Source organism: Rutidosis leptorrhynchoides, chromosome 3 (assembly GCF_046630445.1).
Source record: "Rutidosis leptorrhynchoides isolate AG116_Rl617_1_P2 chromosome 3, CSIRO_AGI_Rlap_v1, whole genome shotgun sequence".
Classification (NCBI taxonomy): Eukaryota; Viridiplantae; Streptophyta; class Magnoliopsida; order Asterales; family Asteraceae; genus Rutidosis; species Rutidosis leptorrhynchoides.
In genome coordinates, this window is record NC_092335.1 from 37,315,404 (window position 1) to 37,387,492 (window position 72,089).

At 33.0% G+C, this 72,089-nt stretch overlaps 4 protein-coding genes and 1 long non-coding RNA gene across 8 annotated transcripts; 1 reads left to right on the forward strand and 4 right to left on the reverse strand.

The window, feature by feature from the left end:
• Positions 1 to 2,951: 2,951 nt before the first annotated feature.
• Positions 2,952 to 6,943, reverse strand: LOC139899870 (uncharacterized). The gene is made up of 6 exons (XM_071882698.1): positions 6,878 to 6,943; positions 5,602 to 5,709; positions 5,153 to 5,189; positions 3,862 to 3,938; positions 3,290 to 3,763; positions 2,952 to 3,200 (listed from the first exon to the last, which is right to left on the reverse strand). Exons 1-6 carry the CDS (start codon positions 6,941 to 6,943, stop codon positions 3,195 to 3,197), a joined length of 768 nt encoding a protein of 255 aa, XP_071738799.1. The 3' UTR covers positions 2,952 to 3,194.
• A 26-nt stretch (positions 6,944 to 6,969) lies between these two features.
• LOC139899871 (uncharacterized) lies at positions 6,970 to 12,029 on the forward strand. The gene is made up of 3 exons (XM_071882699.1): positions 6,970 to 7,583; positions 11,363 to 11,730; positions 11,806 to 12,029. Exons 1-3 carry the CDS (start codon positions 6,970 to 6,972, stop codon positions 12,027 to 12,029), a joined length of 1,206 nt encoding a protein of 401 aa, XP_071738800.1.
• A 21,412-nt stretch (positions 12,030 to 33,441) lies between these two features.
• Positions 33,442 to 39,867, reverse strand: LOC139899623 (uncharacterized). The gene is made up of 5 exons (XM_071882462.1): positions 39,808 to 39,867; positions 39,669 to 39,708; positions 38,858 to 39,558; positions 34,282 to 34,899; positions 33,442 to 34,185 (listed from the first exon to the last, which is right to left on the reverse strand). Exon 3 carries the CDS (start codon positions 39,467 to 39,469, stop codon positions 39,104 to 39,106), a length of 366 nt encoding a protein of 121 aa, XP_071738563.1. The 5' UTR covers positions 39,470 to 39,558; positions 39,669 to 39,708; positions 39,808 to 39,867; the 3' UTR covers positions 33,442 to 34,185; positions 34,282 to 34,899; positions 38,858 to 39,103.
• Positions 39,868 to 45,107: 5,240 nt separating this feature from the next.
• Positions 45,108 to 47,433, reverse strand: LOC139895948 (uncharacterized). The gene is made up of 4 exons (XR_011776082.1): positions 46,729 to 47,433; positions 45,901 to 45,990; positions 45,605 to 45,817; positions 45,108 to 45,524 (listed from the first exon to the last, which is right to left on the reverse strand). It is a non-coding gene; the product is annotated as an uncharacterized lncRNA (long non-coding RNA).
• An 8,753-nt stretch (positions 47,434 to 56,186) lies between these two features.
• On the reverse strand, positions 56,187 to 62,217 carry LOC139895949 (acyl-CoA-binding domain-containing protein 6-like). 4 transcript variants are annotated; one of them, XM_071878506.1, is made up of 16 exons: positions 61,804 to 61,832; positions 61,045 to 61,153; positions 60,856 to 60,933; positions 60,648 to 60,767; positions 60,498 to 60,555; positions 60,345 to 60,406; positions 60,119 to 60,258; positions 59,842 to 59,968; positions 59,538 to 59,652; positions 59,310 to 59,398; positions 58,869 to 58,952; positions 58,628 to 58,714; positions 58,485 to 58,521; positions 57,182 to 57,258; positions 56,614 to 57,087; positions 56,187 to 56,524 (listed from the first exon to the last, which is right to left on the reverse strand). In XM_071878506.1, exons 2-16 carry the CDS (start codon positions 61,141 to 61,143, stop codon positions 56,519 to 56,521), a joined length of 1,653 nt encoding a protein of 550 aa, XP_071734607.1. In that variant the 5' UTR covers positions 61,144 to 61,153; positions 61,804 to 61,832; the 3' UTR covers positions 56,187 to 56,518. The 4 variants fall into 4 exon arrangements, with proteins under 4 accessions (XP_071734607.1, XP_071734604.1, XP_071734605.1 ...); XM_071878503.1 differs by lacking the exon at positions 61,804 to 61,832 and adding an exon at positions 62,093 to 62,217 and having other exon boundaries at positions 56,188 to 56,524; XM_071878504.1 differs by lacking the exon at positions 61,804 to 61,832 and adding an exon at positions 61,970 to 62,056 and having other exon boundaries at positions 56,188 to 56,524.
• Between the last annotated feature and the right edge of the window lie 9,872 nt (positions 62,218 to 72,089).

Below are 72,089 nucleotides of genomic sequence, written 5' to 3' on the forward strand. Positions count from 1 at the left end.
AGCTTATAAAATCAAAACCGAAAACCAAGCCGAAACCAAATTTAAATATCAAAACCATAACCAAAACCGAACCAAAAACCGAATTGAATTTCGATTTGGTTCGGTTAAAACCAAAAATCACTAAAAATAAAAATCCTAACCGGCATAAACCTACATATAAATTAGGAATAACAGTTGTTGAATTAATTTAAGTATAAGGGGTATATAACATGTTTATTGTTTAATAAAAACGTAATAATACATAAAATATAATATAAATATATAAATATTATAATTATAAATATGTTTTAATATGTTATTAATATGAATTCGGTTTTCGGTTAACCAAATTTAAAATTTTTAAAACCAAAAACCAAACCAAAAACCGAATTACGAATTCGGTTTTGGTTTCGATCGATCCGAAAACCATTTAAAAAATTCGGTTTTGGTTTCTTTTGGTTTGGATTCGATTCGATATTCGGTTTTTCGGTTTGAAACCAAATGGTGCACACCCCTAGTGGCAGTTACCGAGGCTGGTTGTTGCCGGAAGTCGCTGTGGTTGATGGCGGAGATTATTAGTAGAGTACCGTCGTTACCACCGTCGTCACCACCAGTAACCATCGTAGCAGGAGCGCGTTAGAAGGACTTCTGAGGTGAAGTTAGTCATGGTTGATTCGGAAAAGTTTTTCAGGTTTAATGGTGGTGGCGGTGTTGCTTAGTTTTGCAAGAACATTAAGAAACCCTGATTCTAAAATGATGGGGGTTTGGGAAAGAAGATAGAGGGTGTGTCTTTGATTTTTTTATTCTGGGTATGTGGGGTTTTTTGTACGGAGGAGTTGAAAAAAAAAAATTACTACAGTATAACAGTAAAAGGGGGTTCTTTTAGCCAATAGGATTGCAGCATATTTACGCCAATTAGTATAGATATAAATGATTCGAAGGCGATTAAGAAAGTGAAGGGAGACTGATTGCGCCTCATGTTATGTGAATAGTAGCCAACAACGAAGGCTATTGAACAATAGCCTATTTGGGAGTATTTTAAAAAATTAAGAATCTTGCATTCCATAATTATCATAATGGCAATAGAGCATAAGTGGTTTGTTTTCATGTTTGTCAACCAAGCGACTCAGGTTCAAATTCTGGGATCCTTTTGATTTTATAAACTTTTAATCCATTTGCTTTCTTAATATATATTTTGCCTACATAGTTTTAAAAATTTAACTTCTTACCCTTTAACTTAAAAATCTTTCAATTTAAACCCAAAAGATATTCTTTTAGTTTTTTTTTTAAAAAACACGTATCAAAGTTTCACAATTAAATTTTTTTCGCTACAACGGTTCTTACATTTTTTTTTTAAATTTGAAACATATAGTATCATATAGTTAAGTTCAACAAAAAGCTTCACACGCAGGGTAGCGCATTGACCCTTTTACTTGTTGTATTCAAATAAGATTATATTACGTGGTTAGTCACTCGTGTTTGACCCATATTGTACGTTTGACACTAATGTTTATCTTTGACTCGGTCACCCAACTATGCACTTAGTTACGTGGATGGTCTCTAGGCATAAAGGCAGTTAAAGAAATCCGCTTTGACCCGTTAACCAAACCGACCCAACCTGATCCGTTTGCCAGGTATAGTTCCCAGCTATCAAGATAAGGATGGTGATTGGATGCTTTCTCAAACAACATTCATAAATCCTAATATTCCTATAATCAATTCAAAATCAAACACCACTGGTTTTAGTTTCTGCGATGTATGCATGGACTTGTAAGTACTATAGTTGACATCTAATCTAATACTACTACAAACCTTGAAAAGAATCATTCAGAACAACGTTCAATTTAAATAGGTATTATAACCTTCTGAACCATCAAAGACCACATATTTCAGAATATGTATATTGGATATACTCCTAGTGGTTTATGTTGCCATCCTTGTTAATAGGAGTAACATGCTCATTGTTATTTGTCATCCATTCACCATAATCAAGTTATATATGTACTATATTTTATCATTCACTGAGCAAAATCTTTTCCATGTATAGTGTATATCCCCTGTAGGTTTACAGATGTTGTAAGTGTATTTATACACTTGATATGAGCAATCACAAATCACGGAATTATCATAAACTTACAAGGGTGTCCCTTTTTCTATTGTGGTGACGAGATACTGCGTTCTAAGTCTTTAGACCGTGACTCGTACAATTCTGGTGACTGGTTCAACAAGTACAAATTTTACTGTATTATCTTTCTATATGAATAAAAATGTTTTAGCTTAATGTCTAAAATGAATATTTTTCAGGCTAGATTATAGCTAAAATTCAAATGATTGGGGTGTTGGCTTTTACCTCCGAAAGGGAAGAATGAAAAGAGGTGGCCAATGCAAGTATTTTAATGTTGCTTACTTCACCTTACTTTAATCTTATTTTGTTGACTTTGTTTGACTGCTTTTTCAAACATCTACCATATAAGGTTCAGTAAAAATGTAAGAGAAATTAAAGTAAATATTGTTTCATAGTGACGCTAATGGGAACAATGGAAGTCTTATTAGTAAATATAAATTTGGATGCTTGTTTGTTTGTTCAGAATAAAACCTAGATTGGCTTCCCCGTTGTTCAAGCCTCAGAAAAGTCACATAATATCTACACTTTAAAATTCTCAAAACTTGTTACGTATTGTTGGAAATTATGGATTAGTAGATAAAGAATCAGTAGTTGGATTGATACTAAAGTCGTGTGAATATTTTCTACTTAAATAAATGTTGTACAAAATAGTAAACACCATCAAATACCCCATAATAATCCACTTATAAATAAATGTTGTACAAAATATAACCAACTAATGATGTAATCTTGATAGTTTTATCAATTTGAAAGTGAAGTGTAATACGTATATCATTAGCTTTTCTAATCTGATAGCATGCAATTACATAACATAGAGAGTAATTGATACAGGTAGATAACGCCCGTAACTGCATACACCAAATCTTTGTTATGTTTTCTTCATTTGGCCAACAAAGAAAACAGTCACTACCATACATCATCATCAATATTAAGACATCAGAGGGCATCAGGCTAAATGAACAAGTAGCCTATCAAAGGTTCTGGTATTCTAAATTTGAGAGACAATTAGATCATAGCATATCCTAGACAGGTATTTCCATACAGAAACAAGACACGACAACAAAACCAAGGCCTTTAGCAGCAGCGTTGTTTACATCTGCACATCCAGCAAAACAAACATTAGTGTTAGTGTTATCCAACAGGTAAAAACATTAGATAGATTGTCAGATTATTATTTTAAGTTACCTCAGATACGAGGCCTTTAGCAGCGTTCTGAAGGAGTTTCGCAGCGTATTCCGCCTTCTCTTTATCATCTCGATTAAGACACTTTCTTACAATGCAACTGCAAGAAGTGGAGCATAGCCTGTTCTGCTGAACACACTCGCAACCTCTTACACACGTGGCGCGAGAAGAGCACTCACAGTGATCTACCTCCTTTTCCTTTCCAAGAATCGTTTGAACCTTCTTCTGCAAGATTTCTATCTCATTTCTTAAAGTTTCAATCACAGCATCTTTTTCTTGCACTGATGCTTCCAATGCTCTTTTTTCCTCTCTCATTGCATTCATTTCTTCAATTGAATCCACCTCCTTCTTAGATAACTCGGCTTGTAAAGTTTCGATTATGTTTTTCAAACTCCCAATTTCATATCTCATGGTCTGCAACCGAAGACCAACCATATTTCCAACCCTGTTTCCAACCCTATTTCCAACGTTGTTTACCTAACAGAATATAGTATGAAAAACAACAAAAGGTTAAATATATATACATATCTAATAAAAATATTTTCTTTTTTTCTTTTAATTAAACTCAAACTTACAATGGGTTTGTTCTTATTCTTGAAAGCCAAACTTGCATACTTGAGCGTGTTGTTCACGGTTGTTTCTCCTTCATGATCTGGACTTACACAAACCACAGAAATGTAAAGGTAATTAGCTTAAGCATGTAGATAATAAAAACACATGTTGTTAATAACAAATTTAAATCAAATAATAATGATAATAATAAATCAATTGTTTAGCTTAAACATCCATCATAAGTAAAGCTGGAAGCAATGTATGTCTGATCAATACAGCTACAGCTGGTTGGTGAGGGTAATTCTGACCAAAACGTGCCTCCTCACATGGGCTTCCTAATTAACAAAATCAGCCAGGGCAACTAAACTCGTCTCACCAGGGTCGATCACATAATCAAGTCAGCCTCACAATGGGGGCAAACTAAAAACTCGTCTCACCAGGGACAATCACACAATCAAATTAGCGGGGCTACAAAACTAACCGAAACCAGGGACTATATAGTCAACAACCAAAATTAGACTCACAAGGGCCTACCAAATAACCAAAATTAGACTCACAAGGGCCTACCAAATATCAAAAGATGAAGGATCAACTAATCATATTTGCCTTGGCAAGAGCATTTCTTGACACACAAAGAAGTTTCAGCATATTCATCAAATCCAAATAGGACCAAATATGGAATTTATTCTGATTGAAGCAAATCAGAATCACACCCTTAACACTGATGCAGATAAAAACAACCCCAAATATACCCTAATAATACATAGCCGAACAGAAACTCATCAAATCAGAAGATTGGGAACAAATCAGAAACCAAAACCAGCCAATAAACACATCCAGAAATAGAAGCAGCCCAATAAACCCCTGTACATATTCGGATTTTAAATTTAAAGTGTCATAATGCACCAATGCTCACTCGGGTTTTGTTCAGAATAACTAGACGAGATTACCAGGAAATAAAAAAAATAAAAAAATAAAAGGCGTCAAATGGTCTTCTTGATCGATTCATAAATAAAGAACTTTATAACCATGCTCTGAGATAGAATGTTAACAAAGACAAACTCAATTGATATCTTATATTTCTCATCTTACAAATTATATCTTCTACTACATATATACAGTATAAGATACAAAGAAGACCATATGAAAGGTCAAGAGACTAACCTAGTACCCTCTAATATATTAAATATATACATTTAATACTCCATTCAATGTATTCTAACACAGTAATAAATTAATGTATGTATGTATGTATTCTAACAAGCTTAAACATTATAAATCATAAATCATAAATAAAGCTTAATAATAACTTACCAATCATAACTGTTTTGCTGTTTCCCCCAACAGATTCCTGAAATACAACACAACACAACACGTTAGTATATTTTATTCAATTATCATAGTCTAAAAGTAAACTCTTAACGCATGAGATTATAAATCACTATAATAATGTTAATAAGTGATAAGTGATTCCACAAACTGCATAATTGAATATAATTATGTAATATAGTGCAACTCAGAACAAGCACAAATCGTTCAGCCTCAAATAATTCCTTGATAATTAAGTGATTCCACAAACTTCTATCGAGTAACTGTCTCAGATTACAGCTAATAATCAATAAGATTTAGTAACTATACCACAACAAACCTAATTCCTTTTCATCACATACTATATACTACAGTAGTATTTATTTTCAACATTAGCATCCAAAACAATACAAGTAAATAGTATTAAAGATTTCTAATTGTTCAAAAAAGCAGACCTCATAACCACATTTGCAAGGCTTCAATTTTTGAGCAGTCAAATCCATCTCTTCACCACACAAAGGACACCTCTTCTCTTCTTCGTTACTCATCAGTATAACACACCTCTGCACAACACACAATTTTAAAAAACAAAATAAAATAGAAAAATCATACTAACACAAAAAACAAAACCTAAACAATTTGCTAACAAACCCTAACTTCGCGAAGAAAATAGATACAGGTGATATAACAAATCATAAACCCTAGCGTCACAGATCAAATATACAAATTGCATTACACGATACTAACACCGTATTAGAGTGTAAATCAAATACGGCATTTATAGATAAAAATACACGTGTATAGTGAGATATTACATATACATACACATATTAATATAACAAAACCCTAACTTCGCGAAGAAAATAGATACAGGTGACACAGCATATTATAAACCCTAGCGCCACATATCAATTATACAAATTGCATTACGCGATACATACACCGTATTAGAGTGTAAATCAAATACGGCATTTATAGAGAAAAATACACGTGAATAGTAACATCTACAGATATTACATATACATACACATATTAATGTTAGATTGTAGTAATTGAAAATGCTGCGAAAAGTATAAATAAAAGGAATTGATTAACTTACAGAGATGTTAATTGAATAAACGAATGAACCGTGAATTAGCAAATTGCAAAACGAAACAGAGAGCGACGGGGGGCACAAGATAATTGGAAAACCACATAATTGAGACTAGCTTTTACGAGGATGGGGCTTTCCTTAATATCATAATCATAATTAATTATATAATTAAACTAGTGAAATAACCCGTGGTAAACGAAATAGTTTAATGATATGTTTTACGGAGTATGTATTAAGTGAACGTAAATGCTAAGGTAATTTAGTTAATGACCCGTGGAATCACAAAGTCCGACTAATTTATGTTTTACGAAGAAGCATCTGATCTTGAACGACCCTTCAGTCAAGAGGAAGTATGGAATGCGATTAAAGGCTGTAGATCATCAAAAGCCCTGGGACCGGACGGATTCAACTTTAAATTTTTCAGGAAGTTCTGGTGGTTGATAAAAGAAGACCTAATGACGGCTCTACAGTGGTTCTGGGAATGCGGGGTAATCACACCGGGTTGTAACGCATCGTTCATTACGCTCATCCCCAAAAATTAAAGACCTTGTCTCGCTTCGTGACTACCGTCCGATCAGTCTTATTGGTAGCTACTACAAAATAATCGCGAAAATTCTCTCGAGCCGTTTACAAGGTACCATCTCAAAACTGATTGGTGTAGAACAAAGCGCGTTTCTTAAAGGAAGGTCAATTCTAGATAGCATTCTAATTGCAAACGAACTCGTGGATGATGTCAAAAAAAAGAAAGGCTAAATGCTTCATATTTAAGGCAGATTTCGAGAAAGCTTTTGATAATGTTCGGTGGAAATACCTCTTCGACATTATGGGTAGGATGGGGTTTGGTATAAAGTGGAGGAAATGGATAGATTCTTGCTTACGATCAGCGTCTATCTCCGTGCTTGTTAATGGGTCCCCAACTAGAGAGTTTAACTTGCAAAAAGGTATTCGTCAGGGGGATCCCCTATCACCATATCTATTCATTATTGCAAGCGAAGGCCTTAATATCCTTGTTAATATTGCTGTCAGGGATGGGTTGGTAAGAGGTGTGGGTATTGGGGATAATAGAATTCGGATTTCTCACCTTCAATTTGCTGATGATACGATATTTTTTGGGGAATGGAATAACCGAAATGTGTCAAATGTTCACAAAACCCTCGCGTGCTTTGAGAAAGTTTCAGGATTAAAAATCAACATGAGTAAAAGTCTGTTATATGGCATTGGGATTCCACAAGCTGATATAGTTTCCATGGCTCTCAAATTCGGGTGTGAGATTGGTAAAATGCCATTTACATACCTAGGTATGCCTATCGGACAGAAATCTCATAAAAAGATGTGTGGGGTTCGGTAATTGATAAATTCAACAAACGATTGTCGGATTGGAAGGCAAGATCGATGTCATTCGGGGGAAGGTTAACTCTTATCAAATCGGTCCTGAGTAGTCTTCCGCTTTATTTCTTCTCGTTGTTTCGTGCTCCCTCCAACGTAGTCAACCTTCTCGAAGGTATGCGCCGTAAGTTCTTTTGGGGTGGGTCGGGTGGGGACTCAAAATTATCATGGGTTAAATGGGATGACATTTTAATTCCTTACGGGGAGGGGGGTTTAAACGTGGGATCTTTAAAAGCAAAAAATTGGGCATTATTGGGGAAATGGTGGTGGCGGTTTCGGAATGAACCCGATTCACTTTGGGTCGACGTAATAAAAAGTATTTATGGGCGGGACGGGGGGCTGGGGCACTCTAATCCTAACTTATCTGCTGTCCGCAGTTCTGTATGGAGTAATATTATCCAAATCGGTATTGAGTTACTCAATATTGGTTTGGATATTAACTCTTTTTTTGAGAAAAATATAGGTGATGGTCGGGACACGCTTTTCTGGAAAGACATCTGGTGAAATGTCCCGTTCTTATTGATTAAAAACGTTCCATATTAATTGATTTCGTTGCGAGGTTTTGACCTCTATATGAGACGTTTTTCAAAGACTGCATTCATTTTAAAACAAACCATAACCTTTATTTCATCAATAAAGGTTTAAAAAGCTTTACGTAGATTATCAAATAATGATAATCTAAAATATCTTGTTTACACACGACCATTACATAATGGTTTACAATACAAATATGTTACAACAAAATAAGTTTCTTGAATGCAGTTTTTACACAATATCATACAAGCATGGACTCCAAATCTCGTCCTTATTTAAGTATGCGACAGCGGAAGCTCTTAATAATCACCTGAGAATAAACATGCTTAAAACGTCAACAAAAATGTTGGTGAGTTATAGGTTTAACCTATATATATCAAATCATAATAATAGACCACAAGATTTCATATTTCAATACACATCCCATACATAGAGATAAAAATCATTCATATGGTGAACACCTGGTAACCGACATTAACAAGATGCATATATAAGAATATCCCCATCATTCCGGGACACCCTTCGGATATGATATAAATTTCGAAGTACTAAAGCATCTGGTACTTTGGATGGGGTTTGTTAGGCCCAATAGATCTATCTTTAGGATTCGCGTCAATTAAGGTGTCTGTTCCCTAATTCTTAGATTACCAGACTTAATAAAAAGGGGCATATTCGATTTCAATAATTCAACCATAGAATGTAGTTTCACGTACTTGTGTCTATTTTGTAAATCATTTATAAAACCTGCATGTATTCTCATCCCAAAAATATTAGATTTTAAAAGTGGGACTATAACTCACTTTCACATATTTTTACTTCGTCGGGAAGTAAGACTTGGCCACTGGTTGATTCACGAACCTATAACAATATATACATGTATATCAAAGTATGTTCAAAATATATTTACAACACTTTTAATATATTTTGATGTTTTAAGTTTATTAAGTCAGCTGTCCTCGTTAGTAACCTACAACTAGTTGTCCACAGTTAGATGTACAGAAATAAATCGATAAATATTATCTTGAATCAATCCACGACCCAGTGTATACGTATCTCAGTATTGATCACAACTCAAACTATATATATTTTGGAATCAACCTCAACCCTGTATAGCTAACTCCAACATTCACATATAGAGTGTCTATGGTTGTTCCGAAATATATATAGATGTGTCGACATGATAGGTCGAAACATTGTATACGTGTCTATGGTATCTCAAGATTACATAATATACAACACAAGTTGATTAAGTTATGGTTGGAATAGATTTGTTACCAATTTTCACGTAGCTAAAATGAGAAAAATTATCCAATCTTGTTTTACCCATAACTTCTTCATTTTAAATCCGTTTTGAGTGAATCAAATTGCTATGGTTTCATATTGAACTCTATTTTATGAATATAAACAGAAAAAGTATAGGTTTATAGTCGGAAAAATAAGTTACAAGTTGTTTTTGTAAAGGTAGTCATTTCAGTCGAAAGAACGACGTCTAGATGACCATTTTAGAAAACATACTTCCACTTTGAGTTTAACCATAATTTTTGGATATAGTTTCATGTTCATAATAAAAATCATTTTCTTAGAATAACAACTTTTAAATCAAAGTTTATCATAGTTTTTAATTAACTAACCCAAAACAGCCCGCGGTGTTACTACGACGGCGTAAATCCGGTTTTACGGTGTTTTTCGTGTTTCCAGGTTTTAAATCATTAAGTTAGCATATCATATAGATATAGAACATGTATTTAGTTAATTTTAAAAGTCAAGTTAGAAGGATTAACTTTTGTTTGCGAACAAGTTTAGAATTAACTAAACTATGTTCTAGTGATTACGAGTTTAAACCTTCGAATAAGATAGCTTTATATGTATGAATCGAATGATGTTATGAACATCATTACTATCTTAAGTTCCTTGGATAAACCTACTAAAAAAGAGAAAAATGGATCTAGCTTCAACGGATCCTTGGATGGCTCGAAGTTCTTGAAGCAGAATCATGACACGAAAACAAGTTCAAGTAAGATCATCACTTGAAATAAGATTGTTATAGTTATAGAAATTGAACCAAAGTTTGAATATGATTATTACCTTGTATTAGAATGATAACCTACTGTAAGAAACAAAGATTTCTTGAGGTTGGATGATCACCTTACAAGATTGGAAGTGAGCTAGCAAACTTGAAAGTATTCTTGATTTTATGTAACTAGAACTTGTAGAATTTATGAAGAACACTTAGAACTTGAAGATAGAACTTGAGAGAGATCAATTAGATGAAGAAAATTGAAGAATGAAAGTGTTTGTAGGTGTTTTTGGTCGTTGGTGTATGGATTAGATATAAAGGATATGTAATTTTGTTTTCATGTAAATAAGTCATGAATGATTACTCATATTTTTGTAATTTTATGAGATATTTCATGCTAGTTGCCAAATGATGGTTCCCACATGTGTTAGGTGACTCACATGGGCTTCTAAGAGCTGATCATTGGAGTGTATATACCAATAGTACATACATCTAAAAGCTGTGTATTGTACGAGTACGAATACGGGTGCATACGAGTAGAATTGTTGATGAAACTGAACGAGGATGTAATTGTAAGAATTTTTGTTAAGTAGAAGTATTTTGATAAGTGTATTGAAGTCTTTCAATAGTGTATAAATACATATTAAAACACTACATGTATATACATTTTAACTGAGTCGTTAAGTCATCGTTAGTCGTTACATGTAAGTGTTGTTTTGAAACCTTTAGGTTAACGATCTTGTTAAATGTTGTTAACCCAATGTTTATAATATCAAATTAGATTTTAAATTATTATATTATCATGATATTATCATGTATGAATATCTCTTAATATGATATATATACATTAAATGTCTTTACAACGATAATCGTTACATATATGTCTCGTTTAAAAATCATTAAGTTAGTAGTCTTGTTTTTACATATGTAGTTCATTGTTAATATACTTAATGATATATTTACTTATCATAGTATCATGTTAACTATATATATATCCATATATATGTCATCATATAGTTTTTACAAGTTTTAACGTTCGTGAATCACCTGTCAACTTGGGTGGTCAATTGTCTATATGAAACATATTTCATTTAATCAAGTCGTAACAAGTTTGATTGCTTAACATGTTGGAAACATTTAATCATGTAAATATCAATCTCAATTAATATATATAAACATGGAAAAGTTCGGGTCACTACATCTGGATTGGTGGCACCTCCTTCAAGGATAGGTTTCCTCGCCTATTCAGACTCGAAACTAATCAGGATGTGTACGTTAGCGAAAGAATTCAAGGAACGGCCGAATCAAGAAGGTATGCATGGAGCTGGTCAAGAGAACCTTCGGGTCGAATTTTAGGGGAGCTGCAACAAATCAGCCTGATGATCAACAATAATGCAACACTTGGTGAAGGGCCTGCTGTTTGGGAATGGACCTTGGATTCCACTGGTTCGTATAATTCCAGGTTAGTGGCTGAAAAAATTGATGAACTTTTGATTTTGAGATCGGGGCATTATCAGGAAACGATGAAGAACAATTATATCCCACAAAAAATAGGTATTTTTGTGTGGAGAACCTTGCGAGGTAGAATCCCTGTTAGAGTATAACTAGATAGACGTGGAATCGATTTAGACTCTATATTATGTCCCATGTGCAATGACTACATCGAAACTGTGGAGCATGCTATCATCTTGTGTAAAGTGGCGAAGGACATATGGAAAGCTATCTATAATTGGTGGGGGTCTAATCCTCCCGATAACGCTAGCTTATCCAATCACTTCTCTGGCTCGGGTAGAGATAACCTTACAGGTGGGAACAAGAAAATCTGGCAAGCGGTTGAATGGGTCACCGGGTAATTTATATGGAAAAATAGGAATCAAAAAATATTTCGGAATGACTCATGGGCAAGCTCGAAGGTTGTAAGTGAAATCCAAGTCAAAACATTTGAGTGGATCACTAATCGCTCGAGGAGAAAATCGTTGGAATGGATACAATGGCTTACGAATCCGATCAACTTGGGATCTCCAAGCACGAACAACCGGGAACCAGGCTGACTTTCGGATGAATACCATGATGTGATACTCTATAATTCTTGTAAATCTGTATATGTATTGTGATGAAGGCCTACATAGGTCTACCATTGTGATGAACATACTTGTACATATTTCCTTTTTTAATATATACTGCTGGCTTTTCAAAAAAAAAAAAAAAAAAGAAACTCGTCACCTGAATATTTCATCAAACACATAAAAGACATATTAAACAATCCACATAACATAATATTGGTTATTATTTTATTTTAAAAGTGTAAATTAAAATATAAATTTAAAATTGCTTTCCTTCTGCTTAGCTTTTATACCTTCTCGTAATCAATTTAAAATAATTAAGTAAAATAATTCAAAATTATTTAATTTTAATAATTAAAATAATTATTAATAAGATTTAATAATAATAATTAATTAATAAGATTTAATTTTAAAATAAAAAATTATTTAGAATAATGACATCACCCACCATACTTAAATTTTTTTATTTTGTTTTTTGATTTTTTTAACAAAAGAAAATAGCCTAATAATGACATAATCATTAAAGAATTACAATAGATACTATAGATATAGATATAGATTATAATTATAATTATTATTTATAATAATAATAATAATAATAATAATAATAATAATAATAATAATAATAATAATAATAATAATAATAATAATAATAATAATAATAATAACCATAACAATCCACATAAGAATTACTAGGATATGTTTTACTATTGCTAGAGGTGTGGGGGCCCAGATTGTCTCTAGGCTTCCCACTAATTTTTTGTAAGTTTTAAAACTTTTAAGTTTTTTAATATTAATAATAATAATAATAATAATAATAATAATAATAATAATAATAATAATAATAATAATAATAATAATAATAATAATAATAATAATTACATATATTTTATAAGGGAGAGATCTAGCGATAAGTGGGTAAAGTAGGACATGATAGGCAATACAGTGATTTTATTAATTAGCTCTATTTTTAACCTGTTATAATTTAGCAGTATAACTACCTTTAGTGGTCTGGTTCTTGACTGTAGGCTATTGATTATTAGAAGATAAAAGAGAGGGAGAGAGTATATTATAATTTTTTAGTACATTTGATTTACATTCATCGATCCTTATTTATACTACTCAAATTCCACTGTACAATTCATTCATGAGATATCAAATAGGATTTGCTTTTTGACTTTATGTACAAATTTGTCGGCCACTTTTTTATGTCTTATAACACTCCCCCTTGGATGACAATTTTATTTTGTTGGAGATTGTAATGACCCGCACTTTTTCGATTATTCTATACTTATAAGATTAATATTTACATAAATTAAACCTTACCAACATGACAAGCAATCCAAATTGTTGAGACTTATGTCTTCGAAAAGAGTTTTGCACAACGTTTGACCGTCTAGTTTGACCGATGATATCACGAACTATATAACATATGATAATTATACGTTTGTGTATATATATGTATATATACATATTTAACATGATCTAAGAATGTTTTAATACCTCATTTTGTATTAATAACAATAAGTTACAAGTATATTTTGAAACTACTAACCTAAGTTTTCAAAACGATAACCATACGTAACGTTATTTGACATAAATACTTATGACCTATAATGTTTATACATATATCGTATAAGTAATGTATTTAATCACTTTTAAGGACTTAAATACATAAAACAATATAAGTATATTCACAAAAGATAGCTATATTTGAATTCTCATTCCATTTTTCACAAGATTTCTATACGTATATCTAGAGTACATATACTCGTATCATACCTAACCTCTATACGTATTTACTATTGGTATATACACATCAAATCACCACCAACCAGCCCTTGTTCAATGCCTTATGTATAAGGTAACTACTTTTGTTATCTAGTATGACAATTTCACATGATTAAAAGATTTTTTCACAAAATTACAAACTTATACACCTTTTACACCACCATTTATACTCCATTCCATTTTCATTTTACTACACATTTCCTTTAACTAAAACACACACACTTTTAAGAGCCTTAACCTCCATAACCATTCAGCTAATATCCATGAAGATCTAGCCATAAAAACATCACTTAATCACCATAAGAAAACTCTTACAAAAACACTTCAAGAATCCTTCCAAGAACACAAGTTTACTTCCAATCTTTCATCCAATTCCATCACCCTTTTGGTTCTAGGTTCTTACTCCTCTTTTATAGCAATCTTGTCCAAGTAACTTGAGGTAGTAACTTTGTTCATAACCTTATTCGATTCATATATATATAGCTATCTTATTTTGTGGTATAAGATTTTAACAACAAGAACATAGTTTGAATATTTTCAAACTTGTTTGCAAACTAAATAGATCCTTCTAACTTAACTTTTAAAATACTTCAAGACCTGTAATATAACTTAAATATATGTTAACTTAACAAGGTATAACTTGGTTTTTCAAAGATTACCTTAAAAACTGTTTTTACGACGTCGGAGTGTAACCGGGGGCTGTTTTGGGTTGGATAATTAAAAACTATTTTGAACTTTGAATTGGAGGCTTATTTTCTGGAAAATTGATATTTACTATGAATATGTTAAGACATAAAAATTTCATGATTTAACTCAAAGTATAAGTATTTTTAGAAAAATAATCATTTAAGGTTGTTTACATGATGGAAAATGATCAACTTCATAAGTTTCACTAAAGTTTGACCTATGACCTGTGATTTCGAATACAAACTAAGGTATTTACAGTTCATATTCTTAAAGAGGGACTCGATCCAAGGAAGTGGCAAGTTGAACCAACGAAAACGGAGTTGTAACGAAGAAACTACGACCAAAACAAAATCGGATATCCAAGACTAGTTTAGCTACGAAAATAATTGGAGAAAATTAAATAAATCACATCTTTTTAAAATAACATGATATTTTATATATATGTACTCATAATTTAATTTTATATGGTTCAGGATCACCCGTAAACAATACGAGAAGATTAATCATAAGATCCCATGATTGTACGCAACACGTCATTTGACAACACCGGTACTTTATGTACGCAACACGTCATTTGACAACACCGGTACCGTGGGTCAAGATTAATCTCGACCAATACATATACGATGGGGGTTTTATTTATTTCGTTGGGGGTTTATTAAACACCTAAAAATGAACCATTAAAATTGAATTACTAACATCGGACTGCTAACTACGGACTAAGGAATTATTAAAAGTATTATAAGTATATATATGTGACGTTTGTTTAAAATGAAAATATATTGATAAATTATATATGGATAGGTTCGTGATATCAATCGGAGACCAAGTCGAAATTACATATCTTCAAGACAAAAGTGAGTATATAGTCCCACTTTTAAACTCTAAGTATTTCGGGATGAGAATACATGTATTTTATGTTTTACGTTATGGACACAAGTAACTGAAAAATATATTCTACGTTGAGTTGTACCACTGGCATACTTTCCTGTAGCTTGGTAACTGTTATTTACAGCGGTATTGTAAACGCGAATCCTGTTGATAGATCTATCGGGCCTGACAACCCCAACCGGACTGGACGACCAGTATTCAACGGTTGCACAGTACTTCGTTTCGTGACTACACTTGGTACGGTGTAGTAAGATTTCATAATAAAGGGAGTATGCGACGTGATTAAATGTTAAGTATGGTTACCAAGTGCTCAACCACTTAGAATATTTTTATTAAAATGTTTATATATGAAATCTTGTGGTCTATATATATATATTGCTGCCGGCATTAAACCTATATCTCACCAACTTTATGTTGACGTTTTAAACATGTCTATTCTCAGGTGATAACTAAAAGCTTCCGCTGCAGTATGTTGAATTTAAGCAAGATCTTGAGTATGCATATTTGTGTATCCGAGGAATTGTAATGTAAAATATGCTAGAAATCGTATTGTTATCATCACATGTAAAGTTTGTAAGTCTAAGATTATCACTAAACGATAATCATCTTTATATTGTCTAAAGCTTGTATTAATATAAGAGTTATGGTTTGTAATGTAAAATAAATGCAGTTGTTCTTTTAAAAATGTCGCATATAGAGGTCAATACCTCGCAATGAAATCATACGTTATCTAACTCGTTCTTATGGTTAAGGACGGGTTATGACATGTGGTATCAGAGCGGTGGTCTTAGCGAACCAGGTTTGCATTAGTGTGTCTAATTGATAAGTCGTTAGGATACATTAGTAAGTCTGGACTTTGACCGGGTCTGATTTAAAAACCATTGCTTATCATTGTTGGTTAAAATTTATATGTAAATATTATGTAGTACTAATGGGTTAGTTGTTATGTGATAGATGTCGGGCTCGAAACTTATTATCACATTCAGCGACTCCGAATCAGAATCTTCAGATGGCGTTTCAGTCATTAACCTATCCGATGACGAAAATAATATATTTGGGGAAGACTCACAAATTCCGGATGAACCAACTATAGGGAACCCGGAAAGTGAACCCGAGGAGGAAAGTGAACCCGAGGAAGAAATACAGGAAATTACGAAAGACAAGTTCGAATTAGGAAAGAAACGAAAGGCTAATGAATTAGAAAATTCAAATCCCGAGTTTAGTGAGGATGATGTGGCACCAACTCCACTAAACACTACCACCCCTATTCCCGCTATACCTATTCGTTCTATCCCGGCATCCAGTTCTTCAGCCCCACCGCCAAAATATAGGCAGACAGCTAGGATAAGCGTTAGGCCATTCCTTGAACCTAAACGTCCTAGAAAATAGACCAAACGATGCGCTGCCGTATTAAACCATGGGATCATATAATGTTTTGTATAATATTATTAGAGTGGTTTGCTTAATGTTCGATGTAAGATAAGCATATGTAAAATAGTGAAGTATGAAATGCAATAATTTTCCATGGTTAAGTATTATTTAGATTGTAGTAATTGGTTCTGTACTAAGCTATTAAGTATGAACATTAACGGGTAGGTACTACCCTAGATATAATTATAAAACGCTAATAAGAAGAAAAGGCTTTTATAATAATACCTAGTTCATATTATTAACAAGCTATAATGTACTATAAATACACACTACATCTATAATATTCCATGTGAATAATTATTTTCTTTCATTAGGAAATGGCGCGATTGAATCGAATGACGGAACAAGAAGTCGAGGAATTCATCAACCAGCGAGTCAATGACAGAATGTTATGGGTCGAAGCTGCAAGAGCTGCTGCAGTTAACCCAAATCCTCATATGGGATGCACCTACAAGACGTTTCAAGCTTGCAAGCCCTCATCATTCAGTGGAACGGAAGGACCGATCGGTTTAACCCGGTGGATAGAAAAGATGGAGACTGTGTTTAAAATCAGTGGTTGTGTTGAAAAGGACATGACCAAGTATGCATCGTGCACTTTACAAGATAGTGCACTCACGTGGTGGAAAAATTTTGTGAAGGCTGTAGGAGGAGATGTAGCTTATGATACTCCATGGGAAGAATTCAAAACAATGTTAATCAACGAATATTGTCCAAGGAACGAGGTTAGGAAGTTGGAAGATGAATTACGAAGTCTGAAGGTTATTGGTACTGAAATCACCAACTACAATCAGCGATTCATGGAATTAGTTTTGCTATGTCCTGAATTGGTCCCAACCGAAGAACGGAAGATTGAAATGTACAAAGATGGTTTGCCCAAAAAGGTCAAGGCAAATGTTACAGCATCGAAACCTAAGACAATTCATGAAGCTATAACCATGGCAAACGAGCTAATGGATCAGGTCATCATGGATAAGAAAGTATCCAATACTGATGTGAAGGTATCAGGTAACAAAAGAAAGTGGAATGGAAATTATGATCGAGGTAACCAACAACAATCTTTTAAGAAACAAGAAACCACGAAAGGTGCGGGTAGTGGTTCAGGTTTTGGTTACAAAGGACAAAGTCCTTTATGCAACCGATGCCACAAACATCATTTTGGTTACTGTAGTGTGGTATGCAACAAGTGTAATCGACAGGGTCATCTTGCTGAAGATTGTAGGGCTCTCGTTACAAATACAAATGGTACTAAGACTCCTGCCACCAATGCAAATAGAACTGCTTTGGCTACCATTACTTGTTATGGGTGTGGAAAACAAGGTCACTATAAGAGCCAGTGTCCGAATCCAGAGAAGAATAATGGATCTGCACGTGGAAGAGCATTTGTTATTAATGCTAGAGAGGCGTGTGAAGACCCAGAGCTTGTTACGGGTACGTTTACCATTAATAACTTATCCGCATCTATTATATTTGATACTGGTACCGATAGAAGTTACGTGAGTATAGGTTTTTACGCTAAATTAAATTGTTCATCATTACCTCTAGATGCTAAGTACATGATTGAGTTAGCTAATGGTAAACTAATTAAAGCCGATAAAATTTGCCGTGATTGTAAAATAAATTTAGTCGGAGAAACATTTAAAATTGACTTAATACCCGTAGAATTAGGAAGTTTTGATGTAATAGTCGGTATGGACTGGATGTCCAAAGTAGGAGCAGAAGTTGTGTGTGCCAAGAAGGCAATTCGCATTCCTTGTAAGGATAAAATGCCGGTGATGATTTATGGAGAGAAGGGTAACTCAAAGCTAAAACTCATTAGCTGTTTGAAAGCCAAGAAGTGTTTAGAAAAGGGATGTTATGCTATTCTAGCACATGTTAATAAAGTCGAAAAGAAAGAAAAAGAGAAGTGCATCAACGACGTGCCTGTGGCAAGAGATTTTCTTGAAGTTTTTCCGGAAGAGTTGCCGGGATTACCTCCATTTAGATCTGTAGAATTTCAAATAGATTTAGTACCAGGAGCTGCACCAGTTGCCCGTGCTCCATATAGACTTGCACCGTCCGAGTTAAAAGAACTTCAGAGTCAGTTAAAAGAATTACTGGATCGTGGATTCATACGACCAAGTACTTCACCGTGGGGAGCTCCAATTTTATTCGTCAAGAAGAAAGACGGATCTTTCCGAATGTGTATAGATTATCGTGAATTAAATAAGTTAACTATCAAGAATCGGTATCCACTACCGAGAATTGACGACTTATTTGATCAACTCCAAGGATCATGTGTGTACTCGAAAATTGACCTAAGATCGGGCTATCATCAATTACGTGTCAAAGAAGAAGATATACCGAAAACTGCTTTTCGGACACGTTACGGTCATTACGAATTTTTGGTCATGCCGTTTGGGTTGACAAATGCGCCAGCTGTATTCATGGACCTCATGAATCGAGTTTGTAGTCCGTATTTAGATAAGTTTGTTATTGTTTTCATTGATGATATTCTTATCTATTCCAAGAGTGAGCAAGAGCATGAGCAGCATTTAAGGTTGATATTAGAGTTGTTGAGAAAAGAACAGCTATATGCTAAATTTTCTAAATGTGCTTTCTGGTTGAAAGAAGTGCAATTTCTTGGCCACGTTGTTAGTAACAAAGGAATTCAGGTTGATCCAGCAAAAATTGAAGCCATTGAAAAATGGGAGACTCCTAAGACACCAATGCAGATACGCCAATTTTTGGGTTTAGCCGGTTATTATAGAAGGTTTATTCAAGATTTTTCCCGAATAGCTAAGCCGTTGACAGCGTTAACGCAAAAAGGGAAGAAATATGAATGGACTTCTGAGCAGGAGAGTGCATTTCAATTACTGAAAAAGAAGTTGACTACAACGCCTATTTTATCGTTACCAGAAGGGAACGATGATTTTGAAATATATTGTGACGCTTCGCGACAAGGTTTTGGTTGCGTTCTTATGCAATGGAAGAAAGTTATTGCATACGCATCCCGACAATTAAAGATTCACGAGCGGAATTATACGATGCATGATCTAGAACTGGGAGCAGTCGTGTTTGCATTGAAGATATGGAGACACTACTTGTATGGGGTTAAATGCACTGTGTTTACTGATCATAAAAGCCTTCAACATATTTTCGATCAAAAACAGCTGAACATGAGGCAACGTAGGTGGGTTGAGTTAATAAATGACTATGATTGTGAAATTCGTTATCATCCCGGGAAAGCGAACGTGGTGGCCGACGCTCTAAGCAGAAAGGAACGAGAACCAATTCGAGTACGAGCGATGAACATAAAAATTCGCATGAATCTCAACTCACAAATCAAAGAAGTTCAACGAGAAGCACTTACTAAAGAAAATATAGGAAATGAAATAATGAAGAAGTATGAGAAGCAACTCGTTATGCGGGAAGATGGAATTCGATATTTTGCAAATCGTATTTGGGTACCAAAGTTGGGTGGATTAAGGAAGTTGATATTGAACGAGGCACATAAGACAAGATACTCGATACATCCCGGAGTTGGAAAGATGTATCAAGATCTTAAGACACATTATTGGTGGCCTAATTTAAGGACAGACGTTGCAACATATGTTGGGGAATGTTTAACTTGTTCCAAGGTCAAAGCAGAACACCAGAAGCCGTCAGGGTTACTTCAACAACCAGAAATCCCAGAATGGAAATGGGATGGTATTACCATGGATTTCATCACGAAGTTACCAAAGACTGCCTGGGGACATGACACCATTTGGGTAATTGTTGATCGTCTTACCAAATCTGCACATTTCTTGCCTATAAAGGAAACAGATAGAATGGAGAAATTATTACGATTATATATAAAGGAAATAGTTTCAAGGCATGGAATACCTATTTCCATTATATCCGATCGTGATAGTAGATTTACATCAAAGTTCTGGCAATCACTACAGGAGGCCCTAGGAACTCGTTTGGATATGAGCACCGCATATCATCCGCAAACCGACGGGCAGAGTGAAAGAACAATTCAGACTCTTGAAGACATGCTCAGGGCATGTGTGATCGATTTTGGAAACGGATGGGATAAATATCTACCATTAGCAGAATTCTCGTATAATAATAGTTATCATGCGAGCATTAAAGCTGCGCCATTCGAAGCATTGTACGGAAGGAAGTGTAGATCTCCTATTTGTTGGAATGAAGTAGGAGATCGACAATTAACTGGTCCCGAGATCATACACGAAACGACTGAGAAGATAGTACAAATCAAGGAGAGATTGAAAACAGCCCGTAGTCGCCAAAAGAGCTACGCCGATGTCCGAAGGAAACCATTAGAGTTTCAGATCGGTGACATGGTTATGTTAAAGGTGTCACCTTGGAAAGGTGTAATACGTTTTGGAAAAAGGGGTAAACTAAACCCAAGGTATGTAGGCCCGTTCAAGATCATCGAACGCATTGGACCGGTAGCTTATCGACTCGAGTTACCGCAACAACTCGCCGGAGTACATAATACTTTTCACGTCTCAAACCTTAAGAAGTGTCTTGCAAAGGAAGACCTCACCATTCCTCTTGAAGAAATCCATGTCGACGAGAAACTACAATTCATCGAAGAACCAATCGAAATCATGGATCGTGAAGTTAAACGGCTCAAGCAGAGCAACATACCGATCGTTAAGGTTCGTTGGAATGCTCGAAGAGGTCCTGAGTTTACTTAGGAACGAGAGGATCAAATGAAACAAAAGTATCCACACTTGTTTCCCGATGACGCAAAATAGGTACAATTTTAAAATTTCGGGACGAAATTTATTTAACGGGTAGGTACTGTAATGACCCGCACTTTTTCGATCATTCTATACTTATAAGATTAATATTTACATAAATTAAACCTTACCAACATGACAATCAATCCAAATTGTTGAGACTTATGTCTTCGAAAAGAGTTTTACACAACGTTTGACCGTCTAGTTTGACCGATGATATCACGAACTATATAACATATGATAATTATACGTTTGTGTATATATATGTATATATACATATTTAACATGATCTAAGAATGTTTTAATACCTCATTTTGTATTAATAACAATAAGTTACAAGTATATTTTGAAACTACTAACCTAAGTTTTCAAAACGATAACCATACGTAACGTTATTTGACATAAATACTTATGACCTATAATGTTTATACATATATCGTATAAGTAATGTATTTAATCACTTTTAAGGACTTAAATACATAAAACAATATAAGTATATTCACAAAAGATAGCTATATTTGAATTCTCATTCCATTTTTCACAAGATTTCTATACGTATATCTAGAGTACATGTACTCGTATCATACCTAACCTCTATACGTATTTACTATTGGTATATACACATCAAATCACCACCAACCAGCCCTTGTTCAATGCCTTATGTATAAGGTAACTACTTTTGTTATCTAGTATGACAATTTCACATGATTAAAAGATTTTTTCACAAAATTACAAACTTATACACCTTTTACACCACCATTTATACTCCATTCCATTTTCATTTTACTACACATTTCCTTTAACTAAAACACACACACTTTTAAGAGCCTTAACCTCCATAACCATTCAGCTAATATCCATGAAGATCTAGCCATAAAAACATCACTTAATCACCATAAGAAAACTCTTACAAAAACACTTCAAGAATCCTTCCAAGAACACAAGTTTACTTCCAATCTTTCATCCAATTCCATCACCCTTTTGGTTCTAGGTTCTTACTCCTCTTTTACAGCAATCTTGTCCAAGTAACTTGAGGTAGTAACTTTGTTCATAACCTTATTCGATTCATATATATATAGCTATCTTATTTTGTGGTATAAGATTTTAACAACAAGAACATAGTTTGAATATTTTCAAACTTGTTTGCAAACTAAATAGATCCTTCTAACTTAACTTTTAAAATACTTCAAGACCTGTAATATAACTTAAATATATGTTAACTTAACAAGGTATAACTTGGTTTTTCAAAGATTACCTTAAAAACTGTTTTTACGACGTCGGAGTGTAACCGGGGGCTGTTTTGGGTTGGATAATTAAAAACTATTTTGAACTTTGAATTGGAGGCTTATTTTCTGGAAAATTGATATTTACTATGAATATGTTAAGACATAAAAATTTCATGATTTAACTCAAAGTATAAGTATTTTTAGAAAAATAATCATTTAAGGTTGTTTACATGATGGAAAATGATCAACTTCATAAGTTTCACTAAAGTTTGACCTATGACCTGTGATTTCGAATACAAACTAAGGTATTTACAGTTCATATTCTTAAAGAGGGACTCGATCCAAGGAAGCGGCAAGTTGAACCAACGAAAACGGAGTTGTAACGAAGAAACTACGACCAAAACAAAATCGGATATCCAAGACTAGTTTAGCTACGAAAATAATTGGAGAAAATTAAATAAATCACATCTTTTTAAAATAACATGATATTTTATATATATGTACTCATAATTTAATTTTATATGGTTCAGGATCACCCGTAAACAATACGAGAAGATTAATCATAAGATCCCATGATTGTACGCAACACGTCATTTGACAACACCGGTACTTTATGTACGCAACACGTCATTTGACAACACCGGTACCGTGGGTCAAGATTAATCTCGACCAATACATATACGATGGGGGTTTTATTTATTTCGTTGGGGGTTTATTAAACACCTAAAAATGAACCATTAAAATTGAATTACTAACATCGGACTGCTAACTACGGACTAAGGAATTATTAAAAGTATTATAAGTATATATATGTGACGTTTGTTTAAAATGAAAATATATTGATAAATTATATATGGATAGGTTCGTGATATCAATCGGAGACCAAGTCGAAATTACATATCTTCAAGACAAAAGTGAGTATATAGTCCCACTTTTAAACTCTAAGTATTTCGGGATGAGAATACATGTATTTTATGTTTTACGTTATGGACACAAGTAACTGAAAAATATATTCTACGTTGAGTTATACCACTGGCATACTTCCCTGTAGCTTGGTAACTGTTATTTACAGCGGTATTGTAAACGCGAATCCTGTTGATAGATCTATCGGGCCTGACAACCCCAACCGGACTGGACGACCAGTATTCAACGGTTGCACAGTACTTCGTTTCGTGACTACACTTGGTACGGTGTAGTAAGATTTCATAATAAAGGGAGTATGCGACGTGATTAAATGTTAAGTATGGTTACCAAGTGCTCAACCACTTAGAATATTTTTATTAAAATGTTTATATATGAAATCTTGTGGTCTATATATATATTGCTGCCGGCATTAAACCTATATCTCACCAACTTTATGTTGACGTTTTAAACATGTCTATTCTCAGGTGATAACTAAAAGCTTCCGCTGCAGTATGTTGAATTTAAGCAAGATCTTGAGTATGCATATTTGTGTCAAAAATAAAACTGCATATCCGAGGAATTGTAATGTAAAATATGCTAGAAATCGTATTGTTATCATCACATGTAAAGTTTGTAAGTCTAAGATTATCACTAAACGATAATCATCTTTATATTGTCTAAAGCTTGTATTAATATAAGAGTTATGGTTTGTAATGTAAAATAAATGCAGTTGTTCTTTTAAAAATGTCGCATATAGAGGTCAATACCTCGCAATGAAATCATACGTTATCTAACTCGTTCTTATGGTTAAGGACGGGTTATGACAGAGATCAACTATAAGTTACTGCCTCGTTAAAAACCTTGCTAAAGAAAACCCAGTGGGAAAAAACGTTAGCTAAGGGAAAAAGAGTGCAGCATGGAGTTGACTCCCCCTCAAGTAGACATTGCTTCAGTTGTTACATCTTTTGAACATGTCTCATGCCAATGTTATGAACGTGTGTTCTGAAAATAGCAGTTGGAAGTGCTTTCGTGAAAAGATCAGCAGAGTTTTTGCTAGACTGCACATATCTCATTTCAATCTGGTTGTCCTTAATGAGATTTTGAGTGTATGGGAAGAATCTAGGAGGTATGTGTTTTGTTCGGTCACTTTTGATATACCCTTCTTTCATCTGTGCTATGCAAGCTGCATTATCTTCATAGATAGTTGTTGGACTTTTATCGCGTTCCAGTCCACAAGAATCAGTAATGAATTGTGTCATTGATCTCAACCAAAAACATTCCCGAGTAGCTTCATGTAATGCAATCACTTCGGCATGATTTGATGATGTTGCAACAAGTGTTTGTTTTTGAGAATGCCATGATATTGCGGTACCTCCATTTAGGAATACATATCTATTTTGAGATTTAGCTTTATGTGGATCAGATAAATAACCTGCATCTGCATAACCAACCAAATCTTGTTTTGATTCGTTAGAATAAAATAATCCTAAATCAGTAGTTCCTCGAAGGTATCGAAATATGTGTTTGATCCCATTCCAGTGTCTTTTGGTAGGAGCTGAGCTGAACCTTGCCAACAAATTAACTGCAAAAGAAATATCAGGTCTTGTACAATTTGTAAGATACATAAGAGCTCCAATTGCACTAAGATATGGTACTTCTGGTCCCAGGATATCTTCATGGTCTTCACAGGGACGAAATGGATCAGTGTCAACATTAAGTGATCTAACAACCATAGGAGTACTTAATGGTTTTGCCTTGTCCATATTAAAACGTTTTAAAATCTTTTCAGTATATGTTGTTTGATGTACAAGTAAACCATTAGGCATATGTTCAATTTGTAAACCAAGGCAATACTTGGTTTTTCCGAGATCTTTCATTTCAAATTCTTTCTTTAGAAGTTGAATGGCTTCATGGATCTCTTTATTTGTACCTATGATATTAAGATCATCAACATAAACAGCTATGATCACATATCCGGATGTTGTTTTCTTAATGAAAACACATGGGCAAATAAGATTATTAGTATACCCTTTGCTTATCAAGTAATCACTTAATCGTTTATACCACATGCGACCCGATTGTTTCAACCCATATAAAGACCTTTGTAACTTGATTGAGTACATTTCTTTGGGTTTTGCATTGGTTGCTTCTGATACCTTAAATCCTTCAGGTATCTTCATATATATATCACTATCAAGTGATCCATAAAGATAAGCAGTCACAACATCCATAAGATGTATTTCTAAATTTTTAGAAACTGCCAGGCTGATTAAGTATCTAAAAGTAATTGCATCCATAACAGGAGAATAAGTTTCCTCATAATCAATTCCTGGTCTTTGAGAAAAACCTTGAGCTACAAGTCTAGCTTTATACCTTGTAACTTCATTTTTCTCATTTCTTTTTCGCACAAAAACCCATCTATATCCCACAGGTTTCACATCTTTAGGTGTGAGAATGATAGATCCGAAAACTTTTCTTTTATTGAGCGATTCAAATTCGGCTCGTATTGCTCCTTTCCAATGATCCCAATCATGTCTATTTTGACATTCTATGACAGATTTTGGTTCTGGATCATCATCATCATTCATGATGTCATATGCAACATTATATGAAAATATCTCATCAAGATTTTTCATTTCATTTCGGTTCCATAATATTTTTGAATGTGCATAATTGATTGAAAATTCCGTATTGACATCATCAATCTCCTCTGCAGAAGGAGTATTGATTTGTAGTTCTTCTTGAACACTTTCTTTTACCTTATTATCAGCTGATTTTCTTTTTCGAGGATTTTTATCTTTGGAACCAATTGGTCTCCCACGTTTTTGGCGTGACAAAGACTCAAGAATGACATTATTGCCAGTTTTTGGAATTTCAATTCGAGCTGGAGCATTTGCTGCTGGTATATATGATTTAGTCACTCTTTTTGTATCTGTAAATGCATCCGGCAATTTATTCGCAAGTTCTTGCATATGCATTATTTTTTGAACTTCGGTCTCGCATTTTTTTGTGCGAGGATCAAGATACATTAATTGAGGTTCACACCATAAAACATCATTTTCTTTATTTTTTATTTCTCCCCCTAATCTAGGGAATAATGTTTCATTAAAGTGACAATCAGCAAAACGTGCTGTAAAAACATCACCCGTCATGGGTTCAATATATCTTATTATTGAAGATGTTTCATATCCAACATATATTCCCATCCTTCTTTGAGGACCCATTTTAGTGCATTGTGGTGGTGCGATAGGGACATAAACCGCACAACCAAATGTTCTAAGGTGGGAAATATTTGGCTGATGGCCAAAAGCAAGTTGCAAGGGAGAATATGTATGACTTGCACTTGGTCTAATGCGAATCAATGATGCAGCATGCAAAATTGCATGGCCCCATACATATACTGGGAGTTTTGTTCGCATTATCAATGGTCTAGCTATTAGCTGCAATCGTTTAATTAATGATTCAGCTAAACCATTTTGTGTATGCACATGGGCAACGGGATGTTCAACAATAATCCCAATAGACATGCAAAAGTTATTAAATGCTTGAGACGTAAACTCACCGGCATTATCTAGTCTCACCCTTTTAATAGTATAATCAGGGAAATGTGCTCTCAATTTAATAATTTGAGCAAGAAATTTTGCAAATGCCATATTTCGACTTGATAATAGACAAACATGAGACCATCTACTAGATGCGTCTATTAGAACCATAAAATATCTAAATGGTCCACATGGTGGATGAATTGGTCCACATATATCACCTTGAATTCTTTCAAGAAACATTGGTGATTCTTTTTCAACCTTAAGAGGTGATGGTCTTATTATCAACTTTCCAAGTGAGCATGATGTACATGGGATAAGTGCATCATGAGGGATCCTTTGATCCGCCAATGGATGTCCATGTGTATTTTGTATTATTCGTTTCATCATTGTTGATCCTGAGTGGCCTAATCTCTCATGCCACAAACTAATCATTACAGGATCACATGATTTTTCTTTAACTACCACATTTACTCCAGGTATATTTATATGTGTATAATGTAAACCAGAATGAAGTCTTGGTAGTTTTTCAATTACACGATTCTTGTTAGTGATACTTAAATATTTTTCATTTTCTGTTGTCACTGACTGATAATCATATCCATTTTGGTATATGTCAGAGAAACTTAACAAATTTCTCTTTGACATGGGAGAAAATAAGGCATTATTTATCATAAAATTCGTACCATTTGGTAACATGAATTTTGCCTTTCCCATTCCTTTTATTAAGTCCACAGGACCTGATATAGTATGTATAGTTCCTTCCGTTGCTTTCAAGTCTGTGAAATATTTTTTAGATTTGAGTATGGTGTGAGTAGCACCACTGTCTGCAATACAAATATCTCCACCATTTGACTGATTTCTTACTCCGGAAGTATACATCGTGAACTTCAAAAAAAAAATATGAGAAACAAATAATGAGTACATAATTCATCAATATATTACATTCAAAACATGTTACAAACGATAGCATATAATAAGGAAATATGTAGTAAACTAGATATGGTGTAGATTGAAAATCTACAACCATTTATTTAACGAGAACATATAATAGGATATCTATATATATATATAGATATTAGAAATTTATTCATTAAAGTAGTCACAAGTTGGTTCAGTGATTTTTGTATCAAGGTCATCCACAAGATTTGCTTCTTTTCCTTTTCCCTTTAGGGATTCTTGATACCGATTAACAGAATGTTGATTTGTTCGGCAGTTTTTAGACCAGTGGCCAATTTTACCACATCGGTAACAAGAATCTTCAACATTCTTTGAAGAGCCTTCTTCAACATTGTGATTTGTGGGATTGTATGGTGTTTGGATTTTATAATTTTGTGGATTATTATTTCTTTGTCCACGACCACGACCACCACGACCACGACCACCACCACGACCATTACCATAAGGGTAATTTCAAACATAATTATGATTTTTATTATTGTTATGGTAATTTCCATGATGATGGTTTTGGCCAATATGGCTACGACCTTGTCCACGCCCTCGTCCATGTGCATTTCTTCTTTTATTATTATTATTGTTAATAACATTAGCTTCAGGAAATGCTAGCGCACCGGTAGGACGAGATTCTTGATTTTTCATCAGTAATTCTTTATTAACTTCTGCAACTAAGAGATAAGTTTGAAGTTTGGAAAAAGTTTTATAATTCTGCAATCTTAAATTTTCTTGCACAGTTATGTTTGCAGAATGCATTGTGGAGAAAGTTTTCTCCATCATATCAGCATCACTTATTTCTTGACCACAGAATTGAAGCTTTAAACGGATCTTGAACATGGCCGAGCTGTATTCACTTACCCTTTTGAAATATTGGAACCTTAGATTTCTCCATTCTTCCCTCGCAGCTGGGAGTAATATTTCCTTTTGATTATCGAATCTACTCTTGATACTTTCTCATAAAACATGTGGATCTTTGATAGTGAGAAACATATGTTTTAAGGTGGTATCAATATGTTTGCGAATAAAAGCAATTGATTTTAATTTATCTTGATCGGAACAAGTATTGTTTTCTTTTAAAGTTTCTAGAATACCCAATGATCCAAGATTTATTTCTACGTCCATAACCCATGATGTGTAGTTTGTTCCCGATACGTCTAAGGCATCAAACTCAAGCTTTGATAAGTTTGACATTTTCTATTTTCAGAAAGATGAACAACATAAATCATAATCATAATCAATTTTTTTCATAGACAAATAACAACATGAAATTAGAATTAGTTTAGATTCATAAGTAGCAAACAAAGGAATAATGGTATGATTACAAATAATAAAATCATAAGGGAAGGATAAAATATAGGTTCATCTAATGGTGTACAAGCAACAAGGATGATAGCTATTATGACCAATACAGTAGGAAAAATCATCCTTGAGTTAATCATCTTTTTTAAAAAAAAATTTGAGAGTAGTAATTTGAGAAAATGAAGATTGATTTGTGAAAATGTGAAAACGGGGATGTTTAATTTATATTTGAAAAATATAGTTGTTGTAACGTCGTCAGTTGACGTTAACAATCGTTATGTATATATGACCGTTGTAACGTCGTTAGTTGACGTTAACGAATAAAGTCACTATATCAAAACGCGTATGAGTAATATAAAGGACAAGATTTTTTTTTTATATCATATGTAAAGAAAAAAAAAAACAAAAGACAAAATCTTTCAAAAAGATACGGAGTATATATATGAGATCAATTTATCAACTTGTTGATTTTGAAAATCTTATGTATTTAAAAAGTCGTATTTTTCAAATACTTTAGGGGTATGTTATGTAACTTATAATTAATAATTTCTATCATGTCACTTTCATGTGAATAGTAAATTAATTAATTTCGTTTCATTTACTATTCATATGAATAGTAAATGAATTAATTTCGATTTACTATTTTGTTACTTGAGTAATATATATACATCATATATATATTTTATTTGACGTCTCGGTGTATATGTGTGTGACCCCGAAGGCTCAAATAAAAATAAACATTAGTATGCATGAAATAAATAATGATTAATTGCATAAGTAATCATAAATGTTAGATAACATAAATATAAATGTTAGTGAAGTTAATAAGAATTAGATTACAGAAATATAATTCAGGCGGTATAACCGACCATATATAACATAAATATAAATGTTAGTGAACATAACTGTAAATGTTAGTATACATAAATAAATGTTAGATAACATAAATGTAAATGTTAGTATACATAAATAAATGTTAGATAACATAAATGTAAATTAGGCGACAGTGTCGACCATATATCATTTAGGTGGTATAACCGACCATGTATTAGTTAGGTGACAGGGCTAACCATATTTAGTATAAATGTTGAGATAATCGTGCTGATAACGTGTTATAATTTAGCAGTATAACTACCTTTAGTGGTCTGGTTCTTGACTGTAGGCTATTGATTATTAGAAGATAAAAGAGAGGGAGAGAGTATATTATAATTTTTTGGTACATTTGATTTACATTCATCGATCCTTATTTATACTACTCAAATTCCACTGTACAATTCATTCATGAGATATCAAATAGGATTTGCTTTTTGACTTTATGTACAAATTTGTCGGCCACTTTTTTATGTCTTATAACATAACCCTCAATATAAATTTTTTTTTTTTTTTTTTTTGAAAAGTAAATAACCCTCAATATAAATATAATCACAAGATACATTCCATTCATCTCTCTGATTGAATTCAATTCATCTCTATTTTCTAGCAGTAGAAAATATTGAAACAACAAAACAAATTATTGCTATATCATCTTCTTCATCCTACGTTATCATCATTATTATCTTAAATCATCATCAATTCATCATCATCATCCCACATTATCTAAGCTCCAAATAAAAATAAAAAATCAGTACCCATTTTTTAGATCTGTTAAATATAAACTCAATACCCATTTTTGTAGATCTGAAATCGAAGGGTTTCAAACCTCATTGGAAACCATGGTGGTTCAAAGTTTGAAGTTTCAAACCACCGGTTTATTGCTTTGATGAGAACTCCACTTCGTATTGTTGCTCATATCTTGTTTCAGATTTAAAATCGGTGGTGACTGGAGTTTCACACCGATGCCCATTTAACCTCGGAAGTCAGAACTGGTTGTGGATTTGATCGGTACCAAGACCTGGCGGTGGTGGTGGCGACAATTGCTCCTGCGACAATGGCGGTACAGATGTTGAAGATGGAGGAACTTTCAAGAATTTTTTTGTACATGAGTATTATAGGATGATGATGATGATGATTTTAAGAAGATGATGACGATGATGATGATTTTAAATGTGTATCAAAGTGTGTTTTTGTAGAGAAGGGGTGTGGGCTGAAATGACTGATGCTAATATTGTTTCATTCCTGTAAATATGCATATGCATATAGTATGACTTTACCAATGTAATTATATTACGGAGTACTAATTACTAATGTAATTATATTATTAATTATTAATTTATTATTGGCTTTTTCTGAAGGAAAAAAAAAAAGGAAACAATACAGAATCTTGTAAAACTTCAAATAATCATAACGTGTGATGATTCTATTCTATTTGGAGTTAATAGATAAAATTACTGTATTGTCCATGTGCTTAGCACATGTAATTATTTAACGGGTATATTTAACTAGCGTTAGCTATAGGACAAGCGCCTTGGATTTATCAAACCATAGGGATGATCAACGTAATTTAAAAAAGAAAAGGACTACTTGTATAATTTTAAGTAAATCACAGAGACTAACTGTATAGTTTACTCTATCAATAATGACTGATGAAAAATAACCATTTCCCAACATTGAAAACCAGTGCAAAACACATTAAAACAACTATTATAAGAATTTTTTTTTTTTTTTGAAAGGCAAGTAAATTTTATTAAAAATATAAAAGGTACACGAGATAAAAAACTAGCAAGGAGCTAGACAGGACAACCCACAACCGCACAATTATCATAGAAATTATTTGAACTAAACGTGCTAGAAACTTTGTATCAAAACAATCCTTCTTCTTAAAGTTCGCTTATGAAAAAAATTTAACTTGCCACCACAAAAAGGGTCATCTTTTATTATTTTGTAATTATGTTAAATGTTTCAAACATAAACTATTTTGATAATGCGAACTACTACGTACATTGAGAATTTCATATTCAGCTCAAATATAATTAGTGTAAACTAAATAAATTAATCATATGCTATTAGGAGTTTAAGATTAAACATTCATGGACCAAGGTTCATTCCATATAAATATTCATCAACTACGAGTTTAAGATTAAAAATTTATAATTACAACATAATCAAATTAGTTTAATTAAAATGATTTGAAGAGTTGTATGTATTAAATAAAGATTTCAAGGAGTTTCAATCCATACGACAGATTTTGACTCATTCCCATGTTAACTAAATTTTCATGGCTCATTACCAATTATCATCAAATAATACTAACTAGTTGTTTACCCTCGCTTCGCGCCGGGGGTTCAGTTTTCAATGTATTTTATTGCGTTTAGTTTAACGATGATGTCGTTGAAGCGCAACTCGAGTCGAACTAAAAGGTATAACCCGTCAAAGATTTAAATGTTATTTTAAATTAATAATATAGGTGCATCTCTGCGGGTGGAGAAAAATATAACGGAAACCAAAAAAGAAAAAATAAAAAAAATTTGTTACAACGGGTAGAGAAAAATATAAAGGAAACAATCGTACCTATTCATATTTTTTGCCTAGTAGATATTTGTTGCTTCTAATTATAAAGAAACCATCGGTACTATTCATATTTTTTGTCTAGTAGATATTTGCTGCGGGTGAAGAAAAATATAAAGAAATCCAAAAAAGAAAAAAATGGGGGAAAAAACTGTTAAAAAAAAAAAATTGCTACAGTACCGTGAATAGTACTGATGACGTGAATAGTGACCGGTGTGCAACCATTGTTGTGCAATGTACAAGTGATTAAAGCGTGCGAGTAGTATTATTCATAACTTTTGTCTATTGAATAGTGACCAGTATACAACCATTGTGCGATGTATAAGTGATTAAAGCGTGCGAATAGTACTATTCATAATTAGCATGAGCATTCTACTATTCACAAGGGTATAACAGTCTTTTTACACTGACTACGTAAGGGTAATTTGATAATTTTACATTTAAAATTTTCCATTTAACATTTGTTATTACATAAACAACACACAACCAGTTCCAACCTCCTTCAAAAACAACCAACTACTTCCGCACACCGCCACCCACGGCGCCGTTTTACCATCACGTCGTCACCACCGTCATCCACTACCGGATCTAATACACCACCACCACTGATAACCACCATCAACCACTTCTATGCATAAAGAACTATCAAAATCCAACATAGGTTAACCTGTTCCGTGCTTGGCATATTCACACTCCTCCAATTCTCAAAAGATGCTAAAGATCTACCAAGTGCATCTGAACGTGATCCAGTTGTTTTGTCATCAACAAACCTAGCAATCCTGATATTACCCATTTCTACAACATGGAAGAGTATCCCTAAACCTTCACCACATTCTACACAAACTCCTGACCTATCCATTTCTAGTTTACACAAGAAAACCTGATTATTGCTGTGTACTTCCGGTATCTATATATTTTTCACCAATATGGGTTGACCCACGAAAAAGAATTTATACTTGCACTAGGATCCAATTGAATCCAAGCATCATTAATGAAACCAGATATGCAAATTCTTATTATTCTGCTTGTTGTTCTGTTTTCAATCCTGTCAAAAGAATTTCACATATAAGCAAAGTAGGGATAAATCTTTGCTGGCCTGAACTACTGAAGTTAGATGATTTAAAACTCATATGTTAGCTACCTGATAGGCACATCTTTTGGCCCACGTCCGAAACGCAATCCCTCTTCATAACCTGAAATTTTCAGTTCTCAAAATATCTTGAGTACCATCTTCTTTTTCCAGAACCAGAAATATAGTGTCCTCCCTCTTAATTTGAACAGGTTATGACCATTCTGTATCTTCAGCACGGATCTACAAAACAAATGACCATTCTGTAAAGAATGATTTAACAATAAAAGTTTAATGTACTTTCACATTGAGGAATCAATATGGAAGTAACAGAAGTGACCAAGCAAGAAAAACTCTCTGATTCATTCCATGAACTCGTGCGAAAGAAATTGTAAAATGATCATCGTTTGATACGATTGGATCATATATATGATGAGGACACGAGGTGAATATAGTTAATTGTATATCAACATCTAATGGATCTCAGGACTACACTATGAAATACACACATATAGAGGGGGTCTCTACTAGCCTGTAGTTTACTAGGTTCATCAGTCTCACGATATAAACGGAGGAGACTCGTACATCAGTTGCTCGCAACAGCTTTGGCGGATCTTCACTGTTCAACTTCACATATATGTCTTGACCAAGTCTATTGGTAAATGTCATAAATGGATGTACGGCAATTACCTAAGGTGGATAAAATAAGAAAGTAAGTTCTGAACAAAATATAGAGGTGGCAAGACCCATAATTGGTGTAACAGGACAAAACAGGTTTGGGTTTTTTTGGCAGAGATAAAATGGGTCATTCTATCACTTTTGTTTTTTTTTAAAACTTTAAATAGAAATTTGTTATAAACAAATGATGAGTGTGTAATTCGAAATTGCAAAAGAGATTTACAAAACAAATTCTAATCTTTATACAAAGTGACTTAGGACTTTGTATGTCTTGACCACTTGTTGTTTGCATTTCAAGAACTGGAAATTCAGCTGCCAAAGGAAGATAATTGGTAATAGATGTAGGGAATTTCACCACAATACTCCAACCCTGAATAGGGTTGGATACTCCAATCCTGAATAGGGTTTGAACAAATGACTTTAGAGATCTCAGATGCTTGAATATCCAAACAGAACCACATTCCATGTGACCTACTTGATGATGATGTTCCACTTATCTCAGAACAGCATAAAAGTTATTGGTAAGCTACGAGAAAGATAATTAAGTAGTTATAATATCACAAAAAATGGAAGGAATTTAAAACCTGCTGAAGCAGACAATCCAAAGTGTTCAGTGAAAAGATAAGCTGCTGGTCAACAATGTCTAGTTATTTAGATTGAACTTAAATGACTTTCTAATAAACCTAGGTGTTCATCTGTCTTTTCTCTAAATTTACTGTAAATGCTATATTTTATATTGGATTTTCTGTGAACTTTTTCTGTTAAGATAGAACATAATGTGGTAATAGTCTCTTGGGTCAATAACTAACCATTGGATCTGCTTTGTAGAAGAAAAGTTCATTCCACATGACTAATTCCAGATTAGAGGACTCATCACTATCAAAGATGGCTCCACGCGTACGTGCACTTTGTCAACCAAAGGTAAGAACTACTTAATTGACTACAAATCAGCCTTTGGTCATAGTTCTTGTTGCCTAGATGCAATTGCTAAAATTTGAACAGAGAAAAAGGTCATCAGAACTTAATTGTTACACTCATATGTCATCAGCCAACTTAGAGAATTCAAGTTAATGCTAACTATATTCTCTTCTTTTGAAAGGCAAACTTACACACCCAACACGATTTCTCCTCCACACATATATACAAATGTCTAGCCTAAGCACAATTATAGGAATGTGCAGCTCTTACATTTTTAGACGAAACGAGAAAGTTGATGAATGCACTTTCGTAACTGTTGGTTTATTTTGGCTAGTAGAAGATATGTTTATCCCACATTGGCGGGAGGAAGATGTGAGGGGTGAGTGACTTGGTTATATAAGAGGGGCTAAGTCTTCATTCCAAATTGCACCAATCAATACACTTTAAGTATTTGATTATTTCTTTCTTTCTTACCCTTGTTTGAGAGTTGTATTAGTTAAATATTTTGGAGAGTGTAGTTAGCTTAAGAGAGTCGTCTATATCATTGTAACAATTTGTGATATAGTGTATTTCTCTCTTTGGGGGCCGGTGGTTTTTCTCCTGTTTTGGAGTTTCCACGTTAAATCTTGTGTTGTGTATTGTTCTTATTTCTTTACTATTATTGTTGGGCTGGGTGGTGGGAATTAGTGAGACCGTAATTTCCCAACAACTGGTATCAGAGCGCCAGGTTTGACGGGGGTCTCGGTTATAGGAGTCGGAGTATGCTCTGTGGTTGCCACGTGAGTGGATCGTCCACATCAGAAACGAGTTCTATTGATCGTATAGGGTATCTGGTTAGACAATAGTTTTTCTGATTCGTAGTAATAGTTGGATTTGTTAGTGGCCTAATTGTGGATTTCCGATTTAAAGGGTCCTGGCTACCTGCTACATCTTTTGGCTATTCGAAACGTGAGCAAAATCAGAGAAAGTTGTTATCTATAGGATACGGATACGATGTCGAAGTTCAGTCCAATGAGGTTTGATGTAGAGAAATTTGATGGGATGATCAATTTTGGCTTATGGCAGGTTCAAGTCAAGGATGTGTTGATTCAGTCCGGTTTACACAAGGCTTTGAAGGGTAAACCCACCCTTGTTCCTGGCAGTGATTCTAGCAGTAAGTTCGATGAAGAAGAATGGGATGATATGGATTTGAGGGCAGCAAGTGCGATTCGTTTGTGTCTTGCAAAGAACGTGCTTGCAAATGTGCACGGGTTATCAACGGCAAAGGAGCTTTGGGTTAAACTAGAGCAGTTGTACCAGGGCAAGGGCGTCTCAAATCGGTTGTGTCTTAAAGAACAATTTCATACTCTGCGTATGGATGGGGGTTCAAAGATTTCAGATCATCTAAGTATTCTTAACGGTATTGTTTCATAACTGGAGGCTATTGGAGTTAAAACGGATGATGAAGATAAAGCTTTGAGGTTGATATTATCTTTTTCATCGTCTTATGAACACATGAAACCTATTTTGATGTATGGGAAGAAAACTCTGAAGTTTGAAGACGTTACTAGCAAGCTCCTATCCGAGGAGAAAAGACTGGAAGGTAACGGGGTCTCGTCATCAGGAGATACGATAGTGTTGTGTTCGGATAGGCAGAAGAGAAACTCTAGAAAGAATCTGACGTGCTGAAAGTGCGGAAAGACTGGACATGTAAGGGTTAATTGTTCCGGTGGAGCTAATCCGGCAAATGGCTCCAAAGACGCTAACATTGTCTCCGTTGTTACTGAGAGTGACGAATTCCTCTGAAGTCACGTCATCCTCATGGTGTGTCCGCGCCACCGTGGAAAGGGATGTTCGTTAGCGGTTCCACAATTACACATGGGCATTGGTTTGACGTTGATGCAGGCTGTGTGGTGGAAACTGATGTTGTAGCTGATGGGACTTTCGGGAAAGCCAAACAAGGAAGTTGCACCATAAAGTTTCAGCTGGTTGTTCAACAACATGTGCCGAGGTGAAATGCTTGGAATGTGATATTCTAAGTGCTATACTCTTAATGGTGGAGTATGATAATTCTTGTTAAGAGTTATGATTGTCTGTGATGACAATGATTGTCGGTTTAGACAATGTTCGATGAAGATGCAAGTTTTGTCTCTTGGGAGATAATGTCAACGGCATAAAGATGAGGATCTTGAAGTTGTCGTCGAGGAAGTGTCTACATCGGTTATCCTAGCAATGTGGAAGCATGGTTATCTTCTTCTATCCAAAAGGTGGAGATTTGTTGGTTTATTTTGGCTAGTAGAAGATATGTTTATCCCACATTGGTGGGAGGAAGATGTGAGGGGTGAGTGACTTGGTTATATAAGAGGGGCTAAGTCTTCATTCCAAATTGCACCAATCAATACACTTTAAGTATTTGATTATTTCTTTCTTTTTTACTCTTGTTTGAGAGTTGTATTAGTTAAATATTTTGGAGAGTGTAGTTGGCTTAAGAGAGTCGTCTATATCATTGTAACAATTTGTGATATAGTGTATTTCTCTCTTTGGGGGCCGGTGGTTTTTCTCCTGTTTTGGAGTTTCCACGTTAAATCTTGTGTTGTGTATTGTTCTTATTTCTTTACTATTATTGTTGGGCTGGGTGGTGGGAATTAGTGAGACCGTAATTTTTCAACAGTAACATATGTGATTAAAGGTAGAATGGGAAATTTAAAACATTATATTGAAAGTGGACCGCCATTTGTGAGATCATCTGAAACAGAAGAAAAAACAACTTATATGGAAGATTCCAGCACCGACAGTTCATGTTAGGCAGCCTGACGAAAGATTCCAGCACTGTAAGTTTAAAAAAAAAAAAAAAAAAAAAAAATTACCCGAATATGGACACACCCGTGCCTGTGAAATAATGACCGTCACCACTTGGACACACCTGTCCCGTTTGAAAACTGTGACCCGATGACCCGTTCTGACCCACACCCGTTTGGGTCTCGACCCAACCCGACCCGTTTGACAGGCATAGTTATTAGTACAATGGACGATACTATCTATAAGACTCAACAATGAGGAATAAAGTTCATACCAGGCCATCATAGTCATCAAAAAAGGGTGTAGAAAAAAATGTTGTAATTTATGCATCAATAACTGTATCATCTGGAACCACTTGGTGTAAGTCAGAATCTGCAAGCTTTGCAGCAAACCTTTTGGGAGGTTTCTTAAATCCACTGCGGACCATGAGAACTACCCATATACTAAATCAGTAAATCTTCATCAGAAAGAATTATGCATGTGTTTGGAGGCTCGCAGCTGTAATAATCAAAATCATATCTCATAATACAGTATATACGTCGAAGAACAAACATGAATGACAGAGCAGAGCCATATGTTGATATATACAGTAGAAAGGAGTACACTCTCTAACAGCAATATCAACGAATTGCACCACTTGTTGTGGAAGTATAGGACGCCATATAGACAGTTTCGTTCTTGATTTGGAGCCTTGATTCCACCATACCAAACGAAAACTAGCAACAACTTGAAAACGCCTACCAGAATTTACATTTGACGACTGATCTTGTTGAATACTATCACGATCCGATGGATGTGCTTGAATGTCTGAACTTTTCAGTGCTTCAACTTTGAAGATGCTCCACGTAAATTTAAAAAAATAAAAAAAGTATGTGGTGTAATTCATAGGCTCTCTACCAATTACACTTAAAGTCCCAGGATCCGCTGGAAGAGAAGTACCGAAAGAATTATCCACACGCCAATCCAGAAGTGCTTCTGTGAATTATAAGAAGAAGAGAACGTTATAAAGCAATACAATTGTGCTCTTTATACTACTTTTAGGATGAAATGTTAGGTAAGAGTATTAAGTTAAGAATTTCACATACTTAGCGCGCACCAGAGCTTTATTATAGTGATACAGCCCCCCTAAGTGCACATGAAGATAGCAAAAAAAAAAAAAAAAAAAGAGGTATGTAAGCAGAAGAAAGTGAACCACACAAACCAACGCAATAAAGTGTAACGTACTTTTGAATGTGCCAAGCTTGTCAAACTCGGAGCAGTGGACCGTCCATTTTCTGGATGACATTCTTAGAAACTCTAAAACATCCTCCTCCTCAACTGCTATGAATAGTCGTAGTAATGCACCGAATTAAAAATTTATAATAAAAAATTATAATATATATATATATATCCTCCTCCTCAACTGCTATGAATAGTCGTAGTAATGCAGCGAATTAAAAATTTATAATAAAAAATTATAATATATATATATATATATATATATATATATATATATATATATATATATATATATATATATATATATAGAGAGAGAGAGAGAGAGAGAGATTTAAGGGAAGCACTTTTTTGGGAGAAGTGGAGGGAAGTAATTTTTTTTCGTTTTTTGAAAAAACTCTTTTCATGAACATTATAGATTAGATGAAAATATGAACATTTAAAAAAAACACTTTGTGATGAATGTCATTATTTTAGCGGGAAAACGCTCGAAGAAAAAAAATAAAAACATTCAATGTATTGAATATTTTGCTGCTGAGTTTTGTTTTAAGAGGTTAGAAATTAGGGTTTAGAAATTAGGGGGTTATAAATTAGGCTTTAGCTATTAGGGTTTAGAAATTAGGGTTTTGGTTTTAGAAATTAGGGTTTAGATTGAATATTTTAACACGAACGGTTTAGAGTTTAGGGTTTAGGGTTTAGGGTTGAGGGTTTACGGAGTAAACCCGAAAACCCAAAACCCTAAACTCTAAATCGGGCTAAATTCGAAAAAAACACTTCACACAAGATGAAAACAAAACGATGCAAATAAACTCAGTAGCAAAACATTCAATGCATTGAATGTCTTAATTTTTTTTTATTCGAGCGTTTTTCCGCCAAAATAATGACATTTATCACAAAGTGTCTTTTTTAAATGTTCATATTTTCATCTAATCTATAATGTTCGTGAACAAAGTTTTTTCAAAAAACGAAAAAATGAAAAAAAATAATTTGCTTCCCCCTTCCCCTAAAAAGTGCTCCCCTCTTGATTATGACCCTATATATATATATATATATATATATATATATATATATATATATATATAGGGGCAGGATCAATGGGGAAGTAACCAAGCGGGGGGAAGCAAAATTTTTTTTTTTTCATTTTTTTGAATTTTTTTTTTTCGGCATTAAGATCACACGAAAATATGAACATTCAGAAGAGACAATTCGTGATGAATGTTATTATTTAGGCGGGAAAACGATCGACAAAAATAACATTCAAGATAATATTGTTCGTGAAGAATATGAACGTTTTTTTTTTCATGTTTTGTGAAGTAAAATTTAGCCCGATTTAGAGTTTAGGGTTTAGGGTTTGGTGTTTATTCAAACACCAAACCCTAAATCCTAAACCGTTCGTGTTAAAAACTCAATCTAAATCCTAAATCTAAACCCAAAATCTAAACCCTAAACCCTAAATTTCTAAACCCTAATATCTAAACCCTATAAACCCTAATATCTAAACCCCAATAGCTAAAACCTCAAAATACGCTCGAAAAACACGATAATTGTTATATATTATTTCTTCGAGCGTTTTCCCGCCAATATAAAAACATTTATTACAAAGTGTCTCTACTAAATGTTCATATTTTCATCTCATCTATAATGTTCGTGAACAAAGTTTTTTCAAAAAACGAAAAAAAAAAAAAAGTTTTTGCTTTCCCCCGAATAGTTACTTCCCTCTTGATCCTACCACTATATATATATATATATATATATATATATATATATATATATATATATATATATATATATATAGGGTCATAATCAATTCAGAACTTTTCTAGCGTATCACTCTTCAGCACTAGCCTACAAACAGCAGATAGACACCAAAGGTTTCATACAGTAATCTATCACATCATTTGTTATTGAATGTATTTTCTAAGGGGGACAGCTTTTGAACTCATCCTTCATCCCTCCACCATACACAGTAGCACAAAAAATCAAATGACAAATTATTTATCGAATAAGAACTTCAAATCAAAGGGTATAAAGTGTATTATAGTATTATTTTTTGTATATAATTAGGCATAAGAAGTAGATACTAATTTTTAAAGATCTTGAAAACCTCCATAGATAGTAACGTTTACTCTTGATGTAAGTTAGAAAACACACGATTATTTGAGGATAGATAAACAGAATAAGAAAAAGTTAAAAACTATCAGGTTTAGTACATGGATGATTGATAAAGAACAACATGTAGAAGCATTTTGATACCACCACCTGATAAGCATATAAGTGTCCTAGCTATGTATGCAATACTAGCATTGGAGTGAAACATTCAAATACAAAAATCAACGCATAAGAAGATACTAATTTTGTATCTACTTCAAATTAGTATCTACATTTAAAGATCCTTTGATATATATTTTTTTTTTTTTTTTTTACGATCAGATCTGTACAGACATCAGCGAGTGCAAAAATGTAATCATACTATTTCAATGAGATAACTACAGACAAACCCGTGTGTAGGCCAATAGTATCGGTTACCTATTACTGTCTTACACTGAATGATACGCGGTAGTAGTTATTTGCTAGTTAGGTATATTTTTAATATTTTAGGACATGGTTCAATGCTAAGAATGTGATGTTTCTAAAACAATTGGTGTAACGATCCGGATTTTTCCGATCGTTTTATACTTATGAGATTAATATTTACATAAAATAAATCTTACCAACATGATAAGCAATCCAAACTGTTGACACTTATGTTTTTGAAAAGAGTTTCACACAACGTTTGACCGTCCAATTTGACCGATGATATCACGAACTATATAACACACCATAATTATACGATTATGTATATGTACATATCTATACATATTTAACATGATTTAAGGATGGTTTAACATTTCATTGTGAACTAACAACAATGAGTTATAAGTATACTTTGAGACCACTAACTTAAGTTATTAAAACAATAACTATATGTAACATTCTTTGACATATATACTTACAATATATAATGTGTTGGTGATCTATGTCACCAATATGATTTAAGTGTAATGGGATTAATTTGTAACCAAAATAATCTTGATAAATATCGAACAAGTTTGGGGAAGTGTGGAGTGCACACTTGTTTGAACTTATCTTGATTATGACGGGGGTTCGGGGGCAGCGCCCCCGATAAGCGGGGTCCAAGGGGTGGCAACCCCTGGCGGGGTCCAAGGGGTGGCAACCCCTGGCGGGGTCCAAGGGGCAGAGCTTTATTAAAAATGTCTTAAAATTTTATTTTGGCCCGGTTTGACCCAAAAATAAAAGCCCAGTTTTGAGCCTCTTTTACAGTTATAAACCCGTTCATATTTGAATTCTCGTTCCGATTCCTCAAAATTTCTACAAGTATATCTAGGGTATATGTAACCGTATTATACCCAGCTTCTATACGTATTTACTATTGGTATATACCAACAATAAACTTCAATGATCAGCCACTAGACATGATGTTACATGTGGGAACCAGCCAGTTAACCTCATGTGTGACTTTTGTGCAAGAAAACAAACTAAATCTCCTATATATCCATCCCATAATCATGCTATTTTGCACACACACACATACAATTTCATTTCCAATTTTCTTTCAAGTTAATTCACTCCCTAATCTCTCTTCATTTACCTACTCAAGAACGTATCAATATAGTCATCCGATTTCAAGGAGATTACTTCCAATCTTTCAATCCCACTCCACCACTCTTTTGATTCCAAGATTTTTCTTACCTTTTCCAGTAGCTTTGTCCAAGTAACTTGAGGTAGTAACCTTATTCATAACCTTATTCGATTCATATTTATATAGCTATCTTATTTTGTGTTATAAAATTTTAACAACAAGAACATAGTTTGAGTGATTTCAAACTTGTTCGCAAACTAAATAGATCCTTCTAATTTGATTTTTAAAAACACTTCAAGACCTGTAATATATCATATTATGACAAAATCGGATTAATCATATCTTGGCTAATTAACATAATATTTAATATATATTTACTTATGATTTTATTTTATATATTTCAGGACCACCCGTAAACAACACGAGAAGATTAATCATAAGACCTCATGATTGTACGCAACACGTCATTTAACAACACGGTACTTTATGTACGCAACACGTCATTTGACAACATGGTACCATGGGTCAAGATTAATTCTGATCAACACGAATACGATGGGGTCTTTATTTATTTTATTTAAGCAACTAATTGTGGACCACTAACATCGGACTGCTAACTACGGACTAAGAAAATATTAAAAGTATTAAATATATATATATATATATATATATATATATATATATATATATATATATATATATATATATATATATATATATATATATATATATATATATATATATATATATGTAACGATTACTTGAAAAGAAAATATGTTGATATATTATATATATGGTTAGGTTCGTGATATCTATCGGAGACCAAGTCGAGTTAAATACCTTCAAGACAAAAGTGAGTATATAGTCCCACTTTTAAACTCTAAATATTTCGGGATGAGAATACATGCATTTTATGATTTACGTTATGGACACAAGTGATTAAAAATATATATTCTACGTTGAGTTGTACCACTGGCATACTTCCCTGTAACTTGGTAACTACTATTTACATGAGGTATTGTAAACGCGAATCCTGTTGATAGATCTATCGGGCCTGACAACCCCAACCGGACTGGACGACCAGTATTCAACGGTTGCACAGTACTTCGTTTCGGTGACTACACTTGGTACGGTGTAGTAAGATTTCATAATAAAGGGAATATGCGACGTTGATTAAATGTTAAGTATGGTTATCAAGTGCTCAACAACTTAGAATATTCTTATTAAAACGTTTATATATGAAATCTTGTGGTCTATATTCATAACGCTGCCGGCATTAAACCTATATCTCACCAACTTTATGTTGACGTTTTAAGCATGTTTATTCTCAGGTGATAACTAAAAGCTTCCGCTGCAACATGTTGAATTTAAGCAAGATCTTGAGTATGCATATTTGTGTCAAAAATAAAACTGCATATCGGAGGATTTGTAATGTAAAATATGTTGGAGGTCGTATTGTTATTATCACATGTAAAGTTTGTAAGTCTAAGATTATCGCTAAATGATAATCATTATTAAGTTGTTTAAACCTTGTATTTGTAATAAAAGCTATGGTTTGTATTGTAAAAACGAATGCAGTTTTTGAAAAATGTCGCATATAGAGGTCAATACCTCGCGATGAAATCATATGTTATTGTATTCGTCCTTAAGGTTAAGGTTTTTGACAATTGGCAAAGCTAAGACCTAAATCCCAAAATGGTATACACACAAAACAATTATCTCAGCTAAGTAATGATTGATAAAGTGTCCTCTCACCCCTGTAAACACAGTCATTCAACTTTTCTCACTCCCCTTAAAACAACACATCCCTGATGCTTCATCCCCTATTCAGGAAACATTATCACCTCATTCAACATAAAAGACAGAAAAGACCAAAAAAGTCAACTCTAACTTGCACAAGTTCAAATTCGAAGACAGATGAAAGATCTTTGCAACTTTCATCAATATCAATATCAATATCATCTCCCTGAAAGATCTTTGCAACTTGCATCAGTTGATGATAACGCGCTGGGGAGAAGTGAAACCCTAGAAAAGGAAGCTGCACTGCCAATCTTGTTGTGGAAAAAGTGGGGTCCTCTGATCGGATCTAAATGGAAAAATCAAGCAATGTAAGTTAAATAAAGTGTGATAAAAAATTATAATTTGAACAAATCATCACATAAATACCTGTTGAAGCTTTAAACTCACACCACACTAATCAATAACAGGCAAATAACTAATGATACTAGACTGCAAAGATTTTTGAGCCCCTTTCAGAGAATGTTGACTCCAGTGATAATATTATCCATCAACGAAAAAAAGCAGGCAGATGCATGCATCCCTTAAAACCACGTCAAACTGAAGATAAATATCTTTTGAAACAGCCTCCTCCTCTTCATCCTGATAGTTGGATATATTTAATGCAAAAAGTTAACGTTACAAGAACAATCGAGCTGATCATTGAAATAATAACATTAACATACCTGAGTACGAATTATCAAGTTTCCCAGATCAAGCAAGAGTTTGGTGGAATGACGATTGTCTGGGAAAAAAATCCCAAGTCCAGGAAGAACCTAGCAGCAAGTTAAATCAAATTTAACAAATTTTACCTAGCTACATGAAAATTCCTAGAGCTATATGAACTTAAAATTTTATGAAAACTGATGTGCAAAACCTAATCACTCCTTAACAAATAACGATTAGGGTAAGTGGCAATTCCTGCCCACAACACATTTGACGTTTGGGTTTCAGATGAAGGTAGTACCATCCCAATTAATGACCACCATGAACTTGAATGTACTACAGTTGACATCTATGATCTATCTAATCTAATACTACTACTACAAACCTTGAAAAGAATCAAGATCAACAAAATAATATGTTTTTGAACACTCAATAATATACGTGGAACTCTAGCTTACAACCAGTAATACAGTAATCACCATCAAATCAAATACCCCTTAATAATCCATTCACACGTTTTTCTTAATTGTTTTTATTGGCTAATAAGTCATGCACTTAATTTTGTTTTCCCTGATTTATCTTTGCAGTAACTACAAGTGAGTATATGATATATAAGATTATACGAATTCTAACCATTGTCATATAACTTGATGATATCGAAATCAAAATATTTACTAAAAGACTGATACTTTTAGTAACACTATATAGGTTCCTAATTGCATCTACATATCGTTTAACAGATTTTCAAATTTTACAAATATTGTAATCAATACATTTAGGATGCTAATGCTAATTCCATTACCAAATATTCGTATTCAATAAAAAAAAAGTTCAGCAGCCATACTAACCGAGTGGTAATCAAGTGGGTCTGCACTGATTCGATCAAGAACATAACAGGATCTGCTTGCTATGATATCATCATGTGCGAAACTTGGACTACTTGGGACTGATGTAAGCTCATGAAAGCATTGTTTCGGTGTTGATCAATAGGCTAGCTATTTAGTATAAGCAATATATGTGGCTTCTCAGTTGGAACACGATGATGGTAACCAGACATGCTTTTCTGGTTCAAAGTTTACACCGAAATCATTGCCAAAACCGCTAACTATTAATTTTTCCTTTAGTGCTAGGCAGCATCTCTAAATAGACAGCATATAATTTAATTGAAATGAATAAAACCATAATTTTGACGCGATGAAGTTGTAAGCTGTGGTTAAATATAATCGTCGATCTCATGCCAGACGAGGGATTGGATGTAGGGTTAAATAATTAGCCAGTCGGATTTATATGAATTTAAATAAGTAAAGTAAATGGATGAAGGATATCAAACAGAGTATAGATTGACGAGTAAGAATCCCACAAAACTGGAACCCTAATCTTTAAAAATTTAATCTTTTTTATGGGCTGGAATTATGATTGACAATTGATTGAAGGGATATAACCCCATGAATGGTTCGAATTCACCTGCATTATCAACGAATTGCTTCTTGTGTTCTGATGGTTGAATTTTGGGGGTAGCCAGTGTTTTATTTAAGAATAGGTTTTGGGATATGAATATGAACGTATGATGATGGAGAAGATCGCCAGTCGCAAGATTAATTAAAAGGTAATTGAGGGGCTGTTAAGTGTCCACATGCTATGCACGTAAACAAGTGACTTGGGGCAGTAAATTAGTTTTTTAGTCTAATTATTTTTTTATTTTTATTTTTTGAAAGGCAAGTAGGATATATTAATATATAAAAAATTAGTTTTTTAGTCTAATTATAGTTCTAAGATTACAACAATATAGGAAGGAGAAGGCGTTGCGCACATACAATTCATAGCTACTCCTAACTAATCCATCAGTATTTATAGACTAAACAAACTAATTTTCTGCCCCAAGTCCACGTGCATAGCATGTGGACACTAGTTGACCTATAAGTCTATAACAGGGGCATAATAAAGGGAAATTACTAATAACGTTTGACCATAGATAAAGGGAGATTGGGGATGCCAAATTTGTAATCATGGGTTGGAAGATATTAATCATACGTTATTTTCATGCATTTTGGCAAAGGAGATTTGAAGGAAGCTTTAAAATATGGACGTGTGCATATTTTGATAACTGTTATAATAATAATAATAATATAGATATGGATAGTCAATTTTGGTGTATACATATAGTCAATTTTGGTACACAAAGTATGTATTTTTATATTGAGATTTTAGGCTATAAATACTCATGAATGCAAGCATTAAACTTGCACCATTTCTCACACTTACAAAGTGTTTCTTTCTTTCTCTCCATTATCATCTTTGTTCTTACACTTCATTATTAGTATTCTTAATCAAGAATCAAATCACTAAAGGTAGTTATAAGCCTACTGAATTATAACATCAAGAATCAAACCACTAAAGGTAGTTATAAGCCTACTGAATTATAACACGTTATCAGCACGATAATCTTAATACTAAATATGGTTGGCTCTGCCACCAAAATGATATATGGTCGGTTATACCACCAAAATGATATATGGTCGGTTATACCACCAAAATGATATATGGTCGGTTATACCACCAAAATGATATATGGTCGGTTATACCACCAGAATGATATAGGTCGGTTATACCACCTGAAAAAAATATATGGTCGACACTGTCGCCAAATTTTCATTTATGTTTACTAATATTTATATTTTTGTTATATAACATTTATTTATGATTGCTTACACATGGTCGACACTGTCACCTACTTATCATTTATGTTATATTAAATTTATGTTTAATGTTTATATACTTATGAATATAAATTGACTCTAATTTATCATGATGTTTGTTTTAATTTTTGATAATAGAAAATGTCGAATCTGGAAAAGCTTAAATTTACTCCTTTAGAATCAACTGGAAACAACTACATGCCATGGGTTATAAAAGTAAAAATGCATCTTAAATCAATGGGCATTCTTGAAACCATAAATGAAAACAACACTTGTTCTGAAAAAGAACAAGCTACGGCATGTTGCTTTATTCATCAACATATTGATGAATGCTTACAAAATAATTATGTGACTGTAGAAGATCCCCATGTTTTATGGGAAGGTCTCAAAAGCAGATTCAATAATCAAAGAGAAATTTTACTTCCAGCTGCAATGGAACAATGGAGAACATTAAGGTTCCAAGACTTTAAGAAAGTAAATGAATACAGCTCAGCTCTGTATAATACATGTTCACAACTTAAATTCTGTGGACATGAAATTAGTGATGCAGACATGATGGAGAAAACTTTCTCCACAATGAATGCTGCAAACATCACAGTGCAAAGAAATTTGAGAATGCTAAAGTTCAAAACATATCCTGAACTTAATTCATATCTCTTAGTTGCAGAGCAAAATGATGAGCTATTAATGAAAAATCAGCAATCCCGTCCTACTGGTACACTTGCAATCCCTGAAGCAAATACTGCAAATAATTATAAACAGGGACAAGGACGCGGGCAAGGTCGTGGTTATAATAACCATCACCATCATCATGCCAAAAGCTATAACTATGGTAGAAACCATCCTTATGGTAATGGTAATGGGCGTGGACGTGGTCGTGGTCGTGGCCGTGGTGGTCAAAGAAATAGTAATCCACGAAAATATAAATATCAACCACAAAACAAGCCCATTAAACAAGATGTTGAAGAAAATTCTTCTAAAAATTCTGAAGAATCTTGCTACAGATGTGGTAGAATGGGCCACTGGGCTAATACTTGCCGAACATCTAAACATCTTGTTAAGATGTATCAGGATTCGCTGAAAGGTAAAGAAAAGGAAGTAAATTTTGTGGATAATATTGATCCAACAGTCACTGAGAAACCATCTGATTTATATGAAGATTTCTTGAATGTTTAAGTTGTGTGTTTTTTGAAAAATAAACGATTTAATATCGTCTGTCTTTGACATTATGTTTGCTAAATGTTTCAGTACTATCTATTTGCGTTTAAAATATTGTGTAATATTAATGTACTCACTATTTATTTCTTATATATGAAGTTCAATATGAATTTTGCTGGAATACAACATCAATCAAGTGGTGGAGATCTCTGTATAGCAGACAGTGGAACTACACACACTATACTTAAATCCGAGAAATATTTTATTGATCTAAAACCAACGGAAGGAACTATACATACAATATCAGGACCTGCTAACTTGATAAAAGGGATAGGAAAGGCAAATTTCATACTACCAAATGGTACAAAATTTTTAATAAATGATGCCTTATTTTCTCCCAAGTCAAGCAGAAATTTATTGAGTTTCTCCGACATATACCTTAACGGGTATGATTATCAGTCAGTGACAACAGAAAATGAGAAATATTTAAGTATCACTGACAAGAGTCATGTGGTTGAAAAACTGCCAAGACTTAGTTCTGTATTACATTATACACATATAAATGTACCAGAAATACATATGGTAGTTAACAAAAAATATATTGATCCTGGTGTATTCAGTTTATGGCATAACAGATTAGGCCATCCAGGATCAACAATGATGAAAAGGATTATTGAATGTACTCATGGACATCCATTAAAGGATAGAAAAATCCATCATGATACAATGGTTCCATGTACATCTTGCTCTCTTGGAAAATTGATAACTAGACCCTCACCACTTAAGGTTGAGAAAGAATCACCAATGTTTCTTGAAAGAATTCAAGGTGATATATGTGGACCAATTCATCCACCATGTGGACCATTTAGATATTTCATGGTTCTAATAGACGCATCTAGCAGATGGTCTCATGTTTGTCTGTTATCAAGCCGTAATGTGGCATTTGCAAAATTTCTTGCCCAAATTATTAAATTGAGAGCTCATTTTCCTGATTACACCATTAAAAGGGTGAGACTTGATAATGCTGGTGAATTTACATCTCAAGCATTTAATGACTATTGCATGTCTATAGGAATTGTTGTTGAACATTCTGTTGCTCATGTGCATACACAAAATGGTTTAGCCGAGTCATTGATTAAACGTTTACAGTTAATCGCTAGACCATTGATAATGAGAACAAAACTCCCTGTATCTATATGGGGTCATGCAATTTTACATGCTGCTGCATTGATTCGCATCAGACCAAGTGCAAGTCATAAATATTCCCCCCTACAACTTGCTTTTGGTCAAGAGCCAAATATTTCCCATCTTAGAACATTTGGTTGTGCAGTGTATGTTCCAATTGCGACACGACAACGTACAAAAATGGGTCCTCAAAGGAGGTTGGGAATATATGTTGGATATGAAACATCTTCAATATTAAGGTATATTGAACCTATGACAGGTGACGTTTTTACAGCACGTTTTGCTGATTGTCATTTTAATGAAACATTGTTCCCTAGATTAGGGGGAGAAATGAAAAATAAAGAAAATGATGTTTCATGGTGTGAACCTCAATTAAAGTATCTTGATCCTCGCACAAAAGAATGCGAGACAGAAGTTCAAAAGATAATGCATATACAAGAACTTGCAAATCAATTGCCTGATGCATTTACAGATACAAAAACGGTGACAAAATCATATATACCAGCAGTAAATACTCCAGCTCGAATTGAAATTCCAAAAGCTGGCAATAACGTCACTCATGAATCTTTGCCACGTCAGAAACGTGGAAGACCAATCGGTTCAAAGGATAAAAATCCTCGAAAAAGAAAATCAGCTGATAATGAAGTAAAAGAAAGTGTTCAAGAAGAACCACAAATCAGTACTCCTACTGCAGAGGAGATTGATGATGTCAATACAGAAATTGCAATCAATTATGCATATTCAAAAATATTATGGAACCGAAATGAAATGAAAAATCTTGATGATAAATTTTCATTTAATGTTGCATATGACATCATGAATAATGATGATGATCCAGAACCAACATCTATGGTTGAATGTCAAAATAGACATGATTGGGCTCAATGGAAAGAAGCAATACGAGCTGAATTAGAATCACTCAATAAAAGAAAAGTTTTCGGATCCATCATTCTCACTCCTAAAGATGTGAAACCTGTAGGATACAGATGGATTTTTGTCCGAAAAAGAAATGAGAAAAATGAAGTTACAAGGTATAAAGCTAGACTTGTAGCTCAAGGTTTTTCTCAAAGACCGGGAATTGATTATGAAGAAACTTATTCTCCTGTTATGGATGCAATTACTTTTAGGTACTTAATCAGTCTGGCAGTTTCTAAAAATTTAGAAATGCATCTCATGGATGTTGTGACTGCTTATCTATATGGATCACTTGATAGTGATATATATATGAAGATACCTGAAGGATTTAAGGTACCAGAAGCATCAAATGCAAAACCCAAAGAAATGTATTCGATTAAATTACAAAGATCTTTATATGGGTTAAAACAATCGGGACGTATGTGGTATAACCGATTAAGTGATTACTTGATAAGCAAAGGGTATACAAATAATCTTACTTGCCCTTGTGTTTTCATTAAGAAAACAACATCCGGATATGTGATCATAGCTGTTTATGTTGATGATCTTAACATCATAGGTACAAATAAAGAGATCCATGAAGCCATTCAACTTCTAAAGAAAGAATTTGAAATGAAAGATCTCGGAAAAACCAAGTATTGCCTTGGTTTACAAATTGAGCATATGCCTAATGGTTTACTTGTACATCAAACAACATATACTGAAAAGATTTTGAAACGTTTCAATATGGACAAGGCAAAACCATTAAGTACTCCTATGGTTGTTAGATCACTCAATGTTGAAGCTGATCCATTTCGTCCATGTGAAGATCAAGAAGACATTCTTGGACCAGAAGTACCATATCTTAGTGCAATTGGAGCTCTTATGTATCTTACAAATTGTACAAGACCTGACATTTCTTTTGCAGTTAATTTGTTGGCAAGATTCAGCTCTGCTCCTACCAAAAGACACTGGAATGGGATCAAACACATATTTCGATACCTTCGAGGAACTACTGATTTAGGATTATTTTATTCTAACGAATCAAAACAAGATTTGGTTGGTTATGCAGATGCAGGTTATTTATCTGATCCACATAAAGCTAAATCTCAAACTGGATATGTATTCCTAAATGGAGGTACTGCAATATCATGGCGTTCTCAAAAACAAACACTTGTTGCTACATCGTCAAATCATGCCGAAGTGATTGCATTACATGAAGCTACTCGAGAATGTTTTTGGTTGAGATCAATGACACAACTCATTACTGATTCTTGTGGACTAGAACGCGATAAAAGTCCAACAACTATCTATGAAGATAATGCAGCTTGCATAGCACAGATGAAAGAAGGGTATATCAAAAGTGACCGAACAAAACACATACCACCTAGATTCTTCTCATACACTCAAAATCTCATTAAGGACAACCAGATTGAAATGAGATATGTGCAATCTAGCAAAACTCTGCTGATCTTTTCACGAAAGCACTTCCAACTGCTATTTTCAGAACACACGTTCATAACATTGGCATGAGACATGTTCAAAAGATGTAACAGCTGAAGCGATGTCTACTTGAGGGGGAGTCAACTCCATGCTGCACTCTTTTTCCCTTAGCTAAAGTTTTTTCCCACTGGGTTTTCTTTAGCAAGGTTTTTAACGAGGCAGTAATTTATAGTTGATCTTCAACAAAATAAAATTGCTATCCAAGGGGGAGTGTTATAATAATAATAATAATATAGATATGGATAGTCAATTTTGGTGTATACATATAGTCAATTTTGGTACACAAAGTATGTATTTTTATATTGAGATTTTAGGCTATAAATACTCATGAATGCAAGCATTAAACTTGCACCATTTCTCACACTTACAAAGTGTTTCTTTCTTTCTCTCCATTATCATCTTTGTTCTTACACTTCATTATTAGTATTCTTAATCAAGAATCAAATCACTAAAGGTAGTTATAAGCCTACTGAATTATAACATCAAGAATCAAACCACTAAAGGTAGTTATAAGCCTACTGAATTATAACAATAACTTCAATTCTTGGTTTGATAAACTAATATTAATAATAAATCTGATTGGTCAAATAAATGGCAACGCCTCTATGAGTTTTCATTAGCTAACCGACTAACGCGGTTTGCCATCAAAATTTGCAAATGCACAGTCAAACTGTACCTAACACTACTTTAGAAATGGTGTTAGTGTAGTAAGTGGGTTTCATGTTAGTGTAGATCACGGGCCACTATTTCGTCTCTCATGTAGTATAAATAAGAGTACTTTATTTGTTACATTAAGTTTTAAGAAAGTAGAAACAAGAGAATTGTCAAAATGTCCAATTGGCATTCCTGTAAACAATCAAACTTGTTTGCTTATGATGAATTGATGCTTTAGTATAAATGATTCGAAGGCGATTAAGAAAGTGAAGGGAGACTGATTGCGCCTCATGTTATGTGAATAGTAGCCAACAACGAAGGCTATTGAGCAATAGCCTTTTTGGGAATATTTTAAAAAATTAAGAATCTTGCATTCCATGATTATCATAATGGCAATGGAGCATAAGTGGTTTGTTTTCATGTTTGTCAACCGACTCAGGTTCAAATCCTGGGATCCTTTTAATTTTTTAAACTTTTAATCCATTTGCTTTCTTAATATACATTTTGCCTACATAGTTTTAAAAATTTAACTTCTTACCCTTTAACTTAAAAATCTTTCAATGTAAACCCAAAAGATTTTTTTTTTTTTTTTTTTTTAACACGTATTAAAGTTTCACAATTAAATTTTTTTTCGCTACAACGGTTCTTACATTTTTTTTTTTTTTAAATTTGAAACATATAGTATCATATAGTTAAGTCCAACAAAAAGATTTTCACACGCAGGGTAGCGCATTGACCCTTTTACTTGTTGTATTCAAATAAGATTATATTACGTGGTTAGTCACTCGTGTTTGCCCCATATTGTACGTTTGACACTAATGTTTATCTTTGACTCGGTCACCCAACTATGCACTTAGTTACATGGATGGTCTCTAGTCATAAAGGCAGTTAAAGAAATCCGCTAATTGGTAGCATACGCGTGGCATGTCACGCATGTCCGTGATGATATTTTCAACAATTTACATATTCCTCTTCTTTTCTCTTCCATCTCCATCTCCATCTCCGTCTCAAACAACATTCATAATCCTAATATTCCTATTATCAATTCAAAATCAAACACCACTGGTTTTAGTTTCTGCTATGTATGCAGGGACTTGTAAGTACTATAGTTGACATCTAATCTAATACTACTACAAACTTTGAAAAGAATCATTCAGAACAACATTCAATTCAAATAGGTATTATAACCTTTTGAACCATCAAAGACCACATATTTCAGAATATGTATATTGGATATACTCCTAGTGGTTTATGTTGCCATCCTTGTTAATAGGAGTAACAGGCTCATTGTTATTTGTCATCCATTCACCATAATCAAGTTATATATGTATTATATTTTATCATTCAATGAGCAAAATCTTTTTTTCATGTATAGTGTATATCCCCTGTTTGTTTACAGTTGTTGTGAGTGTATTTATACACTCGATATGAGCAATCACAAATCACGGAATTATCATAAACTTACAAGGGTGTCCCTTTTTTCTATTGTGGTGACGAGATACTGTGTTCCAAGTCTTTAGACTGTAACTCGTACAATTCTGGTGACTGGTTCAACAGGTACAAATTTTACTGTATTATCTTTCTATATGAATAAAAATGTTTTAGCTTAATGTCTAAAATGAATATTTTTCAAGCTAGATTATAGCTACAATTCAAATGATTGGGGTGTTGGCTTTTACCTCCGAAAGGGAAGAATGAAAAGAGGTGGCCAGTGTAAGTTTTTTAATGTTGCTTACTTCACCTTACTTTAATCTTATTTTGTTGACTTTGTTTGACTGTTTTTTCAAATATCTACCATATAAGGTTTAGTAAAAATGTAAGAGAAATTAAAGTTAATATTGTTTCATAGTGACGCTAATGGGAACAATGGAAGTCTTATTAGTAAATATAAATTTGGATGGCTTGTTTGTTTGTTCAGAATAAAACCTAGATTGGCTTCCCCATTGTTCAAGCCTCAGAAAGGTCACATAATATCTACACTTGAAAATTCTCAAAACTTGTTACATATTGTTGGAAATTATGGATTAGTAGGTAAAGAATCAGTAATTGGATTGATACTAAAGTCGTGTGAATATTTTCTACTTGAATAAATGTTGTACAAAATAGTAATCACCATCAAATACCGCATAATAATCCACTTAAATAAATGTTGTACAAAATATAACCAATTAATGATGTAAACTTGATAGTTTTATCAATTTGAAAGTGAAGTGTAATACGTATATCATTAGCTTTTCTAATCTGATAGCATGCAATAACATAACATAGAGAGTAATTGATACAGGTAGATGACGCCCCGCCCGTAACTGCATACACCAAATCTTTGTTATGTTTTCTTCATTTGGCCAACAAAGAAAACAGTCACTACCATACATCATCATCAATATTAAGACATCAGAGGGCATCAGGCTAAATGAACAAGTAGCCTATCAAAGGTTCTGGTATTCTAAATTTGAGAGACAATTAGATCATAGCATATCCTAGACAGGTATTTCCATACAGAAACAAGACACGACAACAAAACCAAGGCCTTTAGCAGCAGCGTTGTTTACATCTGCACATCCAGCAAAACAAACATTAGTGTTAGTGTTATCCAACAGGTAAAAACATTAGATAGATTGTCAGATTATTATTTTAAGTAACCTCAGATACGAGGCCTTTAGCAGCGTTCTGAAGGAGTTTCGCAGCGTATTCCGCCTTCTCTTTATCATCTCGATTAAGACACTTTCTTACAATGCAACTGCAAGAAGTGGAGCATAGCCTGTTCTGCTGAACACACTCGCAACCTCTTACACACGTGGCGCGAGAAGAGCACTCACAGTGATCTACCTCCTTTTCCTTTCCAAGAATCGTTTGAACCTTCTTCTGCAAGATTTCTATCTCATTTCTTAAAGTTTCAATCACAGCATCTTTTTCTTGCACTGACGCTTCCAATGCTCTTTTTTCCTCTCTCATTGCATTCATTTCTTCAATTGAATCCACCTCCTTCTTAGATAACTCAGTTTGTAAAGTTTCAATTATGTTTTTCAAACTCCCAATTTCATATCTCATGGTCTGCAACCGAAGACCAACCATATTTCCAACCCTGTTTCCAACCCTATTTCCAACGTTGTTTACCTAATAAAATATAGTATGAAAAACAAAAAAAGTTAAATATATATACATATATCTAATAAAAAATATATATTTTTTTAATTAAATTCAAACTTACAATGAGTTTGTTCTTAATCTTGAAAGCCAAACTTGCATACTTGAGCGTGTTGTTCACGGTTGTTTCTCCTTCATGATCTGGACTTACACAAACCACAGAAATGTAAAGGTAATTAGCTTAAGCATGTAGATAATGAAAACACATGTTGTTAATAACAAATTTAAATCAAATAATAATGAAAATAAATCAATTGTTTAGCTTAAACATCCATCATACATAAAGCTGGAAGCAATGTATGTCTGATCAATACAGCTACAGCTGGGTTGGTGGGGGTAATTCTGACCAAAACATGCCGCCTCACATGGGCTTCCTAATTAACAAAATCAGCCAGGGCAACTAAACTCGTCTCACCAGTGTCGATCACATAATCAAATCAGCCTCACAATGGGGGCAAACTAAAAACTCGTCTCACCAGGGACAATCACACAATCAAATTAGCGGGGCTACAAAACTAACCGAAACCAGGGACTATAGTCAACAACCAAAATTAGACTCACAAGGGCCTACCAAATAACCAAAATTAGACTCACAAGGGCCTACCAAATATCAAAAGATGAAGGATCAACTAATCATATTTGCCTTGGCAAGAGCATTTCTTGACACACAAACAAGTTTTAGCATATTCATCAAATCCAAATAGGACCAAATATGGAATTTATTCTGATTGAAGCAAATCAGAATCATACCCTTAACACTGATGCAGATAAAAACAACCCCAAATATACCCTAATAATACATAGCCGAACAGAAACTCATCAAATCAGAAGATTGGGAACAAATCAGAAACCAAAACCAGCCAATAAACACATCCAGAAATAGAAGCAGCCCAATAAACCCCCCTGTACATATTCGGATTTTACAAATTTAATGTGTCATAATGCACCAATGCTCACTCGGGTTTTGTTCAGAATAACTAGACGAGATTACCAGGAAATAAAAAAATAAAATAAAAAATAAATAAAAGGCGTCAAATGGTCTTCTTGATCGATTCATAAATAAAGAACTTTATAACCATGCTCTGAGATAGAATGTTAACAAAGACAAACTCAACTGATATCTTATATTTCTCATCTTACAAATTATATCTTCTACTACCTATATATAAGATACAAAGCAGACCATATGAAAGGTCAAGAGACTAACCTAGTACCCTCTAATATATTAAATATATACATTTAATACTCCATTCAATGTATTCTAACACAATAATTAATTAATGTATGTATGTATTCTAACAAGCTTAAACATTATAAATCATAAATCATAAATCATAAATCATAAATAAAGCTCTATAATAACTTACCATTCATAACTGTTTTGCTGTTTTCCCCAACAGATTCCTGAAATACAACACAACACAACACGTTAGTATATTTTATTCAAGTATCATAGTCTAAAAGTAAACTCTTAACGCGTGAATATAAGTGGTCAATTTTCTGATTCGACCTCAATAATGGATGATTCCACGGTCGCTGGCGACTGAAAGATGTTTGCATGTTCATAATCCTTCAGATTAAGTCTCATCACACATACCTTTTATCATATAAAGAAAATGAATCATATAAAAGAACATTCATTAATAATGAGAAAAAAAAAATTAACAGAAAAGCCTCAGGATGGCGACTATGTCTTCATGATTTATATATTATGTGAACTATTTCCTTAGTAACTAGAGTTATCACAATACCTCGTTGTGGTATCTCTCATTATATCCTCCATAAGCTACTAAAAACTGGTCACCATTTATCAATGCCAACGATAAAGATAGCCCCTGTTTCATACAGAAATTAAAAATAAGATCAGAATTACTTATGAGGAGTATCATAAAATAACAATGAAATGCATACATATATATATATATATATATGTATATATATATATATATATATATATATATATATATATATATATATATATATATATATACAACAAGGTTGCAGAATTGAATCTTTAATTGGATCACTTTTTTAAGGCAAAAGGAAGGATCAGAATGTACATGTGCTACATGATGTTATAAAAGTTCTCAAGTGTGAATAATTGAAACTCAAGTGTCCTAAGGGCTGAAAAATTCTCAGAAAGCTTTACAGTTACAAACAATCAAACTCAAATGAAGGCATAGAATGGTCACCTCACTGGCGAGTGGATCTCTTTCGTTTACATTAGTCAAAGTTGAGATAACAAGCCTGTCCATATCCATCACCATTGTTTTAGAGGCGCCTGCAACAACAAAAAATAAAAATCATATTCAGTTTGTATATATAAAAAAAAAAAAGGTGAAACATAGCCACATATTCATATCCATTCTTAGGAAAGCTTATTCTAATTCAGTTGATCTTTTTCCTACTTTCATTCATACCACTTTTATTATCGCCACCACCAACTATAAACCACTTTTCATCGATGGACACCCCGGCATGGCCTGCCCTAGGAGATACTAAATCACTTTGAATCTGCGGTTGGGACCATTCTAACTGCAATACAGTTACAAATATAGCATTCATAAGTTACTGTCTTCAAATTCAGTAAAGTACTTTGTTTATTTATTGGTTGGAAGTGGGTAAATGTGTGTGTGGGTGGGGGTTGGGATATTGTTGAAGACATATGTTAAAGCAAAAGTATTTAAAAAAGGGTATGAATCCGTTAAAAAGGTAAGCACTTACTGTCTCTAAATCTAGCACATGTAGATCATTAAAGATAACTGACTTAGTACACCCGCCAAATACGTGAAGGTAGCGGCCTGCATGCACTGTCGCAATATGATCAGACCTGGGAGCTGGCGGTGTGTGTCTATCAAAGCAAAAGAAATTAGTGCATACACATTTTATAATACGCAATGAGGTTAGTAAGTAGACAAACATTCTAATTTTAATTCTAATCAAAATAAATAGATAGATACATTAAATTAAAAGCGATAGAATGTATGTAAAGTACACTTACATAGTCTCGACAATGTTCCATGTCATCGTTTCTAGATCGAGAACGTGAACATCATTCAAAAGTCTTCTGTTTTTACCCTTTCCACCAAACATTATGAGTTTTGAACCAACCAATGAGGTAGATTGTCCACTACGAGCCAGCTAAAAGATACATCACAAGTCATTTAGTTAATGGTCACATACAAACTAACTAATGGCCTGCATATAATATGACAGTCTTAGATTACCGGAATTTTTCCAGTGGCTTCAATCACCCCATACAAGAATGATTCAAGATCGATGACACGCACTGCATTTTAATTAATAGTTTCAATCAGAACTAATACTTGTTAAGATCAGAAGTGAGTCAGAGCAGCTCTTGCTCTTTTAAGAAAACAAACCTGTCACATAATCAGAGTCATCACCACCAATCATGAAGATTTTGCTTCCCCACTTAACCTACATTAAAGGGTGTATCAAAGAGCACGGGTAAATGAAAACATAAAGTAATACAACCACAACAAAGATGAATGGAATTATAGATAACGCACCATACTATGACCACATAATGCAGGGAAACTTTCTGTTCGTGTACCATCTTGCATAATTTCACCATCTAACTTTGTGCTTGGTTTAATTGTTGACCAAATTAAACTCTTCATATCAAATACCTACCAAGAAACAAGTATTAATAAACATACAACACGAATAGGACCACTTGTCATAAAATAATACATGTCAGCTTCACAGAAATGATACCCAAATGCTAGATAAGCGACGTTTACTTCGACGTCCACCAACAATGTAGAGCTGTTCACCATCAACAGCTGCACCATGCTACAAAGAATATGAAAAGAAAGTGAGGGGTGAAGAATAGAGAAGGCGAAGGTGAGGGGTGCTCATTTCTTGATTCTAAATAAGCTCCTGAAAAGAAAGTTAGGATCAAACCTCAAAGTGTCCAGGCGGTTGTGGCCCAAGTACCGGTAGTGCAACCCATTTGTGACATTCTATATCTGAATACCAACTACTGCCACTATCACTTTCCATGTTAGATTTCCTGGAGGTTAAGGAGCTTTATCAGATTAAAGAGCTCATCATTCATGTAACAAAGTGCAAGTACAACATAAACATAGGACCTTTTTCATCTCGTAAAGATCAGAATGTTCAACCAGTTAACTAGTTCAATAAAAATTATCAACTCCAAGTTAAAACGGAATCTCTTAAAACCGACTATCTATATTGATAATGAGCATCAATATAATGAGCAGATATCATATTCTAGCTAAGTCATCCTCTGCTAATATCATATTCTAGCTATCAGCATTTGTTCGAACATAAGGATTTCATGCCATAATTTAGTTCAAACTGTATCGATCAAATAGAATTGTGCAACAGCTAAATAAACCATGTCTAGATTTTGACCAATAATTAAAGAAACATGAACCATAATTAGGTAGATTATTTTGTGCTGTTTCATGGAGAAAAATCAATCAAAGTAATAATGAATCAAAACCTCCAACGGGTGTTCATCAACATAATCAAATCAAAATATAACACAAACGCATAAAACCCTAAAAAATCAAATTATATATACAGGTAATATAACAAAACCCTAACTTCGCGAAGAAAATAGATACAGGTGATACAGCAAATTATAAACCCTAGCGCCACATATCAGTTATACAAATTGCATTACGCGATACATACACCGTATTAGAGTGTAAATCAAATACGGCATTTATAGATAAAAATACACGTGTATAGTGAGATATTTTTTTTTTTTTTTTTTACATATACATACACATATTAATGTTAGATTGCAGTAATTGAAAATGCTGCTAAAAGTATAAATAAAAGGAATTGATTAACTTACAGAGATGTTAATTGAATAAACGTGTATAGTGAGATATTTACATATACATACACATATTAATGTTAGATTGTAGTAATTGAAAATGCTGCTAAAAGTATAAATAAAAGGAATTGATTAACTTACAGAGATGTTAATTGAATAAACGAATGAACCGTGAATTAGCAAATTGCAAAACGAAACAGAGAGCGACGGGGGGCACAAGATAATTGGAAAACCACAGAATTGAGACTAGCTTTTACGAGGATGGGGCTTTCCTTAATATTATTATTATTATTATTATTATTATTATTATTATTATTATTATTATAAATAAATTATAAATATAAATATAAATTATGCGCGGGATCCTTAAGGGATGAATCAAAAATTAAATTGTCTTAATAATTATAGTTTATATAGTATACTAGTTCGGATCGGCCTGCGCGTTGCGGCGGGTCTTTCGGGCTGCGTATTCGTATTTAACGTAGCGTTGTGTATTTACAGAGGGGAACACGACCCATGTGTTAAGCGTCGTTTTATATGTCGTTGTGTTAAGCGTGTTTTAAAAAGTATCCGTTTCGAACGTAGTTAGTTTTGTTTTGTTCAAAAAAAAAATTCGAGTGTAACGGTGATGTCGGAAAAATTTAACTCGCGGCGAGCAGAAAGATACGGGTTGTCGTTGTGTTAGCGTTTTTTAAAAAGTATCCGTTTCGAACGTGGTTAGTTTCGTTTTGTTCATAAAATTATTTTGAGTCAGACGTTGTCGTCGAAAAAATTTAACTCGTGGCGAGCGGGAAGATACGGGTTGTCATTGTGTTTAGCGTTTTTTAAAAAAGTGTCCGTTTCACGTATAGTTAGTCCCGTTGGGTTGGTAAGATTTTTTCGTAATTGAACGGTGGTCTCGAAAAAATTTAACATGCACCGAGCAACAAGATAGTGAAATGTCCCGTTCATATTGATTATAAACGTTCCATATTTATTGATTTCGTCGCGAGGTTTTGACCTCTGTATGAGACGTTTTTCAAAGACTGCATTCATTTTTTTAAAACAACCATAACCTTTATTTTATCGATAAAGGTTTAAAAAGCATTACGTAGATTATCAAATAATGATAATCTAAAATATACCGTTTACACACGACCATCACATAATGGTTTACAATAAAAATATATTACATCGAAATAAGTTTCTTGAATGCAGTTTTTACACAATATCATACAAACATGGACTCCAAATCTTGTCCTTATTTTAGTATGCAACAGCGGAAGCTCTTAATAATCACCTGAGAATAAACATGCTTTAAACGTCAACAAAAATGTTGGTGAGTTATAGGTTTAACCTATATATATATCAAATGGTAATAATAGACCACAAGATTTCATATTTCAATACACATCCCATACATAGAGATAAAAATCATTCATATGGTGAACACCTGGTAACCGACATTAACAAGATGCATATAAGAATATCCCCATCATTCCGGGACACCCTTCGGACATGATATAAAACGAATTCGAAGTACTAAAGCATCCGGTACTTTGGATGGGGTTTGTTAGGCCCAATAGATCTATCTTTTAGGATTCACGTCAATTAGTAGATTGGTTTACTAATTCTTAGGCTACCAAGCAAAAAGGGGCATATTCGGCTTCGATCATTCACCCATATAAAGTAGTTTCGATTACTTGTGTCTATTTTGTAAAACATTTATAAAACTGCATGTATTCTCATCCCAAAAATATTATATTTTAAAAGTGGCACTATAACTCACATTCACATATTTTTCCTTCGTCGGAAATAAGACTTGGCCACGGGTCGATTCACGAACCTATATGAAAGGACCCGTTCATATACATTATAAACGATTCACAATAGTTGATAACATTGCGAGGTATTTGACCTCTATATGATACATTTTACAAATATTGCATTCGTTTTTAAAAGACAAACTTTCTTTACATCGAAAATTGACAGGCATGCATACCATTTCATAATATCCACTATCCAACTATAAATTGATTTAATAATAATCTTTGATGAACTCAATGACTCGAATGCAACGTTCTTCGAAATATGCTATGAAAGACTCCAAGTAATATCTTTAAAATGAGCAAATGCACAGCGGAAGATTTCTTTAACACCTGAGAATAAACATGCTTTAAAGTGTCAACCAAAAGGTTGGTGAGTTCATTAGTTTATCATAATCATTTATTTCCATCATTTTAATAGACCACAAGAATTTCATTTCCAGTTCTCATAAATATAAGTCCCATGCATAGAGACAAAAATAATCATTCATATGGCGAACACCTGGTAACCGACATTAACTAGATACATATAAGAATATCCCCTATCATTCCGGGATCCTACTTCGAACATGATATAAATTTCGAAGTACTAAAGCATCCGGTACTTTGGATGGGGTTTGTTAGGCCCAATAGATCTATCTTTAGGATTCGCGTCAATTAGGGTGTCTGTTCCCTAATTCTTAGATTACCAGACTTTAATAAAAAGGGGCATATTCGATTTCGATAATTCAACCATAGAATGTATTTTCAATTACTTGTGTCTATTTCGTCAAACATTTATAAAAGCGCATGTATTCTCAGTCCCAAAAATATAAAGGGTAAAAAGGCAAATGAAACTCACCATACTGTATTTCGTAGTAAAAATACATATAACGTCATTGAACAAGTGCAAGGTTGGCCTCGGATTCACGAACCTAAATTAATTATATATATTTATGCGTTGGTTAATATTTGTCTAACAAATTAGGTCAAGTCATAGTGTACCACAATCCTAATGCTCGAGACTAATATGCAAAAGTCAACAAAAGTAAATTTGACTCAAAATAATTTCCAAAAATCTATACATGATTAATATATAGTTTAAATATCGTCGTTTTATATTTTTAAATATTTTTAAAAGATTTATTAGAGTAAATAATATAATTTATTTATTAATAAATAAAATTTTATATTAAATTTATATAATAAAATATACTTTTATATATATTAAGTAATAAAATTTATAGGGTTCATTTAATATCATAAAGATAATATGATAGGTATTATTAAAGTAAGTTATTACACGTAGTAAAATATGTTTGTATCACATATTTATTTGATAAAATAATATCTATAATGATAGTAAGTAAAAGTTGTATTATTTTGTAATAATAATTATTATTATAAAAATATCAATATTTATAATTACTAAGATGACATTATGATAAAACGATAATTCTAATTATGATAACTTTAATATTTACGATAATTTTTAATATTATCTTTAAAATAATAATTCTATTTAAAATAATAATAATAATGATATTTTATAGTAACAATGACATTTCTATTAAAATGATAATTTTTGTTAAAATGATAGTTTAATACTAACGATACTTTTAATAATAATAGTAATGATAAAAATAATAAGAACGATAATTTTATCTAAATCAATATCTTATAATATTTTAATTTCATCATGATACTCTTACTCATTATTTCCTAATCATTTCATTTAATAGCTTTTAATCGTCTTTTATATCGTGTTCATAATAATGATAATAATAGTAATCAAAATAATTAGGTGTTACAAATATTTGTTTTAATTACACTAATATTAATAATGATAGTTACTATAACATTATTAACGATAATACTAATAATTATCTTAATGATAATATAGTAATAATAATAATAACAATAACAATAACCATTTTTAAATAATGATATATATATATTAATAATGATAATAATAATTATAATAATAATAATAATAATAATAATAATAATAATAATAATAATAATAATAATAATAATAATAATAATAATAATAATAATAATAATTGGATAATAATAATAATACTAATTATAACTTTAACGATAATAACGATAGTAATAATAAAAAAAAATAACAATTTTTAATGATAAATCCCTTTTATTGATAAAGATAATAATAATGATAATAATAAGATAAAACTAGAACGACGATAAAAACGACGATAATAATAATCATTTTTAATAAAAATATCGAAAATTCAATTGATTATAATTTCTAATCCGTTCATCGAAACCATTCGATATCTAAAGGAAAAGTTCTTAATTTTTCGCTAGCTTTCCAAGGACATGCATATCTTATACCTTATCTCAACCGCAAGTGTAACTAATTCAAGATTCAACCTAACCTGTCTAAGGGCAATATCAAAAGTACAAGCATGCATAATCCTAAATACTCGAGCACTAGTCAGGGATACACTATTAGTATGTAAAAGTTAAATTATGAGTACTCACGTATCAATATTGAGATTCAATATTGCAGGAAAGGTACGTAGACGCAACGGAAATGATAAACACTATATTGACCTCACGAGCATACCCATGAACCATACTCAATCACCTCCATAGCTATAACCCATAATTTTCTTAATCCTATCCTACTCGAAAAACAATTTCGAAATCACTCAAACAGCACTCCGTCGTAATATTTTATGTATACTAATAATATCTTGAAATAATACAGAGTAAATATATATATGTAAATCAATTGAGAGAGTTTAGAGAAAAATATTTTCAAGTTTCTATGAAATAATAAAACCTATTGAATTCTATTTATAATAGATTTTTGAATTATTAAAGTGAATTATTAAAGTGAATTATTAAAGTATGAATTATTAAAGTTAATTATTAAAGTATGAATTATTAAAGTGAATTATTAAAGTATGAATTATTAAAGTTAAAGTAAAGTAAAAATAAAGTAAAGGTAAAGTTTAAGTATAGTAAAAGTATAAAACTATGTACGTATAATACGTGTATAAATATATATAATATTAATTTAAATCGTTATATATATTTAATAAAATAAAATATAAATATCGTTATCTTTATCATACTAGTTAAGTAATGAGTTGTCAAAAGTGATTCTAGATATTTATAAAAGTTATATACGTTTTAATAATAAAGTTCTTTTTAAACTGAAAACGTTTTTGTACGTTTGAAACTAAATAGATCAATCGAGTCTTTATGAGATTCAATCTTCCACTATCCTTTGTCTAGTTCTCAATGATTGACAATTTGTTCTTATTTATAAATCACTTTACCATTTTCCGAATATTGTTAAAATGGAAAGATTTCTCAAATCAACGTGGGCCTTTCAACAGAGACTTGTAATCATAATTCAATATATCTGATAATTCAATCATTTGATCTTATCTTCTAATTCCATAGATAAACATTTTGAAACAGATATAATCATATAAAGTATTTAATCTAATATTTTGTTTACGTTTCAAGTTATAATATATATACACATATACATATATAATCATATTCGTTTAATGGTTCGTGAATCGTTGGAACTTGGTCGAGGTTGAATGAATATATGAACATAGTTTAAAATTCTTGAAATTTAACCTAACAAATATTGCTTATCGTGTCGGAAACATATAAAGATTAAAGTTTAAATTTGGTTGGAAATTTCCGGTGTCGGAAACATATAAAGATTAAAGTTTAAATTTGGTTGAAAATTTCCGGGTTGTCACAGTACCTACCCGTTAAAGAAATTTCGTCCCGAAATTTGAGTGGAAAGGTCGTGAATGATAATAAGTATGTTTTCATGATGCATACGGGCTGAAAAATAGAGTTTTATCATCAGCGAATAATTTGAATAAACAATCCATTTATATGAAGAGTACGAATGAAGCTAACATAGAAGAGTGAAATGAGTAAGTGTAGATTTATCTTATCATTTGACGTAGATATGATTGATTCTCAGATTTCAAGGGATTTGAAGAAAATCTTCTTAATAAGATTTGACTCTCTGGTAATCAAGGGAATTAGGATTCGCTTTAAATGCGATCGTCCATTTTAATTGTTCCGTCGGAGATTTTCTTATAAATTCACCTGCTTCGTTTCCTTACAACTCACACCTTCTGTTGATGCATTTTATGCAAGTCCCTAGACATCTACCCACGTCCATTGCAGGTACAACAGTTTACAGGCCACCATGATTGCTCGTTATTATCCTATCCATGTTTGTATGTGGTTACAGGAACTGCAGGAATGAGATTTAGATATTTGACTATGTTAGACTTAGTCAGACGTACGAGTGAAGCCTCACTAGTACGGCTGACAGGCTCATACGCACGGTTGATGCTGAGCTAAGTCACAATTACAATCTAAATGAGAAGTCACGAGTGAGTGATCACCCGTACGGCTGATGAAGCCAACTCGTACGTGTGATGAATGAATCGTATGGGTGAGTCAACAGCAGGGGTATATAAAGTCTTATGTTCTTCATTTTAGGTTAAGCCTCTCATTTGTTACACACACTCAGATCTAGTGAGCTCCTCCAATTCTCTCTCAGTCCAAATCACCCAAGTGGTGAATAATAGCTCTAGGTGTTGATCTAATCACACTTGATTTGGTTGTGGTTTGACTAAATTAATCAAAAAAAAAACTTAACCTATTCACTAGAGGGTTTGATTCACTTATTCTGCCATTGTGTGAGTTAAATCTATTGATTTCTAAGTTCCTAGTCATGTTTCTTCACCTTCTATTCTTTCCCCCTCAACTCATATTTTAAAGTATTCATCAATATACTCCATCCAGTTCTGATTCTCGATATACTTCTAACTTTCATATCGGTCATTCTTCTTTTTCATCTACCGCCGGAAGAATCTATTTACTTCTACTATACTCTTGGGTTTATAGTGTTTCTAGTTCTCCCGTGTCTTTATATTGCTATATGCATCGATATATATGGTTTATAATTTTTGGTTTGTCGTTGGGCTTTATATGTTCCCTTATATTTCAAAGTCTCTGCTTCTGTCTTCTATAATAATTATCATTCACAGTTAATGCTCTCTTTTATTTGCTGCAATTTATACCCCAATTTCTATTTCGAAGTTTTGTCCTTTCGTTTCTTCTTCTTGCGATTAAGCACCGCTTGTAATGGTCCAGAATTCACAGATATGAATTTCGGAATGAACATTGTTAATGTTCTAGGAAGGAAATTGTAATGGCACGATCTTGACTTGTCAAATTACTAGAATACCTTGGAAAAGGCCGAATCATCAAGAAATATTTTCTTGATATTTTAGAGGTTAAATAGAATACAAGAGTCGTATAACATGGCACATGATAATGTTATGATCTGTGAATCATCACGTTCTATTTAGAAACTCAGCAAGACTTACTGTAATATAATCACATTGATCAAGTGTCATTATATTATACTAATTCATGCTTCAGTTCCCAACACTACTTCAAAATATTCCTATTTTAAACTTGAATGTTTCAGAATTTATAAACTAAAATAGTTTCTTTTATGATGTAATACAGATAGCGCGAAGAGGTAAATGATTTCAAATAAGAAAAATTAAGAAAATATCTTCAGAAATATGGAGGATATTTATAATGAAAGATATGATGATATTTTAGAATTTCTAATATCAGAGGATGATGAAGAATATTGTTCGCAGGGGTTTAGAGTCAGGAGCAAGGTATTCGTTAATGACTTCAACAGGTACTGAATCATTTGGATCCTTTGAAGTCAGGTTCAGTCTTTGTAATTTGTCCACAGCCTCCTTCCTACTTTGCTCAATCCGTTTTCCAGTTCCAAAACTTCTCTTTTTCTGCGCTTTGCCAGCACACTTCATCATTATCATCCAGCTTTTACCGTTTAAAGTCGTTTATAGTTTTTGCTGCTTCATCAGCATTTTTTCCATTTTCGGAGAACCAATTCGTAGTTCGGAGTGTTTTTCAGAAACTTCACATTCAAATTAAGTCCAGAAGATAGACGTTATATATACACATATAACTGTTGGCGTAGACATGCTGCGAGATTTCAAAATACTGATTGCTAATTCCCAATGATTCGTATGGCAATTCTCATTACAAGATGCGAATGAGTAAATGATGGGGTTTCAATGAATAATTATAATGACTTTTTGGAGAGACTAAAGTCAAAGGGTAATGAAGTTGTTGGTACATCTGCTAATAATGTGGTGGAATGTAAAAGGTTCCCTGGTAACGATGGTGTATATCTCAAGGTTATAATAAGGTTAGTCTGACTGAAAATTCGAAGTTGATTTGCTGGAGCTGTGACAAAACTGGCTACTTTGAATAGGAGTCGCAAAGTTATTTTTGCTAATAAATGTAGTGACCCGAACTTTTCCATATTTATATATATTAATTGAGATTGATATTTACATGATTAAATGTTTCCAACATGTTAAGCAATCAAACTTGTTAAGACTTGATTAATTGAAATATGTTTCATATAGACAATTGACCACCCAAGTTGACCGGTGATTCACGAACGTTAAAAATTGTAAAAACTATACGATGACATATATATGGTTATATATATAGTTAACATGTTTTTATTATAAGTATGTATCTCATTAGGTATTTTAACAATGAGTTATATACATAAAAATGAGACTATTAATTTAAGAAACTCAAAAACGATATATATAACGATTATCGTTATAACAACGTCTTACTAGGTACATATGAATCATATTAAGATATTGATACACTTGGTTAATTATGTTAAATGATAAGTAAATATATTATTAAGTGTATTAACAATGAAATACATATGTAAAAATAAGACTACTAACTTAATGATTTCGAAACGAGACATATATGTAACGATTATCGTTGTAACGACATTTAACTGTATATACATCATACTAAGATATATTATATATCATAATATCATGATAATATAACAATTTAACATCTCATTTGTTATAATAAACAATGGGTTAACAACATTCAACAAAATCGTTAACCTAAAGGTTTCAAAACAACATTTACATGTAACGACTAACGATGACTTAACGACTCAGTTAAAATGTATATACATGTAGTGTTTTAATATGTATTCATACACTTTTGAAAGACTTCAATACACTTATCAAAATACTTCTACTTAACAAAAATGCTTACAATTACATCCTCGTTCAGTTTCAATAACAATTCTACTCGTATGCACCCGTATTCGTACTCGTACAATACACAGCTTTTAGATGTATGTACTATTGGTATATACACTCCAATGATCAGCTCTTAGCAGCCCATGTGAGTCACCTAACACATGTGGGAACCATCATTTGACAACTAGCATGAAATATCTCATAAAATTACAAAAATATGAGTAATCATTCATGACTTATTTACATGAAAACAAAATTACATATCCTTTATATCTAATCCATACACCAACGACCAAAACACCTACAAACACTTTCATTCTTCAATTTTCTTCATCTAATTGATCTCTCTCAAGTTCTATCTTCAAGTTCTAAGTGTTCTTCATATATTTTACAAGTTCTAGTTACATAAAATCAAGAATACTTTCAAGTTTGCTAGCTCACTTCCAATCTTGTAAGGTGATCATCCAACCTCAAGAAATCTTTGTTTCTTACAGTAGGTTATCATTCTAATACAAGGTAATAATCATATTCAAACTTTGGTTCAATTTCTATAACTATAACAATCTTATTTCAAGTGATGATCTTACTTGAACTTGTTTTCGTGTCATGATTCTGCTTCAAGAACTTCGAGCCATCCAAGGATCCGTTGAAGCTAGATCCATTTTTCTCTTTTCAAGTAGGTTTATCCAAGGAACTTAAGGTAGTAATGATGTTCATAACATCATTCGATTCATACATATAAAGCTATCTTATTCGAAGGTTTAAACTTGTAATCACTAGAACATAGTTTAGTTAATTCTAAACTTGTTCGCAAACAAAAGTTAATCTTTCTAACTTGAATTTTAAAATCAACTAAACACATGTTCTATATCTATATGATATGCTAACTTAATGATTTAAAACCTGGAAACACGAAAAACACCGTAAAATCGGATTTACGCCGTCGTAGTAACACCGCGGGCTGTTTTGGGTTAGTTAATTAAAAACTATGATAAACTTTGATTTAAAATTTGTTATTCTGAGAAAATGATTTTTATTATGAACATGAAACTATATCCAAAAATTATGGTTAAACTCAAAGTGGAAGTATGTTTTCTAAAATGGTCATCTAGACGTCGTTCTTTCGACTGAAATGACTACCTTTACAAAAACGACTTGTAACTTATTTTTCCGACTATAAACCTATACTTTTTC

Coding starts and splice junctions, on each gene's coding strand:
- LOC139899870 (XM_071882698.1), bottom strand. CDS start 6,943: ATGCTATCTAGAATTGACCTTCCTTTAAGAAACGCGCTTTGTTCTACA. Junction 5,190..5,601: donor CTTGCAAATGTGGTTATGAG/GTCTGCTTTTTT, acceptor GTTGTATTTCAG/GAATCTGTTGGGGGAAACAG. Junction 3,764..3,861: donor AGAATAAGAACAAACCCATT/GTAAGTTTGAGT, acceptor ATATTCTGTTAG/GTAAACAACGTTGGAAATAG.
- LOC139899623 (XM_071882462.1), bottom strand. CDS start 39,469: ATGAATTACACCACATACTTTTTTTATTTTTTTAAATTTACGTGGAGC.
- LOC139895949 (XM_071878506.1), bottom strand. CDS start 61,143: ATGGAAAGTGATAGTGGCAGTAGTTGGTATTCAGATATAGAATGTCAC. Junction 59,653..59,841: donor ATGTGCTAGATTTAGAGACA/GTAAGTGCTTAC, acceptor ACTGTATTGCAG/TTAGAATGGTCCCAACCGCA. Junction 58,953..59,309: donor GAGATCCACTCGCCAGTGAG/GTGACCATTCTA, acceptor TGTATGAAACAG/GGGCTATCTTTATCGTTGGC.
- LOC139899871 (XM_071882699.1), top strand. CDS start 6,970: ATGTCAAAAAAAAGAAAGGCTAAATGCTTCATATTTAAGGCAGATTTC. Junction 7,584..11,362: donor AAAAAGATGTGTGGGGTTCG/GTAATTGATAAA, acceptor AACATGGAAAAG/TTCGGGTCACTACATCTGGA. Junction 11,731..11,805: donor TTATATCCCACAAAAAATAG/GTATTTTTGTGT, acceptor GAATCGATTTAG/ACTCTATATTATGTCCCATG.